The sequence below is a fragment of the Lacerta agilis genome, chromosome 5 (genome assembly GCF_009819535.1).
Source record: "Lacerta agilis isolate rLacAgi1 chromosome 5, rLacAgi1.pri, whole genome shotgun sequence".
NCBI classification, from domain to species: Eukaryota; Metazoa; Chordata; class Lepidosauria; order Squamata; family Lacertidae; genus Lacerta; species Lacerta agilis.
In genome coordinates, this window is record NC_046316.1 from 41407359 (window position 1) to 41479447 (window position 72089).

At 42.7% G+C, this 72089-nt stretch overlaps 11 non-coding genes across 11 annotated transcripts; 6 read left to right on the top strand and 5 right to left on the bottom strand.

Annotated features, from left to right (window-relative positions):
• Positions 1-27491: 27491 nt before the first annotated feature.
• Positions 27492-27565, top strand: TRNAT-AGU. The gene has a single exon. It is a non-coding gene; the product is annotated as a tRNA-Thr (tRNA).
• Positions 27566-28227: 662 nt separating this feature from the next.
• On the bottom strand, positions 28228-28299 carry TRNAH-GUG. The gene has a single exon. It is a non-coding gene; the product is annotated as a tRNA-His (tRNA).
• Positions 28300-28418: 119 nt separating this feature from the next.
• TRNAT-UGU lies at positions 28419-28492 on the top strand. Its single transcript has one exon. It is a non-coding gene; the product is annotated as a tRNA-Thr (tRNA).
• Positions 28493-30519: 2027 nt separating this feature from the next.
• Positions 30520-30591, bottom strand: TRNAH-GUG. The gene has a single exon. It is a non-coding gene; the product is annotated as a tRNA-His (tRNA).
• A 9096-nt stretch (positions 30592-39687) lies between these two features.
• TRNAT-CGU lies at positions 39688-39761 on the bottom strand. The gene has a single exon. It is a non-coding gene; the product is annotated as a tRNA-Thr (tRNA).
• Positions 39762-39880: 119 nt separating this feature from the next.
• TRNAH-GUG lies at positions 39881-39952 on the top strand. Its single transcript has one exon. It is a non-coding gene; the product is annotated as a tRNA-His (tRNA).
• Positions 39953-40585: 633 nt separating this feature from the next.
• On the bottom strand, positions 40586-40659 carry TRNAT-UGU. Its single transcript has one exon. It is a non-coding gene; the product is annotated as a tRNA-Thr (tRNA).
• Positions 40660-40772: 113 nt separating this feature from the next.
• TRNAH-GUG lies at positions 40773-40844 on the top strand. The gene has a single exon. It is a non-coding gene; the product is annotated as a tRNA-His (tRNA).
• Positions 40845-41908: 1064 nt separating this feature from the next.
• Positions 41909-41980, top strand: TRNAP-GGG. Its single transcript has one exon. It is a non-coding gene; the product is annotated as a tRNA-Pro (tRNA).
• Positions 41981-42683: 703 nt separating this feature from the next.
• On the top strand, positions 42684-42755 carry TRNAH-GUG. The gene has a single exon. It is a non-coding gene; the product is annotated as a tRNA-His (tRNA).
• Positions 42756-44339: 1584 nt separating this feature from the next.
• On the bottom strand, positions 44340-44413 carry TRNAT-AGU. The gene has a single exon. It is a non-coding gene; the product is annotated as a tRNA-Thr (tRNA).
• Between the last annotated feature and the right edge of the window lie 27676 nt (positions 44414-72089).

Here is a 72089-nt window from a genome sequence, read left to right on the forward strand (position 1 = left end):
ACAGATGTTTTCTCACCGAGATCAGTAGCAAAACATTCTTCCTACATTGATGGATCAGTAACACCTGGCAAACATACATAGATCTGAAAAACTGTGATATGAATAAATGCACTTCTCAATCCCTCACTCTCATGTCAACAAAGGACAACTCCTTACCCTACGGCCCAACAAGGTTAAAATGCCTTTTCCCTTGTCGTGCAAGAGTGTCTGCATTTGCATGCAGTAGAAGCTGGGAGTAAAATGAAGGCTTATGCTCCCTGCACTCTCAAGTTAACCTTCATGAGCACAGAAATGAAAACAAGATTAATGTCGCCCCAGCTAAGCATTCCAGTGAAGCTAGTCAATTTTTCAGTGATTATATTTGCATCGCTGAGATCACCAGATTTATGAAGATAGCATCCATGCTGAGGATGTTTTCCTTTTAATGGACAAAGCTAACACAAAAAAGACATTAAAAGCATAATTTTGTATGACTGTATGTAGATTAACTGAAAAAGGTTATTAGGCAGACTGTCTGCAGAATTGACTTTTCCAAGAATATCCTCTTTACAATTTATAGCCATGAGTAATGTGGAATCATAGACATTTTGAACCTCACACAATACAAATACAATTTTCTGAAATGACTTTTTTTTTGGCACATGCAAGTTGTGCTTTATGACCACTTGTTTTGTTGGGGGATCTTTCTTGTGTCCCACAGCTTGTTTTTGTGTGTGTGTGTAAGTGTGAGAGGGAAAGTCTATGTTCTGTGAAGGGATTCTACTTTTATGGTTTTGAGAAAGCTCAATTCCATGAATGACAAAAAAGAGGAAACTGCAATTGTGATCCCCACCCCCTTCTCAAGATTGATATCAAGTTCCTGATAGTCCAGATCACACCCACACAAGCTTGTGATTTGCATTAAATTTTGTACTCCCACTGTAAGCAAGCAGCCCCAGAGTTTCCTTCACTAGGAGGACACTTGCTCAGTGCTTACAAATGCAGGTGAGATCATCCATGCAGTTGAGTGGTGTAACTTGTGATTCCATCTCCAGTTCTTTTCATCCTTTTGGCCAGAAAATTAGCAACTTGAAATGTTTCCCTGCCATTTCCATTTTTCTTAAGACACTTCTCTGGGCTGCCACTTGTTGATATATTTGCTGCCAGAATTGCATATAAAATTGCCTCGCCTTTCTTCTTCTTGCAGTGTGGTCATGGGACAGCCTGATGTGTGAAGCTGCTGCGCTGAGGTAATTTCAAGTGGCTTCCATAAGAAGGCAGCTGTTAGTTTTGCCATCCTTTCTCTTTTGTGTAGTGCTAGATTGGTTTTTGTGGTGGTGGGGGAAAGAAGAGGGGAAGAAACTAACAAACCTTTATAGAAGGCATTTATAGCTTTCATTTCAGTTCCACATGGATACAGTAATTCTGTAAAAAGGACATTACTATGAAGAAAGGGTGCTTGCTCCCTTGGACAAATATGTGTCTGGCCTGTCTGGAAAAATTCCCATAGTCTGGCCCAATTGCCCAGGCTGCCAGGACCTTCCCTAGAGAGAATATTTTCCACCAAGCTGCAATAGGCTCACTGGCTCTTAAATGAGCCTCCTTTGAACCCATCAAAAATGTATAGGATTCTAGTACTGAAAATTCTCTGTCCTTAAGCAATATTTATTTCGCTACATGGCTTTTCGATCTGCCATGGGACACATTTCAGATCCTGGCTTATTTTTGAAGACATGAAATGTCTTCCCTCTTGCTGGCTGAGCTTTCCAGCTGGTCAAGCTGATCCAGAAAAGCCTAAAATAGCTAAGTCCCCATGTTTTAAATAGGTATTTAGCACCTTCAAATTCTAAGATGGGCTTACAAACATGATGCATGCTAAATTCTTACTACTTGCTTTGTGCTATTTAGCCATTGCGATGCACAAAATGTAAATTCCACAACAAGGCTCTGTCCAGGGCCAAACTTTTAGGAGCTCTTGACATGGCGGTAATGATGGTCTCCTCTGTGAACATGCAACGGCGCAATGACACTTTTCCCCCTGGCACCGTTGGGCCCGCCCTCACTTCAGTATGGTGTACCCACCTCACAGAACACCAATTCCATGAATTCCCACAAACTAACTCAGATTATTTTGTGGGGGACTTGTGTGAGGGAAAATGTAATACAGTGGTACCTCGGTTTACAAACTTAATCCGTTCCGGAAGTCCATTCTTAAACCAAAACTGTACTTAAACTGAGGTGTGCTTTCCCTAATGAGGCCTCCCGCTGCGGGTGCCCTTCCACCGTTCGGATTATGTTCTTAGATTGAGGTAAAGTTAGCAAACCAAGACACTACTTCCAGTTTTGCGGAGTTCGTAAACGGAATCGTTCATAAAAAGGACTGTTCTTAAACCGAGGTACCACTGTAATTTGGAGTCTCAGGCAGGATTTGATCAAATAAACAATAAAGATTTTATGTAACAAAGGAAGTTTATGACACAAAACATAGGATACTTCAGATTAGAATGTTATTTCATTTCAGTGCTTTCTCAGTTGTTGCACAGCTTTTGCCACTTAATACTTTGGTTCTTAAACAAGGTGGTACTTCCTGTCAGTTACACACCCCTTAGACAAACCTACTCCTGGGGTACTCCAAGTAACAGACCCAAGGGATCTCCACATCCCTCTTAACTGGTTCGGGAGTCCTCTCTTTTTGTAGAAGAATCTCTCCCCTCCTGACTGGAATGAGACCTAAGTAGACTGTATCTTTCCAGCTTCTACTTCTCCTGGCTCAGCCTCAGCCTCCCAGTTAATTCCTGACCTAATTACTCTTACAGGACACCACACACTGTCCTTCACACTAAGCTCTGAAACTTCTTTCTCTGGCTTTTGATATACAGTGGTACCTCGGGTTAAGAACTTAATTCGTTCTGGAGGTCCGTTCTTAACCTGAAACTGTTCTTAACCTGAGGTACCACTTTAGCTAATGGAGCCTCCCGCTGCCACCGCGTGATTTCTGTTCTCATCCCGAAGCAAAGTTCTTAACCCAAGGTACTATTTCTGGGTTAGCAGAGTCTGTAACCTGAAGCATCTGTAACCTGAAGTGTCTGTAACCCGAGGTACCACTGTACAGTATTCCCCAGAGTGGATGTTTCTACCCAGAACCAACTCTTTCTCCTCTCACTTCTTTTCTCCCAACCTCAATCCCAACCTACTCAACTGTCTCTTAAAATCCTCTCCTTTTCAACTCCCCCTCCTGGAACCCCGGCCAATCATAAGCTGCCATTCGTTAACCGTTTGCTTGGGTAACCAACCTGCCTAGCAAAAACAAACTTTCCCATCACAAACACTCCCTCCAAACCAGGGCAGGCCTAGCTCTGCTTGTGGCAGCCACCAAATGAACTTTCTCTGCTGCCACCACTGCTTTGATGGCCATCCACCTCCCTCCAGTCGGTGCCCTGGCATGCACCAGCAGTGGACAGGCAGCAGCACCTCTGAAAGAGATTTAAGCTCATCTTCCATCTGTAGTGGCCTGCCCTCCATATTAGGTTGCCCTAAACTCAGCGCCCTGGTACATAGATCAGTAGTATTTCTCCCCTCAATTAAGACACTACCTAAATTATTTCTGGTTAGGTATGGAATCACTGTGTGCCCAAGGCAGTGTTTGAAACTGTTATTGCAGAATATTTAGAGCCTACGATTGCTTCTTATTTGCAAATCACCAAATTCTAAAACAGAAAATTAACATTGAAAGCACATCCTGACAACAAGGATGTCCTTTAGTAGTCCATATTGCTCTATTCCCCAGCCACAATCTTGCAATTATTACTGCATGATGGCAATTCAAACATCTGTTCCCAAAAATATATCTGAGAATATTTAAACATTTTCCTTTGCTTGCACATAAGCTGAGGGATTTGCATGGAGGCAGGGGTAGAAAAAGCAATTTCACATTTTAACTGCACTAGATGAGCATATAAATTGAAATCCAAGGTAGAGAGGATGGTCATAGGCCATCAGTGGGAAAACAAACTTCTTTCATACTGTTATTTTCTTTTGCTAGATCTTTCTAAAATGAATTCAAAAATAATTTTCAACACCATGGCCTGCAGTTAATCAACAGCTATATTTACTGTCTACTTTTATTTCCTCCCAAAGTGGGAAAATAATAACAGAAAATAATGTTTCATTTTCAGTGTTTCAATATTGATGTGCTTATTAGCTCTTTATAGTAATTTTTAGTCTCTCAAATGTTTGCATTAATTGACCAACAATAACTATACAAGCAATGGAATAGTACAGTGGTACCTTGGTTTAAGAACAGCCCTGCTTTTGAACTATTTGGTATACGAACTCTGCAAAACCGGAAGTAGTGTTGCGGTTAGTGAACTTTACCTCGGTCTGCGAACGGAAGCCGAATGGTAGAAGGGCACCAGTGGCGGAAGGCCTCATTAGGGAAAGCGTGCCTCGGTTTAAGAACGGCTTTGGTTTAAGAACGGACTTCATTAGGGAAAGCGTGCCTCGGTTTACAAACTTAATACGTTCCAAATTTGTAAACTGAGGTACCACTGTACTTGGCAATTTTTTTTTTTACATATGTTCCTTAGGTTGGCATAAATGCTAAGTACAATCTAGGAAAAACAAGAACCCTGCTCTATAATGAACAACACAGACAGTGGCGGAGCTACATGCTTTGGCACTGGGGGGACGGACGGAGAGCAGGCGGGGGCATGGTGTGGTGCGCGTCCTGGGGGCGTTATGTGCCACCTACAGGGGTGTGGCACGCCGCCTGCGGGGGCGGGGCACCCAGCGCCGGTGGGGGAGGCAGCCGTGATGGCACCCCACCGGGATCGTGCTGCTGGGGGTGGTGTGCTCCCCCCACACTCCTCTTCCTCCGCCACTGAACACAGATTACTGTATCTGCAAGTGTAACACTAATGCAAAATAAAAATCTTCTAAGAAAGAAGGAGGGGAAATATATTGCAGCTCCATCTGCCCAGTGGGTTCCATCTTCTGAGCAAAACTGTGGGGGAGTTTTTATGAGACAAGCTGCTGGCAAGCGAAAATAGATTTCTGGGGTGATTTGAAAGGCCCTGAACAATTTGATACAGGTCAGTGGGAAGTAAAACAGGGGTTATTAGGATTTTATATTCTCTGCATCAATGCTATTGTTGACAGGAGAGAGAAAAAAACAAATGTTGCTTGGTATGAGGGAGAGCTCAAGCTCACAGTTTGTAGTAGCCTTAAAATGGAAGCAATTGGTGGAAATGTTATGCAGATTAACATTATGTTCAGCTGTGCCTAGTGCCAAAAATATTTCAGGTTGCAGCAAGGCTTACTAGGGTGAAGAAGCAATGGCTGCTCTCCAAAAGCCAGTAGTTATCCAGATCTTTCTTGCCTAGGGTCAACCCTGTCATACAGCAGTGTGAAGAAAATGCCTGCTTAAGGTGGGGGTGGGATAGATGAAGGCAGGAATAATACAAGCTGGAGAGAGGGTCAGAGCACAATGGCTGAACTCTGTGTTTTCTTGAACTCAAAGCTGCGGCTGTGGGAGAAGCAAGGCCTTCTTGGAGTGTTGTTGCTGTGAACCCCTCCGTCGTGGGCGCAGGTTGTATATATGTGCAAGTAAACCATCTGTCATAAAGACACCACAGTCTGCTGTGCCTGATTCCCAAAAGGAAACGCAGACTCTGGGTAAGCACATCTGGAACCCCCCTGGAAACTTGTACTGTTCAGAGATTGCGGGTGGCGTTCAACACTGGTGTCAGAAGCTGAGATCTGTGTTTCCTAGAGGAGGGCTTGTGAGTGAGGTGCGCCAGAGTTGAAATTGAGGGAAGAACAGCAACACTCTTTGAGTGGCTTAAGATAGAGAAGCAGCAACAAACCAGATGACAGTGGACCTTTCTGATGGTAAGAGTTGTTTGACAGTGGAACAAACTCTCTCGGAAGTTGGTGGACTCTCCTTCACTGGATGTTTTTAAGACGAGATGGGTGGCCATCTGCCATGGATGCTTTTGTTGAGATACCCTCAGAGTCCCTTCTAGCTCTACAATTTTATGAAAGTATAAGCAGATGTGATCTCAATGAGACAAAGGGAAAGGTCCCATTGGGCCTCTGCTTCAGGTGGTAAAATCTCTCAGGCCAACAAAGTTCTCAATGATCAGAACTCAGAAAAGACCACAAATAGGTTAAATATATGGTGGACTGCAGGAGATCTGTAGCCACACTTTTAAAAACATTTTTTTAAAGCAGCTGCATGAGGCTGTAAGGTATTTCACTGTGTGAAACCTGTACTGAACCACACATCCAACCTTTTTTTTTTATTTTAAAAGAAAGTACTGAATAAGAACAGCAGGATGACAATCGACCTGAGGAGATTATTCAAGAAGCTGTCCTTTCCTGCCTCATTTGCTGTGTTGGGGATGGGATAGTTTTTATTTGTGTATTGCCATCACTGAACATGGTGATTTATTGAGTAACATAAGTAAACAGCTCCAAAGAGTTGGCAGTCTAAATCTTGACCAAGGAAGAGATGACACGGGAGGGGTCAGAAGCCAGGCTCTCGCATTACTCCAACAAAAGTGTTGGCAGTAAAGATAAAGCCTATTTTAGAAAGGCTCAGAGATGGGTTAAATTGGAGTAAACAGGATGGTTTGGACAACTGTAGCTGGAAAACTCATATAATACTAAATACACCACAGTGGGTTATTTTTCAGGTTACCTGTCTGAGTTCTTCCCATTAAAGCTCTGTTCTGACATTTGTTCTTTCTTTTCTTAGAGAAGAATGCCCTGGAGGAAAAGATAAGCTGTGGAGGATTTTACAAACTCAAAGGATGCTATTCATTTGGAAAGAGCAATTGTTCAAAAACGGCAGCTAGCCTAAACTGACTGGCAGCATTCTCCAAAGGACCCATAGTCTGCACCTCTCTTTCTGGCCCCACTTGTTATCATACTGTGCCTTGGCTGCAGTAAATGTGGTTTGAATACAAACCATGGCACACTTAGTACGTTTTCTTCCCAACAATGGAAAGAAGTGGCTGATGTCCTGGGGTGGTGCAAGGTTTGGTGCCCCCCAGATTGAGGCTGAATTCAGTAGGGCTTATTCCCACGAAAGTGTGCATACATTCTAGGGTTGCCATATTTCAAAAAGTAAAAACCAGGACACTACAAAAGTTAGAATCATAGAATCATAGAGTTGGAAGAGACCACAAGGGCCATCCAGTCCAACCCCCTGCCAAGCAGGAAACACCACCAAAGCATTCCTGACAGATGGCTGTCAAGCCTATGCTTAAAGACCTCCAAAGAAGGAGACTTCACCACACTCCTTGGTAGCAAATTCCACTGCCGAATAGCTCTCACTGTCAGGAAGTTCTTCCTAATGTTTAGGTGGAATCTTCTTTCTTGTAGTTTGAATCCATTGCTCCGTGTCCGCTTCTCTGGAGCAGCAGAAAACAACCTTTCACCCTCCTCTATATGACATCCTTTTATATATTTGAACATGGCTATCATATCACCCCTTAACCTTCTCTTCTCCAGGCTAAACATACCCAGCTCCCTAAGCCGTTCCTCATAAGGCAAAAGTTGTTGAACTTTTCTTTTTTTTAAGGAAACCAATGAAATTGTTGAAAATGAAAAAACGTGATTTTTCAATTGACTTGCCTAAGATGCAGGACAAAGCGCTGCCTTTTGGGAACCCCTCCCCCATGTCAATTTTTCCTTTGAAATCCCAGTAATGTACGGGAAAATCCAGATGTATGGCAGCCCTATTATCACCTAATTCAATAAATGGCTGTGCTGGCAAAGGTCGACAGATGTAAAAGAGGACAGAATTCCCGCATATTTAATATAGGTAGTTGGGTAGAAGAGACAATCTCAAGTGGCACATTTATTTGGAATATTTATGCAAAGTCATTGCCAACTTCCAAAATGTTACTGCTGTTACACAATCCCATCACATAAAACCGCTTTCACTACAGATCCAACTATTCCCTTTCTCATATAGTTTGAACGCCTTATGCGCTGTGCACTAGGATGGAGATCAATGGGGAAGGGGGGAAATCACAGTTAGCTACAGGGCTGCACCAGCTCTCTGTGTATAAGACTTAAAAATAGTAGAAAAACCTTTTACTTCAATATACAGTAAAGCCAGTATTTCACACCCAGCACAAGAGAACCACATTTACAACTGTTAAGAGTTCTTCTCAAATTATAATCAGGAGAGGGGAAGAGGTGTGGAAATTGGTTAAAGGCAGAATATGTAGAATAGGTGTAGACAGAACTCTCACAAGTGAGTTGTATATGTCCAAACACTGCTTAAGAAACCTGGATTGTTTCCAAAATCACCAGATTCGATAATACAATGCCCGGCTTACTGGTATACATGGCCTTAGTAAATGAAGTAAATTTGACCAGACAAGGTAAAAGTATTTAAAAAACCCCAAACCATTCTTAAGCTCTGTTCTTGCCCAATAGATGTAGATATGTGAATTGAAAAAAGAATATTCTCTAGTTTAACCAGAAGTCAAACTATTTTTCTTCTGTTTTCCTGAGCCATGCTCCAGGATAAAATGAACGCTGAAAAACTGTGAAACAAGCAGAACTTGCTTGTTGCTCCTCATAACTCTTGTAGATTTAAGATATTATTTCACTGTCTTTTCATTAGATTGAGACTCTTGCCAACACACAGCAATATTCCTTCAAGTCTCTATCCTAGTGATCCGCTGAGCGTCTTCTGAAAACATGTGGATACACAGCATTCCTCCAATGTTGCTTTTCACCTCTGATACATTTGGGACAATAGCTGGTTGCATACTGGAGATGAGAACGTAATTCACTTTAGGGATATGAGTCCTGTCATAAACGGCGGGAGTTTGGCCAGAGTGATTTATGAATGGTGGCAGAACACTGAAAGCAAATTCTATTATGTGTTTACTGTGGACTTTTCAGGGCTATATACTGTTATTTATATGGCATTCTCTCATCTCACAAACTGCATAACACCAGGGCTGTACTGCTGAATAAAATTTAGAGTTTAAGCTTTCAAACGCTATTATTGATTGGCTTGCTATTGTATAGAACTTTGATTTAACCTATTCTGTGTGTTGTGCTCAAATGGTGACAGAACCAGCCGCAAAGGGTGGAATTTGCTTGCACAGAGCATTTTCTCTATAAAGTCAAAAATGAGAACTGCAGAGGCCACACAAGAGGTAAAATGGCAATGAAGTACACAAGAGCTCATCTAACACTGAATACCGCAGCTTTCTTTTCATTACAGATCAGTTTCTTTCCATGAATTTAAAAAACAACAGCCACACCAATTCCTCTGCTTCGGCCATTTCTCTTGTTATCTTGTGAGTCGAAACCAAAGAATAGCATTAGATTTACTGCTTGACAACTGTTAGTGCCATGCATTATGCTGCCCACCAGAGAGAGTGTGCAAAAAGAAGACCAAAGCATGGGGCAGATATGTTGCCTCAAAGTGTTGGCTGGAGGCCTGTCCCTTCCCAGATGCATCTTTTCAGGGAAGTTGGTAAGAAAGGAAAACAACACAGTTAAAGAGGGGGAAAGCCCACAGCTCTTGAAAATCTACAGTGCTTCTGGGAGGCCAGCACTTTCTCCTCAGCAGTATCGGAAGTTTGCCAGGAATCTGTAACTGTTGAGGTGTGCAGGTGTAACAGGTTAGGAGAGGTGATGTCACTACTGGACAATAACAAAGAGTGGTGTGTGTGGGGTTGTTGTTGTTGTCTGCTTGAGGTTTGAGCAAGTCCCTAAGGTGTAACTACACATATAGAAGAAGAAGAGGAGTTTGGATTTGATATCCCGCTTTTCACTACCTGAAGGAGTCTCAAAGCGGCTAACATTCTCCTTTCCCTTCCTCCCCCACAACAAACACTCTGTGAGGTGAGTGGGGCTGAGAGACTTCAGAGAAGTGTGACTAGCCCAAGGTCACCCAGCAGCTGCATGTGGAGGAGCGGAGACGCGAACCCAGTTCCCCAGATAACGAGTCTACCGCTCTTAACCTCTACACCAGACTGGCTCTACACGACACAGGTTTAATACAAGTGCCTTCCAGTTAAACTGAATTCAAGAGTGGAGAGAACTGGCAGGCTAAAAATTAGCAAGTTTGCTTCTGATTGAACAACTGAGTAGAATACTGCCTGCACACTTCCCCTTATATATCAGCAAGTAAAAGGACTAGACTTCCATTTGAACAATAACAGAAAAAAGAGAAAACAACAATTGAGAGAAGAGGCCCAGAATCTTCTTGAGGTTAGGCCCATCCAGGTTTCATGTAACCGTGTTTCAGGTGTAACATATTAGGCCCCAGGCAGCATATGATGCTGAGGTAACTCGTCTCTTCAGCTGTTCTAGACACAGAGCACTGTGGGATCTTAGGATTCTGAAGGGAAGGCTTTAAAGAAGAGCCTATGCTTTGCTACAGTGATGAGGAAATGTCACCATATGTTTTTCCAGATACAGAGGCTCAGATTTTCCTTTTCCAGTGGAGAAAAAGGATGGATACAAAAATGGTGAGTGTTCTACACCTACTATCCAGTATTGTGTTCACAAGAGTTTAGATGGTTGGAAAAGTGCGGATTTTGAAGAGTAGTTGCATTTCAGTTTTGTGTACTGGTTTGGGACATGCAAACTAGGCTAGGGCCACATTAAAATGCAAGCCGAAACAATTTTATCTCCCATATTTATCTCATATCGATCCTATAGGTAGATAATGGCTGCTGCAGCAAATCCCAGTCCTTAATACCAATTATGCTTCAGGTTATTCTGAAAAGCAACCACAAATTTGATACAATTGCTCTAATAGCTCATCTAACCTTTGTTTTACTAACAAGCAATTTGCTTTTATAGCCCACCTTTAAAAAGTTTTTATATTTAAAAAAATGAAAAATGATTTTCTTCGTTGTAACTGTGCCGGGAGTAGAAACAGGGCTGGATTTAGGTTTGATGAGGCCCCAAACTACTGAAGGTAATGCGGCCCTTTATATGTCCAACTGTCCTTTGTCAACAACAAATTGTAGTTGTTTTTTGTGTTGAATATATGCTATATGGTAATTTATGGACCTAATAGGTATCTAAAGCCATTTGCACATAACAAATAGGAGCCTACACAACACAATACAATGTTGCTGTATGTAGGTTTTATTTTATTTGTTTTTTTATCTTATATTTTGGAAATGTACATCCAGTTTTTTCCCTTTATTTTTTTGGGGGCCCCCCCAAGAGAGTGGGACCCTAAGCTATAGCTTGTTTAGCTTATACTTAAATCTGGCACTTAAATCAGGACCACCTTTTCGGCTAACTTGCTTTAGCCTTAGTCCTATGTATCTTCCTGACATGGACACTGTCGTCATGGCCTGCTATTATTCTCTATTTTATCTGTATTATCCAGCACGATTTTACATCCAATGTTTTAACTGTAGGCCCTATCTGTAGTATTCTTTGTATAATCGCGCCAGGCCACTGCCTGGTCTTTTACTATGTGGTATGGCCATATGGATAATGCAATAAATAAATAAATTGATTGATTGAATTTTTCCTTGGTACATTTGCATGTACAAACTTGGAACAGCTTAAGCTTCCCCAAGGATCAATGAGGATGTCAGCTTTGTGCTGAATACTCTCTCTTAGAGAGCTGCATGCAATTATTGTACGTGTATATCTTTTCCAGATTGTACCACACTTCCAAAGAAAAAGCACACGGAGTGTGTAGAGGTGAGATCATGGTAGTAGGGCCTGCCATGGACCAATGTATATTCAGACATTCAACTGAACCCATGTATTACAGGGCAGCGATCCTTACTCCCCTGACCCATGTGTGCTAACTCTGGAAAGGGCATTTAATTTGGCGTTTTCCTTAGGAGAAGCTACGGCAAAAGCTTGTTTATATTTATGCAGGTGAATTCATGCCCTACTGTACCGTGTCTTTCCCCAAGTCTGTTTCCCAAGCCTTAAGTTTAATTTCTTGTGTTTTTGTCGTTTTCAACCTTTGCTTCTCTGTTATTTTAAGTAAAAAAAAAAGGTAGAAAAAGAACATGCACAGATGGTCAAAAATTGAATGATAAATGTGACTCTGAAAGCTAAGGGCGAAGAAACCTGCCTGTTGAGCAGGCTGTCTCCTTAATATAAATCTTGGTTAAACTACAAGTCTTAGGAAGAATTTAATTAAAATAAAAGCAGGGGACAAGGGGGGGGGAGAGAAATTGGTTAGCAAGATAAAATTATGGAGATGGAAAAGAGATAAGATGAAAAGAGGGCAAGAGGAGTGTAACACACTTTTGAAAACTATGCTTTCAACTCTAATCTCTGCAAAGCCTGATTAAAACAATAGGCATGCACCCAGGTATTGCTGATGGATTATCAGCAGGTAAAAAGCTCTATTTCTGAAGTTTATTTACTTATGAACTCCATTTGGAGAAACTGGATCTCCCTTCTCCCAATTTCTCCTACTCCTACCTAGAGGACTTGTAGCTGAAGGCCTTAGGTTCAGTACATTTCAAGCTCTGCTTACGGATTTGTACCTCACAAGGCCTAACCATTAAAGAAGTTTGTGTGCTGATATCTCAGCAGAGCTTACAGTTGGGAAGTGTGTGTGAAATGCCTGAAGCTGAGTTGGGTGGCACAACAAATTTCTCAGAGATTTGGGGGACTGCGGGTGGCATACCATAATGCAATATGATGCGGCTGGGGCTTCCTTCCGCCCCTTTTCAGTTTAAACAAAGTGTTGTGTTTCCTGAGAGCAAGTGGCAAGGATATCCATTCTTCCTTCCTTGCTGTATTTCCTGGGGGCTGGGAAATCCTTGTCACATCGTCTTGAAGTGAGTGACTAGGCTGTCCATGCAGGACTGTACAGTGGTGCCCCGCTAGACGAGTGCCTCGCTAGATGAAAAACTCGCTAGACGAAAGGCATTCGCTAACGGAAGGCTGTCTCGCAAGATGAAAATGTCAATGGGCTTGCCTCGCAAGACGAATTTTTTCTTTCTTTCGTCAAACCTCTATTTTCCCATTGGTGCTTCGCAAGACGAAAAATTCACTATACGACAACACTCGCAGAACGAATTATTTTCGTCTTGCGAGGCACCACTGTATATCCCACAGGCATTCTTCTGGCCTAGTCCCCAGGAAATGTGGATGGAAGGAAAGGAAAGAACTTATGCAGAGAGCCTTGCTGCTTTCTTCAAGTGGATGTGAGGAGGCTGTCTGAGAACACAGAAAATGTGGCAGAGAAATAGGTTTGGGTGAGAAATTTGATTCAATTTGTATTAATTCACACTTTCCAAAACAATATGCAACAAAACAAACATTGTGCAAAATCTGCGCTTCTTCAGATTTTGCAACACAGTTATGTAATGAACACACAAATGGGTGTACAAAAATTTATTGTATAAGGGAGGATGACGGATTCTCACATCCCTGCAGAGAAGGAATGGTGTCACATGAAAAGCCTCATAGATTGCAGTGAGTGGACACAATACTAAAGCAGGGGTTGCTAACCTTTTTGGACCTGAGGGCACATTTGCAAACCAGAGGAACTGTCACGGGCAACTCTCCCCACCCATGCTGCAACTCCCTCCCCCGAAATCATCAACACGCTATGATTAGGGTTGCAAAAAAGCTTTCTGTTTCCTGAAGATGTTTCAACAAGAAGTTTCTTACGAACTTCTTAGACTTTTGCTATACCACCCTCAAAGCACCCAGCTTTACAAGATGTGGCGCAGTAAAACCTTTTGGGAAGCTGTAAGCGGTGGTGGAGAGGGGCAGATTTCGTGTTGGCAATATCTTATATCAAGGTTTCATCTCATTAATACAAATCTTGCACTTATTCAGTTAGTTGATTGTTCATGCAGCCTGTTCTCATTTTATGCTGAATGTATGGGGGCAGTGCCAGTGGTTGCAATCTCAGTCCCTGTCACTGCATTGATTGAATGTGTGACTGGAATGTGAGGAAATGGCCACTTTTAGCGCACAGTTAATGGTCCAGAAAAATAAATGTTAATTAAATATATGATGCTTTTCTTGGCTTTACTTTTGCTTCATGCTAGAAGGTCATGGTGGAAGTGGAGACTTCAAAGTCCCAGGCCAGAACCCAAAATCTTGGATTTTTTTTTAAAAAATTGGCAGGTATGCAATCCTTCAATGGTGTTTTTCTTTGAAGCTCCAAGAAATAGCCTTGAAGTGAAGGTCACCATTGGTTTGAATAAACAGTGCATCTTGCCTTTTCCATCCCGTCTTGTACTTTCCTACAATCCAGTTTGTTTGTTTTTAAATTCTTCCTTAGTTGTCTTGACTGCTTGTATTCACATCACTTATCTAAGGAAAAACAAAGCTGAAGGAAGAAAACATAACCTTGAAACTTTCTAAATATTGACAAGTGTTTTGCTTTTTGTATTTCTTTTGTATCCTGGCAAAATGCAATAGAATGTATCCTTTTGTGTTTTAGTGAAGCCCCCCCCCTTCTTTTCTAGAGCCTGTTATGTAATGATGGAAAAAACCTGTTACCACACATGGCATTGAAATCTATTTATTTTACAGATACTGTACAATACAATGCTTGGATGATTGTTGTGACCCTTGACCCTTTCATATAGAAAAATAAAAAGCCCCTCTACCCACTCAGCTATTCCTGGCAATGCCACATCTGTTCAAAAATTCAGACTTATTTTTGGCAGGATACTAAAAGCAGCCTACTACCTATGTCAGAAAATTCCCAAACTGTGTGCTGCAGGAGCACAGCAGTGTGCCGCAAGAGAGCTGCTAATGTACTGTGAAAAATAAATTAAACAAAGACTCTGCTATATATCTGAATTTGTCAAGAGTCCCCTTCATATGATATTTGCTAAGTTGTCAATGACAATGACCCACAGTTTGCTTTAGAAGAATTTAAACACTTTATGTACCAAAATGGCATTCATATTTACCTCTCTGCACCATCCCACACATCCACCAATGGATTAGTAGAAAGTTTTGTGCAAACCCGGTAATTGATGACAGGTGAATATGCACCCTTGCAATAAAATATGACAGGTGAATATGCACCCTTGCCATAAAATATGGCATGCTTCCTACTTGGCTGCAGTAGGGAGCATTCTCACTGGCATGCAGTGTTAATGTTTGGACTTGTGGAAACCCAGTTTGAGCCTGCCTGTTGAGTTGGAGTGGTGTGTCTCATTATACACAAGTGGGCTGGACAGAGATGGGGTGGAATTGCAGGAGACTAAACAAATGATGTCTCACTGTTGCTCATAAACAGAGAGGTTCCTCATTATATCCTTGCTAGGTATCTCCTGGTATGAACTGGTGCTGCCACATTGATCTTCCATGGAATTTAGAGGAGATGCCGCCATGGGCTGCTGAAACAACATATCCCCAACAACCTGTGATATTATCTCCAGGGGTGCACTGAATGACCTGCTTAGGCCAAAAGACAATTTTGTCGAGCACCCTTTTCTTTACACCTTCTCCAACAGGCTAGCTAGACCATTGGTAGGCAACCTAAGGCCCATGGGCCAGATGCAGCCCAATTGCCTTCTCAATTCAGCCCACGAATGGTCCAGGAATCGGCATGTTTTTACATGAGTAGAATGTGTCCTTTTATTTAAAATGAATATCTGGGTTATTTGTGGGACATGCCTTGTGTTTTTACATGAGTAGAATGTGTGCTTTTATTTAAAACGCATCTCTGAGTTATTTGTGTGGCATAGGAATTCGTTCACCCCCCCCCCAAATATAGTCCAGCCCATCACATGGTCTGAGGGACAGTGGACCGGCCCACGGCTGAAAAAGGTTGCTGACCCCTGGGCTATATGAAGCAAGTTGTTTTCATTCTAGGCAACCACACTGGGTTGTAGTGCAATTTGTGGAGTGATTTAAGTGCACCCCCTTTAACCCAGACTGAGATCATTTCGATCGGTATGGAGCTTCAAAGCACATTCGGTTGATTTTCTGAAATTGTAATCCCAAGACTGACCTTCCATCTAGCTTTAAGGTTCAAGCATGTACTCTCATCCTTTTTATTTAGGGCATCTGATACAGGGGAACCTTGGGTGTCGAACGTAATCTATTCCGGAAGACCGTTCAAAATCCAAAACGTTCGACAACTGAGGTGCAATTGACGGTCAGCAATTGCAATGGAGAAATGCACCTCGGAAGTCATTCGACTTCCGAGGTGCGTTTGAAAATTGAAGCATTCACTTCTGGGTTTTCGTTGTTCAGGTTCTGAATCGTTTAGCTTCCGAGATGCTCGAAAATCGATGTTCCACTGTATTACTGAGACTTCTCCATGAACTTCTTTTGGCATTTGAATACAGTCGTACCTCGTGTTACGAATGCTGCGTGTTGCGTTCATCACGGGTTACGAATGCGCCGAACCCGGAAATACTGGAATGGGTTACTTCTGGGTTCGGCGGTTCGTGCATGCGCATACCCGCAAAATGACGTCACGTGCATGCGCAGAAGCACTGAATCACATCGTGCATATGCGGAGATGTGGCACTTCAAGTTGTGGACCTTTCAGGTTACAAACAGGGCTCCGGAACGGATACCGTTCGTAACCAGAGGTACCACTGCACAAAGCTTTTGGGTGCTAAGTTCTTCTCCCTTGATTGCCAAATGGTAGCCTGAGCTTTTTGCTACCAGGGCTTTTTTTCCAGCTGGAACTCAATTCCGGCACCTCTGGTGGGTGGAACCAGGTGGGCGCCATTGCCATTATAAGAGAACAAAGGAGGTATTCATAGTGAGTTTCAGCTCCTCTTTTTCTAGAAAAATAGCATTGTTTCAGCCATGTAATTTGTGTGCTCTGGAGTAACCAGTACAGCATTTTCAGGACAAGCATTTGACCCATCTCAGCAGTATTGTCTTCTTTAGACTACAACTCCCATCAGCTACCAAGGCCAATAGTCAAGGATAATGGGAATTCTAGTGAAAAATTATCTGAATTGCCCTGGTAGCTGTTTAGGAACTGACAGGATAATCCTCCTGCCAATGAATCTCCATAGTGTCTGTTGATTCCCCCTCCACAAATATTGTGGCAACCTCTCAAAAACAGGCACAGTCCTGCTACTGGGTTTCTATAGGGAAACTGTCATTTCAGCTTGGTTTCTACTACAGTGACTCTGGTGCTAAATACATCAAACTGAAGCCATAAAGATCTCTCATTTATAACCAGAGACCCCGAGGCTAAATTTAATAACAGAGTAAGCACATACGATTGAGACTTGCTGTATGGCACCCAAGTACCTTTGAAAAGCTTGTTTTCATAATGGCTATGAAAATGAAGGTCTTTGTTATGCATAACCAAAGCTGCCTTTCCTCATTTTTTCACCTTCCCTTTGAATTATTATTACAAGACTGTGTCCTTGCTTTTTTTTTTTTTTAATAAAAAATGAGAATGTAACATTTTCCTTCTCCAGAATCTAACAAGGTGCAACCCACAGTGATTACACATATTATCCTAACCTCCTTATAATATATCATTTGGTGTTATTAACAGCATGTTTCCACTCATATAATTATACAGGGCCTAACCAAACTATGCATAGGAAACTGGATCTAGAAATAATAAGTTTTCCATGCATTGTATTAAAGGGATACTTAACGTTTTGGTTGTCTAGAGGGGGGAAATAGTTATCCTAGCTGTGCTTCTCATTTAGACTACTTAGTCCTTTCACTTTATTTTGAAGGATTTATTGAATATGACTTTGTTTTGCCCATGTGGTATAGTTGACGTCAGCTCTTGAGGATACATGGGTACTACCAAGTACTTCATTGTATCACCTATACTTAATATGGGATCCAAATGCATGTGGCAGGGACAGGTTATTACCCATACTAACATGCCACTAGCTCAGTGGTGGCGGCCAAATGGATAGTCTTAGCACACTTGAAGACTGACAACAGTGTGGTGTAGTGGTTAAGAGCGGTAGTCTCGTAATCTGGGGAACCGGGTTCGTGTCTACGCTCCTCCACATGCAGCTGCTGGGTGACCTTGGGCTAGTCACACTTCTCTGAAGTCTCTCAGCCCCACTCACCTCACAGAGTGTTTGTTGTGGGGGAGGAAGGGAAAGGAGAATGTTAGCCGCTTTGAGACTCCTTTGGGTAGTGAAAAGCGGGATATCAAATCCAAACTCTTCTTCTTCTTCTTCCCATTTCAATCTACCACTCTTAACCACTACACCACACTGGCTCTCTCTCGGAATAACTTAAGAGTTGGTTGTATGCCTGTTACTCAAAGCAATGGCTATTCCAATATCTGCTTTGAAGAATGTGGTCGATTTCACCCTGAATTGATGTGATATTGAAAGTTGTGGTTGTTGAGAACAGTATATGAAGAGTTCTGACCAGAACACTGAAGTTTGGACACAAAATTTCAACTGCATTCTTACATGTCAAGTTCTTCTCCATTTCTCTGTCGTAGTAAATTTATCTATCACATTTCCATCCTACCCTTCCTTCAAATGAACTAAAAGTAGTTAATTTATCTCTGATACTATGAAGTATCTCAGGCTGAAAGATGCTCACAGCCCATGAGTGAGATTCATGCAATCTAAACCCAGTTCTTCCTAGTCTGAGTCCAACTCTCTAGTCAGTAAACCACACCAGCTCTCTAATGATGAGCACTTCTTCTGACCATGGAAAATGTGTAAGGGCAATGTGGTTCCATTAAATTCTGATCCATTTCATGGTTCTCATTATATCACTGTTGGTTGAATTGTGCGTTAGAGATGGTAAAGAAAAAGAATGCTAAAAGTGGATGGTAAATCAAATAGCAATTATTAGAAGAAACAAAATAGTGTTCATATTCTGTTAAGTGCCTGCCAACTCTTAGAATAAGACTTAAGGGAGGAAAATGCTAATTGATCATTAGTGATAATATGGCTATCTTTCACCCATGAATCACGAATGCATCAATGAAAATAACTCCTGCAGTATAGTTTCAGCCAAGGTCAAATCACAGAAGGTCACTCTGCACATCATCACAGTAAACCCATTCAAAGACTCAAGTGTTTGACTAGAAGTCTAAGGAGTCCAGATTATATTTAATGCTTTATTGGTGGGTCAAGAGGCTATTGACCACGGCTGAATTAATGAAGCACTCTTCCGACTGAGAGCTTTGCTTACTGAAATCAATCTATACTTCATTGGTTTTCCTAAACCATTGTAAATAGGAAAACTAAATAGTAAACTAAAACTAATTTCCTTAAGACTTCTTGCCACCATGCTGCTTTCCGAAAAACTAGTGAAATTGGTTAATCTAGCTAGCATTTGCCATCAACGTTACTGTGACTTCTTTCAATATGGTGAGATGTCAATGCAGAGGAGGGGGGCAGTAAGAGGAACCTGCTTAAAAACCTGTTTGGCAACCAAAGATAGTTGGGAAAGCAAAGCAGCTGGTCGCTCTACTTCAAATGTTCGTGTTCAAGGCAATTCATTGTTATAAAGGCAGAAGCTTTTTGGGCATGTGGGAATACTCAAAGTTTGCACTTTGCCCTGACTATTAATCCAGGAATTGCAGCAAGGGCAGGATATGCCAAGTTCTAAGTTTCCTGAGGGGCATCAAATCACAAATATGATCCAGTGCTATTCTGCAGTGGGCTTTCCCAAGTACAGGAAGCACACAACATAGGACCAGAGACAGAAAAAGATGAGACCACAATCACCAGGAATTGCATTCCTTCAGTGACCAGCCTTTAAGAAATTTGCAGGTAATAACCCTGGTAGTATAACAACAAGGAGCTGGGAGCAACAGAGACTGTAACCCTAAGAACACAAAACTCACTTCCAGATGACCTGCTCATTATGCATTCTTCCTGACATGTTTGCACAAAATTTGCAGGAAGGTCTACTGTTCACTGAGCATGCATTCATGTTTATTTGTCATACGTCATCACATCAAACAGGTGTTATCCCAAACTTACCAGTGCCCAATTCACTTTAACTGCACAACTTGAATTTACTGGTATGGTATTGAATCCTACCCACAAAATAGTGACAGTTTGGCATCAGCCTTGGTAGTGGTGAAGACCCTGTTAAGGTGCTCAGTAGGACTTTCTTCTGAGTAAGCATGCTTAAGATTGTGCTGTACTTAGCTCTTCAAGTATGCTGGGCATAAACAAGCTCCTTAGCCTTCTTCAGTAAGTTGCTTGAGTGTACCTTCAGAACAATATTTTGTTAAAACTGTTCTGGACTATCTAGGGATATGTATGTGTGCTGAGGATTACAGGAAGCTGTCATGCTGTGAATGTTTTTTGGTGTGTGAAAGTGGTGCGAGATGAAGGCAAATTCTGAGACACATTGGTAATTGCTCAGGGCTTAGAAGGAAGGAGTCTGCTTCTGAGGTGTTTCTGTACTCAGGGTTTACTTTCAAATACCATTCTGGTGTGCAAATTTACTATGGTAAATAGGCCACTGAGGATAGGCATAGCAGCCGAATGGTCCTCCTGCTTACAGGCAATAAACCTGATACCACTGAATGTGTCTCCATCCATTCTGCTCAAAATGCTCATTGAATATTTGACATTCAGCATAAGTATTTGATATCCAGGAAAATTTGGTATTTGATTTCATTGTTTGTTATTGGAAACTTTATATTTGACATTATTGGCTAATACGCAGTTATATTTTGTATTTGACAACTTCTGTTAGAACTTAGACAATATTCAATATCTGACAGCTTATGCCATTTGACACCTGATATTTGATGTCTGATAGAATTTGGCAGGCAATTATATTTGTCTTCCAGTATTTTATTTTGTTTGACAATGTGCATGTTCTGTTCTACAAATATTTGATTCTCTCCTGCCATCTATTGGGGTAGGGGCAGCTGAGAGTCAGGATGAGCCCTTACTTGCCAACATTGTGATACAATTTTGGCTATTCATGCCAGAAGAACTAAAGCAACTATATAGAACAGAGCTGCTAAGTTTAGATCATAAATACACGTATTTATACATGAAAGTCTCATACAATGAAATAAGTTGGGTTTACTTTCCAAGTCTATGTATTTAGGACTGAAGTGCCAAACGTAAGGGAAAAAATTCATGTCAACAAAGCAGCCACAAACTTGGCTTTGCAGAAACTGGAAATGCATACACTGAAATAAATGGAGGTTTTGCCACAATAGGAAGTGATGTTGATGAGGTTACAATCTGGCCAGGAGGTTTGAATCCCACTAAATTGATTTGTATGGTTATTTCCTCTGACTTTAGTGGTGAGAATGCCAAGCAGGATTTAGTTCAAAGGATGATAAAAGAGCAATAATCCGTTTGGTTCATGCCATGCCATAGTTTGGTTTGTTTGTTTATTGGAAATCCACTCCGGGCTGTGCTAGGATCCTGCCTTTCAAAGGATTTCCCTTAATACTTTGTTTGGTTACCACTTCATGGCACTTCACTGATTGTCAGTTTTCATTGCTACTGTTTTCTCTGAAATAAACCTTTTTGTCCTTGATGTCTCATTAGAAAACAGAGAAAAGTCTTTAGAAAGATGTTGCTAATATTTTTTTATGACATTTATCCTGTTCGGGTGTAGCCCATAGGGTATGAAACAGGGCTTCCTGACAGCTCAACCTGCAGAGAGCAACAGGTTGCCCAGGACCAAACTACACATCACACTGGCTATATAGCACATAGCTCTCTCTTTTGCTTTCTTAATTACAGATGCAGGGACCCCTGGTAGTTACTGGGACTGCTGAACTACTGGGAAAAATTCTGGAGAGGATCATGCTACATTTTAGGCAAGGCATTCTTGAAGTGTATTGACATGCCAATTAAAGTACTAAGCAGACTTAATTTTCTGTGATAAGCTACACTTCAAGGGTTAACCATCCATTACAGTACAAGGGAACTGGCAGGGGAAGAACAGTGTATGCCTGATCCGAAGAATCATGGTGGATTGGCCACCTTCAGAGTTTTGAGATCCACCAGTGGGGCTGAATGAATTCTGCTACTGGTAAGAAATTGAGACTATTATAGGTGTTGGCTGTTGGTGGCTTGCAGGCTTCTCAGAGGCATCTGGTTGGCCATTGTGAGAATAGGATGCTGGACTAGATGGGCCTTTGTCCTGATCCCGAAGGGCTCTTATTGTGTTCTTATGATAAAGGAATCAGGTGGATTCCCCCACCCATCTGCAGCCACTCACACAAGTGGCTGTATCTGGCGGCCTAATGTCCTTTGGATGAAGGTTTTAGGTGTTTTCATTGTTAACTGAATGTTGGCATTCATTTGGAAACGGTAAGGGGGTAGAGTTGCTACCTATCCAAAAGGCATTTAAGTTCTGACTGGATGTCCAGGCAGCACTGGGGATGGCGGAGAAGTGAGGAGAGCCGACAGCAGACAGAGAGAAGGAGATGGCCAGAAAGAGGGAGAGTTCAAATGACAAGATAAGGCTGGGAATCATGAGGAAGAGAAGAACAGATGAGACAGGATGCTTGAAACAAAACAGCAATTAAAACAGGAGACTCAAGTCAAGAGATCAAGGAAATGTCTCTGTAAACATGTGTGCTTACACAGCTGGTGGAATGCCAGTACAGATGGGACCTCTCATATTTCAGGAGGAAGTGCATTACACAACACCAGAGTCACCAATGAGAAAGTCTGCCTCTGTATCACCACAAGCCAATAGCTTTCATGCTGTAGTAAGACCAACCAGGTCCCATTCATTAATCTTAATGCCCTTACTGGGCAATATATGGCTGTGTGCAGCAAGCAACACAGAAAAATAGTACCTTCAGGGCTATGCAATGAGGTCCAGAAAAGGAATACACCAGGACTGGACACTACCTTTCCGAATAAATGAATTTGCATAACAAAGTGATGAAAAGAGGAGCAAGCGCTTCTCCTTTTCTGGAAGACATTGCATGCTCTGGGACTGTTATTAGTCATGGTTATGGTACCTACAGGGAGAATGGCATTGGAAAGCAAACTTAACACAAAAAGTCCCTTCCCCAGCACATAAAATGGCTCCATGCTAGCATAGCATCAATGTCCATTCTTTATGTTCATGAATAGAATGATAATATTCCCAAGCAGTGTGACTCATTATTTGGCTCTGATTCGGTATTATATGGTCATAATAATTCCCTTTTCTCAGGGAGTTACTTGTAGACGTTTTGCACCATCTTTGATCCTAGGCATTTGGAATTGCTGGTGACATTTCCTCATTAAACAATCCCGGAACAGGACAGTCTCAAGGATACACACACACACAAAATCACAAAAACTTAAGCCGTGTCGAAAATAGCTTGATAGGAACCCTTTTGCTGATAAAGCAACGAAACAGAACTCTTCTATCCATACTAATGGCAGGACCATTCCCACCCATTTTTTTTCCAGCTCTGAGAGTTCTGTCTGCACTTGGGATCAATGGGACGTGAAATCAGGTAATGACTAATTTCAGTGAATTAATACAGATGGCAAAAGAAACACTTTAAAGGAGTGCCATGTCTTGCATTTAAAATGAAGGACCCTTTGCCCCTTTTCTTATTTATTACAAGGCATATATGCCATGCAGCAGATCAATAAACCATTAGGTCTGAGCAAACTGTGTCCCTTATGGTCTCGGATAGAATATAGAGACAGACTGATTCAGCTAAATGGAAACCAAATAGTGCTAACAGTAGATTTCTTCTCACCTAGCAGTTGGAAGTGGACACTCTGCTCAGCAGGCCCCAACCAATGAAAGGGAAGAGATAAGATTGATCTAGGTACAAATACTTGATAGCAGCAGTTATGATTTAAGCACATTCATTTTCAATGGAATAACGCCATGCAGAATGCTATAACCACATACACTGAAGATGGACCTTGGTCTGTTTTGCAGCTCTGCTAGAGGCTGGAAGTACTTTGGAAAAGTGATTTCAGCCTCATACATAATTCATCTGCAATAACTCTGCAGTAAGATATAATTTCGAGAGGCAGGAAGCAACAACAATCAATGCTTGTTCAGCACCCCCATCATCACCACCTTAAAGAGGAAGGGTCTATAACCACAGTATTCTTCAACCCTTGGGGCCTGCTATGAGAAACCCAGCAGGGTGTGACCAAATAATTTCCTGACATTCAGGCCAAGTGCAAACATCTTATTCCACGAATCTTCACCTTTACTCAGTGCACTGCTTGGGATCGGAAGCTGCTCTGTTTGTTCAAGCAGCTACACAAGTAAAGGTTCTCAAGAACTCAGTTGTGATCCATAGTAGGATTTGTTTGTTGTTGTTGCTGTTGGACCCCCCCCCCTTTGGTCCAGAGTTGAAGATAATTTTTATCTGTGTGGATGGAAATAATGGAAGATGTGGTTTTTCATGTTGAGTTTAATCATTAAGACATGCCTTAAAGATATATACCAGGAAGGATGTATTTCTTTTGGCATTGGACCCAAGGATCATACAAAAAAAAATGCACAAGAGATCAGAAGGGCTGCCTGATCTCTCTCTCTCTCTCTTTACAAAAATAGATTTTTATTTTATTTTCCTGCATCGTGCCAATAATAGCCTCATTATAACAATACCAATTTTATCCAATTAATACAATTATTAATGCCACTTATTAAAATGTCAAATTATACAATTTAATTAAACTGGCTCTCTTGCATGCTATAGTTGATAAGTTCATTCTTCTACATTTTTATGCATTCCAAAGTTTTAATAATTTCCATTCCATTCCATTCAGATATAATAATCCCTTATAGAACAGCTACAATCTTGTGATTTCAATTCGTGTTGGTATAACAGGTAATTTATAAAGTTTCAAGTGAGGAACTTTAGCTGTAATTCTTATTCTTTCCTACGTGTGACAATTTCCCCCCATGAAGTTTCCCCATCAATGTATAGCAGGCATCCCCAACGTTCGGCCCTCCAGATGTTTTGGACTGCAATTCCCATCATCCCTGACCACTGGTCCTGTTAGCTAGGGATCATGGGAGTTGTAGGCCAAAACATCTGGAGGACTGCAGGTTGGGGATGCCTGATGTATAGTGTTGTATCCTTTATTCCTGAAACTGCTGATGGTTCCTGTCATGTATTGGGAGAAGCTGTTATCTCACCGTTTCCGAAAGTCACTGCATTGCTTCGTCCCGTGATTTGGCTTCCAGTAAAAAAGCCGTCTTTGCCATTTTTCCAGCCTAGGAAGAACGGTCTGAATCCAGACTGCAGATAGTTAATCCAAAAACTTCTATTCTCATAGCTGGTAGACCCATTCCTCCCTGCCGCTCAGTTATGGTCATTTATCCTTATCTCAAACACATTCCTTTGTGGATAATCGAGGTTAGGGAGAATTTTGCTCTATATTTTAAAAGCATAGCTTTTACTCCCCCCTTCCCTCTCAGTTCCTTTCTCTCTCACATGAAGTTCCAGTTTTGTTAAATTCCATATTATATTCCAATTCCCTCCATCCTCACTTGTGCAGATATTTTAAAATAAAACTTGCATTCCGGGGTGGGCCGGGCGGGGGTTGCCGTTTCAAAATGTAGAGCAAAAACCTTAAGTAAGCAAACCGTGGGCTCTGCTCCCCACATCGTTTCTTTCACCGAATGAAATGCGCTCTCAATCCAAACCTTTCACATCCTTGTAGCTGGGTTGTTTTTGCAGTTTCTTATCTCATCGCCTCTGGCACAGGCCTGTAGTTTACTCCAATTAAAGTCCAGTTAACAGGATGACCTGTGCTTCCAGGAACAGGATCGGGGTGGGGGTCGTGGCAGCTGGAGCGCTCTGTGCACCCAGTGCCTTTGCCTGTCCTCGCATTCCATGGGGAAGCGAGTGCCAGACTGCCAGGCAAACTGCAGATGAGAGACTGGTTCCTCTTCAATCCCTATCATTATCTGATTATCTCCATCTGCCTTTCTCCCGTGGTATTGGGAGAAACTCCATTCCTGGTGCACCGGAAGCAGGAAACCCTGGCTACTTGATATCTCTTAGGTCAATATGGTAAGAGCCACTCTTCTTTCTGAGGATGCACTGCTACTTACATCAAGCTGGAAGATTTATAAATTAAACATTACCACCCTTTGGTATTCTAGGCCCAAGTCTGCTCTGATCATGTTTCCACTTGCTTCACTGAGCAGCAGCACTCTGGAGCTTCTCTGAGCTGCAGCCAAACTCCTTGCAGGTCTGCACCACCCTGGTAAATCCAAGCAGTGCATCTTCCGTCCCTGGAGCATTTCAGTGTATATAAACAGAATTAGGGAGGGGAAAAACAACCACCCTACTGCCTCTGTAAAGTCAGAACATTGTGAAGTCAAAAGATTCCCTATACTTCCAACCCTTCTTTTCAGTAATTCCCAAACTGTGCTCTTGGGCAGAGCTGTGTGCCACAAGAAATGCATAGTGACGTGTTCCCCACTTCCCCGAGTGCTGAGAAGTTTCAGGGGCAGCATTTCCCTGGGCTTGGTTTCCTTTGGAAGCAGAAAAGACTGGATAATTATGATGTTGGGTTTTGTTTTTGCAATATTGGGGTTTACTTACAAATATAAAAGTTGACCATAGGTGGAGTCACACAGCTTAGGCACTCCTGCAAATAGAAAATCCCATGTTGAGTTTATTCATTAAAATTGATGCCTGAACAAATCTATATATCAGGAAGGGTGCATACCAAATAAAGATCATACCAAATAAATACACAAGAGACCTGCCACACCATCACACTACCTCCTGGTTAGCAGCAGTGATGAAATTGTTGGGAGGTCAAGTAAGTACTGCCACCCCACCCCACCCCTCCACTATTGCCTACAAGTAGAAAATCCATAACTTCATCAGCTGCCAGGAGAGAGGCATCTGGTTCCTACAGTAGCCAACCAGATGCCTTTCTTCAGGGGTCTGATGTACGTATGGATTTGCTACTTGTAGATAGAAGCAGACAGTGTGGCTGGTGCATTTGTTTTCCAAACATGTAGTGCTTGACCTACCAACAATTTAATCACTGCTGCGTAGCAGGAGGAAGAGGGGGATGATGTGGCATATCTCTTGTGCTCGAATTTTCCGAAATTGCATGTTGATCTTAGAAAGCATGTATATGGAGATAAGATGGATTCTGCCAGAAGTGAGTGGTATATCTTCTTCCCCCTTCCCACACACATCTGAAATGTGATCCTGAAGCATTCATAAGGTGCACAAATTCCAAAGCAGATTCACTTTCTGCAAGCTAGACTGCGGTCTGCTTTGCATCTACAGTGTCACCAAATTCCATACTTCATGAAGTGTGCATGCACACGAAAGCTCATACCAGGAACAAACTCAGTTGGTCTCTAAGGTGCTACTGGAAAGAATTTTTGATTTTGTTTTGACTATGGCAGACCAACACGGCTACCCACCTGTAACCAAATTCCATGAGATGGTCCAAAACCTGACCATGTTCCTCTTTTAAAAACCAGTACTACTCTCCAGGGGCAGGTGGAAAGCAGGAGATCTGAGAGTGATGACCAGACATAGGATCATGATGACATGCCCGTCCCAGAGACTTTAAGGAAGTGCATGATGCTTACACACTGCTCATCTCCAGCTACCTGGAAGTGATTGGGCCAGACATGCAGCATCAGGCACCATGGCTAAGCTGGCTAAAGCACCTGTCTAGTAAACAGGAGATCCTGGGTTCGACTCCCAGTGGTGCCTTAGGTATTTAGTATTTTGGCCCCTGTCCGTATGAGTGTGGGTCAGCAGAGCTCACAGAGCATATTTTCCTGCTCATTGAAGCAAGAAGATAAAAACTCTGACAGGCCATGGTGGACATTTGATGTTACTCATTTTCTTTGTGAAGGAAAACCAGAAGTTTCACCCATCCCAGCATAAATTAAAAAACTGCAATGTAAAGGCTTAGCTTGGGATTTGAACCTGGGACCTTTCACATCTTAAGCAAGAGTCATACATCTAGACTAACAAGGTAGTCAGGAGGTTCCTCTGCATTTCAGGCCAACTCTACAATTCTTTTATTTTGCGTTCAATGCGATTTGTTACCAAGCCTTCTTGGCAAAAGGGAGCAGATGTTACAAATGTGTGCTTTGTTGCTTCTGTCTTCAGGTAGAAAGTAGAGCAGGTTTGTGGTGTGTGTGTGTGTGTGTGTGTGTGTGTGTGTGTGTGTGTGTGTGTAGGGGGGCATAGTTCAGCAGAGGAAACTCCACTCTAGTATGCAAATGATCCAGGGTTCAACACCCGGTGATGCCATGGGTACTAACCCTTTTGGGCCCAGCAGGTGGGTGCAGCCGGGTGGGGTTTCCTGAGGGCCTTTTGCCACTCTCTGTGGTGAAAAAAAGAAATCCATAAAAGTTGCAAGTTCCTGCCGTGACTCGGGTTCGAACCGAGGTTGCTGCGGCCACAACCCAGAGTACTAACCACTATACGATCACGGCTGGGATGGCACAACTGCCTTTAAGCAGCTTCTAAAAACAAGGCAAGATGTCTGAAGGATAAGTCTGTTGTGTCTTGGATGGAGCCTATGTGGAGCAGAGAGTAAGAAAGGAGCTGATTAGGCACCATAGCTTAGCTGGCTAAAGCACCTGCCTTGTAAGCAGGAGATCCTGGGTTCAACTCCCAGTGGTGCCTCTGGCTTCCTCTTTTGATGCAGGGTCAGGGTGTTCCTATATTATTGCAAGGCAGGCCCACCAACTCTTCCCTGTGACACTGAAATGCCCTGTGGGTCCTGTGTGCAGTGAAAAATGTAAATCTAGCCATTTGCTGTGACTGATGCACAGCCAGGTCTTGCAGGGTCGGTGGGTGGGGGGAACCTTCATTCTCACAGAGAGGAATTAGCAGCTGGTTGTGTTGCCATAGACCCAGGGGTCAGCAACATTTTCAGCAGGGGGCCGGTCCACTGTCCCTCAGACCTTGTGGGGGGCCGGACTATATTTTGAAAAAATAATAATGAACAAATTCCTATGCCCCACAAATAACCCAGGGATGCATTTTAAATAAAAGGACACATTCTACTCATGTAAAAACATGCTGTTTCCTGGATCACCCGCACTCCGGATTTAGAAGGCAATTGGGCTAGATCCGGCCCCCGGGCCTTAGTTTGCCTACCCATGCCATAGACTAGCTGGACAAAAAGTTTCCCCAAGCAACTTTGTGAAGGAATATTAGAGCTGAAGCCATCCCAACAAGAATTAAATCTGAATGAGCAGCTAGTTGTGATCAGAGCTTCTCTGAGATCCCAAGCAAGAATTATTCCAACTGGTGGTCTATTCTGCATTTCAAATGGCTGTGCCACCTACATCCAAAGGGACTTGCCGCGAAGCGAGAACACACTACTAATGCACCACTTCACTCCTTTCTCTTGTTCCTGCCATGACTCGGATTCGAACCGAGGTTACTGCAGTCCTGGTGCAGAGTACTAACCATGGCTGGGCTGGCACGACCCTCTTCAAGCAGCTGGGTCTTCTGAAAGCAGATAGCTGAAATGTCAGTCTGTAGGTGGCTTGCTCAAAGCTTGTGGTGAGCAGGGACTGAAAGAGCTGCTGAGCAGGACCCAATAGCTTAGCTGGCTAAAGCACCTGCCTAGTAAGCAGGAGGCCCTGGGTTTGAGTCCCAGTGGTGCCTCTGTTTATTTGTTTTGAGGCAGAAAGCAGTGCTTTCCTTTGGTTGCCAAAGGTGCTCAGTGCAGCCACTAAGGACCATGGAGATGCCTGCTTGCGTGCTGTGGAAAAGAAACATCCCACATTTTTCAAACACAATATTTAATGGTGAAGCCAACCTTTCTGCTGTGGACAAGGCTTCTCCAGGATTTGACCTTGGATTACTCATACCATAAACAAGAACTAGACCCCTAGACCAGGAAACAGAGTGGGGGCAGAGGCAACATGGTGAGAGGGAGAGCCACTTTCCTTGGCGACCACAGGCTCCCTTAATTCAAGTGTGGTCACAGCCTCCTGCTCATTTGCGATTAAGACAGATGTTCCACTAGTGTTCAGGGTCTGCTTTACACCTGTGGGCCTGGCTTGCCACAGGGAGTGCTGTAGCAAAGCTGGCTAGAGTTGCTTTTTCATACACAGGAGATCCGTGGTCTGATTCCCAGTGATGACAATAATTGTTTAGGCCTAGGAGTGTAGGTGTGGCTCAGTGAGGTTTGCAAAATGTTTTTTCCACACCCTGAGGTGGAAGCATAAATACATAAAAGCCCCAGGTTTGTGTTGTGTCTCAGATGTGAACCACAATTGCTCTGACCACAATGCAGAGGAGCAACTACTTTAGGGTCATAGCTGTGCCAATGCTGTCTCTCCCCCTGTCCTCATCAGTATCTAAGTCTTTTGAGGGGAGGGTGGCGTATTCTGGCAAGAAGTCACAAGTTCCTGGAAATAGGGAGCAAGTGTTGCAAATGTGCTGCTTAGCTTCTGTCTTCTTGTAGCAAGTGGACCAAGCTTGCAGTTTTCTCTCTCTCTCTCTGCATTTAAGTGGCAAAACCTCCACTCTAGTAGATGATCACTGTAGCAGGTGAACTTTGGTTCAGTTACTAATGGTGCTTTGGATGTTAGCCTTTTGGATCCGGAAGTTGCATGCAGCTTATTAGGACCGACAGAAGGCATTTTACCACCCCCCTGAGGCGAGAAAAGAACTCCGCAAAAGTTGCGAGTTCCTGCCGTGACTCGGATTCGAACCGAGGTTGCTGCGGCCACAACGCAGAGTACTAACCACTATACGATCACGGCTGGGATGGAACAGCTGCCTTCAAACAGCTTCTAGAAGGCAGGGCAAGGTGACAGATCAGCTTATTGCATCTTGCTTAGAGCCTGTGTGGAGTAGGAAATAGAACTGCTAACCAGGCAGCATAGCTTAGTTGGCTAAAGCAGTGTTTTTCAACCTTTTTTGGGCAAAGGCACACTTGTTTCATGAAAAAAATCACGAGGCACACCACCATTAGAAAATGTTAAAAAATTTAACTCTGTGCCTATATTGACTATATATAAAGTAATTCTCTTGAATAGAAATCAAATAAACAAATTTTTCCCACAGCACACCAGGCAACATCTCGCGGCACACTAGTGTGCCACGGAACAGTGGTTGAAAAACACTGGGCTAAAGCACCTTCCTTGTGAGCAGGAGAGCCTGGGTTCGACTCCCAGTGGTGCCTCTGGCTTCCTGTTTTGAGGCAGGAGCAGAGTGCTCCCATTTTCTTGCAAGGCATGCCCACCAACCCCTCCCATGCTCACGGAAACAACACGCTGTTCCTGTTTGCAGTGAAAAATATAATTTGGCCTACATTGTCCTCATGCTATCTAGAGGCATATTATTTTGTGTCTATACACTTTTTCTCCTCCAGATATTGACTGTATGTGCAGAAGGTGGGGTTCTGGTCTGCTTGCACATGATTTCACTGGCTGTATTATTAGGTGGAGACCGTCGTCTCCTCCATGCATTTACACTGCAGCGAAGCAGCCTTCTGATGGAATAAAATCCACAACTACGTTTGTTTTTAAGGGGAGGGCAGGAATATAAATGTTTGCTTTGGGATACATGTACTGTACTGTGCTGTATGTTCTTCCTTGAACCTTCCTAAAAGCAAAATGGTAAGAAAATTGGTTTTTTTAAATACACCCCCCCCCCCACACACACACCAGAGAGAGATTAATGTGGCATTTAATAGGAAGAGGCAGAGCAAATGTCTTCGAAGGCAGCATTTTTCTGGGTTTTGCCTTTCTCATCAATACTTTTCAATCTATTTGGCTGAGAGGCATAGCTCTTCAAAGGCCCCCAGTCACCCCAACCTCACCTGAAGGGTGCAATCTTTGTGCTGGCACCCTTGTAAAGGATTTCTTTTATTTCGCTTTCCAAAGCATAATTGTTACTGAGCAGAGCCTCTCTCCTATTGCTGTAATTTGAAATGCCTCTGAAAGGGAAATTTAAGGTTCTGTGGAATGTTGCATAAATATGATCACCCAGCAATCAAGCTTTTCAAATACAATGGCTTGCCTTTGATAGTTCCTGTTGCTTTGTTTCATACTTCCATGGAGCTTTCAGGCTGCATCTCCACTTGAGCACAAACCTGTGGTTCAGGGACTCAGGTATTATTTCCTCCTACAATCAGACCACCTCTTTTAAAGCCATAGAAACTTACCCATACTGCTGTTCAGTGTGAATAGTAAGGTTCCTGGACCACCATTATTTTTTTTGTTATGCATATAATATTCTCCAAATCACTGCCTTCCTGCATTTTACTCCCCCCCCCTCACCCTCAGTCAGGATTCCCTTTTCGGGTATCCCTGTATGAGAAAATATGGTGTTATAGGAAGCTTGCTATCCTCCACATTAAACACCAGAATGGACAAACCCATAGTCACAAGGAAGCAATGACTGCTGTGTGAATTTGTATTAATGGACAATTTTTATTTGTAAGTAAGAAAATGCAAGGCATGGTTGGCATTCAACACTAGCCCTACTCAGAGTAGACACAGCTAATGGACACAGCTAACTTGGTTCATTAATTTCAGTGAGTCTACTCTGAGTAGGACTTTGTTGACTAGAATCTGGTATCTTTTTATTTATATATATTTTTTATTTTTAAAAATGCGTTTTAAAAAAACAAGCAAAGCCTTTGTTGCTTTAGTAACTAGTTATCTCGTTCAGCACAGTGCTGTAAAGTTGACAGAGCTTTCTCCTCCCTTGTACACCCACACTCATTCTGTTCTTACTCAGTAATGAGAGGATTAGTCTGCCTATGGAAAAAGGGCTCAATTTTTCTTCTTTTCAGCAAAAACAATTAACTTGCTACTCAACTACAGCTGAGCTCTTTTGCTCTTCCAGAACAATCCTGAAATGTAAGTCCTGTTGAGTTCAATGGTACTTACTCCCACTCAACTAAATATAGGATTGCCGCTTTAAAAGATTGATGTAATTTATAAGTCTGTCACATGTATACATTGGACTGTCACTGGAGCTTAATTGGAAGCTCATGGCCAATGTGTTGCTGTCACTTGAAGTAGCTGCCCGATTTCTCTTCCTCTGCTGAAATGGTATCTGAAGAAGTGTGCATGCACATGAAAGCTCATACCAATAACAAACTTAGTTGGTCTCTAAGATGCTACTGGAATGATTTTTTTTTTTTACAATATATAATCTTTATTGAAGTTTCAAATTAAAACAGACATAATCATCAAACAAAAACAGAAAAATAGATAAAAAGAAAAAAAACAAAAAAACTGAAAAACCAAACTAGCATATAACAAATCAAATCATACCTAATCTTTTCCAGACATCATCAATCAAACCATCTCAGATCATATCAAATCATATCATATCAAAACAAACTTAACAAATCAACATTTTTGTTGTTGTTCAGTCGTTCATGAGGTAGCCAAAGTATTGGAGCCTCAACTTCAGGATCTGCCCTTCCAGTGAGCACTCAGGGCTGATTTCTTTAAGGATGGATAAGTTTGATCTTTTTGCAGTCCATGGGACGGACCCTCAAGAGTCTCCTCCAGCACCATAATTCAAAAGCATCAATTCTTCGGCGATCAGTCTTCTTTATGGTCCAGCTCTCACTTCCATACAGGGAAAACCATAGCTTTAACTATACGGACATTTGTCAGCAAGGTGATGTCTCTGCTTTTTAAGATGCTGTCTAGGTTTGTCATTGCTTTCCTTCCAAGAAGCACGTGTCTTTTAATTTCGTGACTGCTGTCACCATCTGCAGTGATCATGGAGCCCAAGAAAGTAAAATCTCTCACTGCCTCCATTTCTTCCCCTTCTATTTGCCAGGAGGTGATGGGACCAGTGGCCATGATCTTAGTTTTTTTTGATGTTGAGCTTCAGACCATATTTTGCGCTCTCCTCTTTCACCCTCATTAAAAGGTTCTTTAATTCCTCCTCACTTTCTGCCATCAAGGTAGTATCATCAGCATATCTGAGGTTGTTGATATTTCTTCCGGCAATCTTAATTCCGGCTTGGGATTCACGCAGTCCAGACTGTCGCATGATGAATTCTGCATATAAGTTAAATAAGCAGGGAGACAATATACAGCCTTGTCGTACTCCTTTCCCAATTTTGAACCAATCAGTTGTTCCATATCCAGTTCTAACTGTAGCTTCTTGTCCCACGTAGAGATTTCTCAGGAGACAAATGAGGTGATCCGGCACTCCCATTTCTTTAAGAACTTGCCATAGTTTGCTGTGTTCGACACAGTCAAAAGCTTTTGCGTAGTCAATGAAGCAGAAGTAGATGTTTTTCTGGAACTCTCTAGCTTTCTCCATAATCCAGCGCATGTTCGCAATTTGGTCTCTGGTTCCTCTGCCCCTTCGAAATCCAGCTTGCACTTCTGGGAGTTCTCGGTCCACATACTGCTTAAGCCTGCCTTGTAGAATTTTAAGCATAACCTTGCTAGTGTGTGAAATGAGCGCAATTGTGTGGATTCCTCACATTACTATACATAAATTTATTTGGTAGGAATCCTGCTTGATCATTCTTTATTAGTGCAAGGAATTTTTTATTATTTTGTTTCAACTATGGCAGACCAACACGGCTACCTACCTATAACTAGAACCATTTTCTAAGCGTTTGGTTGGAATCTTTTATTGGGGTCCTTCTGACTGCTCCTCCCTGCTCCCTGTAATTTAAACAAATCAAGGTGTTATGCATCTTAGCTCTGTGTATCTCTTAATAACTCACAGGGAGGCAATTTAAGATAGATTGTTTTCTTGAGGGGGTACATATCTGAGACACCTAATTCAGATAAGATGGCCTAATATTAGAAAGTAATCCAAAAATGCATTTCATAAAGGCGATGGGGGAAAGCTTATTCCATTCCATATTTGCATAGGGAGAAAGTGCCCCCAGTCCTTTTTTGATCACAGATATTGTTTTGTAAGCGAAACTCCTGTGAAATGCCATCCTATTAACAAACGAGAAAAAGACTCTAAAAGCAGTTGAAAGGCAAGGCAAATAATAGTATCCAAGGGAAAAATTAATCTGAATAGTTTAAACGCAACAGAGGCACTGGGCTAGCTCTGCAGTCAACGGCAGAAGTGGCTGCCAGGGAGCCAGATGCAAGGGCAGTCAAAAACATTTTTCACCACTTGGCTTTGGGCTCCTATAATTGTCACTGGCAATGGAAAAAATCCACAGTGTGGTTAAGTATCACCACAGGATATAGAAACTGATGACTTACAAACAGAGAGCGTTTTAAAAATAAGGCAGATTTGCTTAGGCAGAGCTGAGCCAAAGGAGAAAAGTCAGTGCAGGTTTTCTTATGCAGAAAAATAAGGTCTGTTCTTCTAATAAGGAGCTGTTGGCCACCCCCAGACTGTCAGTATTTTGTGGGAGGGATTCAAGAGCATACCAGGAAATTTAGGTTTATGCAATTAAAGTGGATTAAATCTCTCTGTTGCCCTAGAGCGGGGGTAGGGAACTTGAGCCAAAGGAGAAAAGTCAGTGCAGGTTTTCTTATGCAGAAAAATAAGGTCTGTTCTTCTAATAAGGAGCTGTTGGCCACCCCCAGACTGTCAGTATTTTGTGGGAGGGATTCAAGAGCATACCAGGAAATTTAGGTTTATGCAATTAAAGTGGATTAAATCTCTCTGTTGCCCTAGAGCGGGGGTAGGGAACCTGCGGAGGTGGCGCGGAGTGGTGGGGGCACTGCGCCTGAGAACTCCTCGGCCGGAGGGAAGACGCGCCAGCCCTGCCAGCGATGGAGGGGCGGTTTGCAGGGGGGAGAGAGAGAGGGAGGGAGGGGGCAGCCGGGGGGAGGCGCGGGGGGCGGGGCCTGGTGCGACGGCGGCAGCGCAGTTGGCGGAGCGGAGCGGGGCAGTCCCCGCCGTGGCCCGCCACTGTGAGCGCGCAACAGGCGCTCCTCCTTCGGCTCCGGGGCGGCTGCCTGGGGCGCGGAGGTGGCGCGGAGTGGTGGGGGCACTGCGCTGCGCTCCTGGCCCGCCTGGGCTGCGCCCGCCGCGCCATCCTCCTGACCCGCCGCGCCTGCCCGCTTCCCTCCTTGGAGTGTCGGGCCCGGCGGGCGGCTGGGGTGTCCTTGTGGGGCTTGGCTCCGTTGCGCCTTCCCCGCTCCCCGGAGAGGCGGGCGGGCGGGGGACCTTCCCGGCGTCGGTCGCCGGATGGTGCTGCTGCCGCCTCCGCCTGGCTTTGCTGCTCCGCCTCGCCGTCCGGCGCCTCTTTGGCAGCGGGATCCGGGGGGCGCCCGGGGGCCCGGCCGGGACTCGGAGCCTTCCTGCGCCGCTGTGCAACAGGAAGGCCGGGCGGCGGCGGCGAAAACGTCTGGGCTGCTTCTGAAACCTCCGCCAACCGGTGCTTCGCCAGCGCTCGCTGCGGGCGGTGTACATGCTCAACGATGGCCCCAAGGGCGGCTCGGGGGCCCGGAGCCCCGAGGCCGGCGCGCTGCAGAGCCTGGCGCGATTCCCCCCCCAAAAAAAACCCTGTTTTTTGCTTTTTGGCTTTTTGCCTTGCTCTCCCACCCCCCCTCTTTTTTCCCCTCCCCTCCTTTTTTAATCCAAGGGGAGAAATCCCATTTTTAAAACAAACAAACAAACAAAAAATAAACAAACACCCCCCACAGCTGCTGCAGCCACTCTATTTGAATTTTTATTATTACCCTTTTCTCCCTCTATCCCCCCTTTTTCTTTTCTCTTCCCCTTTTGTTTTTGTTTTCAAAAAAAGGAAAAAGAAGAAAAAGATTTCCCCCCTTTATTTTTATTTTTTAAACTACTACATATTTTTAATAGATATTCTCCCCACCCCACCCCACCCCCAATTTATATTTTTCCACCCCACTTTTCCATTCCCACCCCCCTTTTTCTTTCTTTATTAATTCGCTTGCCAACCTATCTTAGAGGGGGAAGCCCTCTCTCCCACCCACCCCACCCCCAATTTATATTTTTCCACCCCACTTTTCCATTCCCACCCCCCTTTTTCTTTCTTTCTTAGTTCGCTTGCCAACCTATCTTAGAGGGGGAAGCCCTCTCTCCCACCCACCACACCCCCAATTTATATTTTTCCACCCCACTTTTCCATTCCCACCCCCCTTTTTCTTTCTTTATTAATTCGCTTGCCAACCTATCTTAGAGGGGGAAGCCCTCTCTCCCACCCACCACACCCCCAATTTATATTTTTCCACCCCACTTTTCCATTCCCACCCCCCTTTTTCTTTCTTTCTTAGTTCGCTTGCCAACCTATCTTAGAGGGGGAAGCCCTCTCTCCCACCCACCACACCCCCCAAAACAACTTTGAGCTGAACCCCAGAAAACGGGGGTAGATCACTGCTGAAAGTAGATCACAGTTTCTTGGGAGTTGGCCACCCCTGGTATAAGACATGTAACTAGAATAAAAATTTTTAAAAACCAAGCAAATAATTGTAATAACTACTGTAATAAAGCACTGCTATAATTATATATAATTTCCCTAAAATTTTGGTTTCATTCGCCTTTCCGTGCTGAAATGTCACAACCTGAAGGACCATGGCTTGCCCCCCCCCCCCAGTTTTGATCCTGGGTACGCCCCTGAGTCAATGCAAAAAAGTAAGAACTTATTCTTGTTGTTTTTACTAATTATACTTTGCATTGGCTCCTATACGTTATTTATTATTATTGCATTAAGGTAAGAAACAATATATGCAGCGTTATATTTGTTTTAAATGTCGCAATGGTTTTGCGGCTCCCAGGTTTTTTTTTTTCCTTTGGAAACGGGTCCAAGTGGCTCTTTGTGTCTTAAAGGTTGCAGACCCCTGCCCTAGAGCATAACAAATCCACTTTTACAAGAGACAGGCATTTTGTTGTTAGAAAATTGATGGGGAAATGCATTGAAAAGTGTGGGGTGAATGAATGATCAGGGACAGCTCAAGACAATTTGCTACCTGAGGTGAAGGACAAGCTGGTCTTTTCCATAAGCCACATATAGAAGCCAATTGGATTGGCAGTTGAATCTTACCCCAGTACTGGTGAAAGGAAAGTATCTCCCACTGTACTTGAGGGCAGCAGGCTATGGTAGGGGACACAGGAAAGACAACATGGCACTCACAGCTCTGTCACCTCCCTTCCCTTCAGCTTCTGCCACCTGAGGCAGCTGCCTCAGTCTGCCTGATCATAGAGCCAGCTCTGTGAATGATTTAATGGGGAGACATGTAAACACCCCGCAAGCAAATCAGATTGTACAATTTCCTAGCATCAGAAAAAGACGAGGCATTTCCCCAACCTGAACTTTGTCCATTTGACTTTTGAAAAACAACAACATGCTGCCCAGTGTTCCAAGTTCCTCCTATTTATAACTTTTTAGGAGAGGAAAAAAGCCACACTTTTCATGTGGCTTTTCTCTGAAAAGTCAAAACAAAACAAAACTATGTTGTTTCTGTAATAGGGAACACTGAGAGACTCAGCAAGCCTAGCTCATTGGCTCAGTTAGCATGAAAATAAATGTACTCCCCTCCTTCCCCACCGCAAATGCAAGAACAAAGTCTCCTCCCACTCTTTTCCCTATGGATGGATTCATTCTCAGTAGGCAGTAGTAGTACCCATGGGCCCTGCATTGTTCTTGCTTAACTTTTGAAACAGGTGCTTCATGCTTATTGTGACCAACATACATCAGGACTAGGGTTGGGCAGACCTGTCAATTTTGGGTATTCTCTGTTTCTCATTTTTCTAACCATAAGTTCACATATCCACATATCCACATCAGTTTACATCTTCCTTTTTTTAAGTGCACAGAAAATTCACCAGTATTTTACTGTGAATTTCTCCCAATATACACATTTCTGCAAAGCTTCCCCCCCTCATTGAATGATTTACCGGTATTTTCACCAATATATGCATACTTATGCACACTTTACCATAGTATATACATATGTGTAGACATTATTTGCTGGAGAACTGCATTGCAAAATTCAGAGAAATGCAAATTTCAAAGAATGGCTGTGTTTCTATTTCAGAAAGTGCAAATTTGCTAGTTTTACCTTTAAATGCAAAATGAATCAATTTTCTCTCTCGTCCCTAATTAGGACTCATTTGCTCAGTCCAGAGAAGTAATAGGAGCACAGTCCCTTGAATGACTATGTGGGCCTGTCTGCATGCATGAATTGCCTGGTTGTATATCAAGCTGCAAGATCAGGCCAGGCTGGATTTTTCTTTAAAGCCAGCAATCCTTCTTTCAGAAGGCAGGAAAAGTTAGAAATTTAGTTGTATAGGGAGGGAGCGCTGATAAAAAGTAATGTTCAAAAAAAGGGGTGTGTGAAAATTATTCTACAGTAATTGTTTTTTGTTATACTAGCTGATAATGAAAATTTCTTTTCTGCTGAAAACAACATAAAAGCTGAACCTGGCAAAAGTTTAGCTTACACCTAGTTATTTTAGAAGAGGGCAGACTTGAGATGATTAATTACTCATCACAATTTGGTGCTTTATATATATATATATATAGAGAGAGAGAGAGAGAGAGAGAGAAGGAGTATAAGTTGAGTATGAATTTAAACGTTCTGAGGACAATGGCTTGGATCCTAAGAGGAGTTGATTTAAAGAAGTTGATGAAAATAAAGTTTAAAGTGGTTTTTTAAATAAAAAATAGGGAGCTTCTGGATGGGAAGGGGATTGGGTGGGTGGGTATAGGAGAGAGAGAAGTGGCTCCCTTTCATTCCTTCCCTCTTCCTTCCCAAAAGTTTTTTCCCCCCCAAAACACTTGAGGGTTCCCCTCAAACTTGCAACATCACATACTTTCCAACATTCATCAGATGAAAATGTCCTCCTTGAGCAAAGGCAGGGATTGGTGGCTATGCCTCCAAGAAAAAGGAGCAGTCTGCTCCCACCTTGAAAGAGGAAGCCAGAGGCACCACTGGGAGTCGAACCCAGGATCTCCTGCTTACGAGGCAGGTGCTTTAGCCAGCTAAGCTATGGTGCCTGTTCAGCTCCTTCCTTGCTCCCTGTTCCACATAGGTTGTGGCCAAGACACCATGGACCTATCCTTCAGGCATCTTGCCTTGTTTTTAGAAGCTGCTTGAAGGCAGTCATGCCGGCCCAGTCGTGATCGTACAGTGGTTAGTACTCTGCGTTGTGGCCGCAGCAACCTTGGTTCGAACCCAAGTCACGGCAGGAATTCGCATCTTTTGAAAAAAAAATTCCCCTCTGGGGGAGTGGCACAAGGGCTCTCTGTGAGCCAAACTGAGCCGCAGCAGCACTGCCAGGGCATCTGGTTTAGCTACAGAATATACAACCCTGTAAATCTGGCTGTGGTGTTGCCATGCAGGTTTGTGGCAAGTTGCTTTTGAATGTGGGTATCACAACTGATTGGAATGCAGAACAGTCCCCTCTCTGGCTTGTTGATCTAGATGTACGATTCTGGCTCTGGATATGAAAGGTCTTGAGTTCAAAATCAAAGATGTGCTGTTTTCAGCAGGGGGCGGCGGCGCCTGGCTGTTCATTTAGATCCAGATTTTTCAAATCTTTTGGCCAGCTGGTCTATGGCAATAGACCCAGCTGCTATTGCCTCTCCATACTGATAGAGACCAACACATGCCCACCAACACATGGCCATGTAGTGAGGATATTCCAGAGGATGCATGAATATTGATTTAAATCCAAATCGCAGCAGGCAGGTAGATTTATATTTTATTTTTCAATGTGAACAGGAACAGCGTGTTGTTTCTGTGAGCATGGGAGGGGTTGGTGGGCATGCCTTGCAAGAAAATGGGAGCACTCTGCTCCTGCCTCAAAACAGGAAGCCAGAGGCACCACTGGGAGTCGAACCCAGGCTCTCCTGCTCACAAGGAAGGTGCTTTAGCCAACTAAGCTATGCTGCCTGGTTAGCAGTTCTATTTCTTACTCCACACAGGCTCTAAGCAAGATGCAATAGGCTGATCTGTCATCTTGCCCTGCCTTCTAGAAGCTGTTTGAAGGCAGCTGTGCCATCCCAGCCGTGATCGTATAGTGGTTAGTACTCTGCGTTGTGGCCGCAGCAACCTCGGTTCGAATCCGAGTCACGGCAGGAACTCGCAGCTTTTGCGGAGTTCTTTCCCGCCTCAGGGAATAGACTTTGCCAATTTGAGGCGAATCTGACCACTGCTTCTCTTGTTTCTGCTCTGTAGCACCCATCCACTATCCTTTTGCAGCGTGGCTGTGTTTTCTTAAAGAATTTTGGGTTTGGAATAATCTCCCCTTTTTGCCTACTTCATGCTGCAGATCATGTGTTGCTTTTTTCTCTTAAGGATCTCATCTGATAGGAAATATTTCCATGGATTGGTTATATGTTTTAAGATGATTGGGTTCATTTGGCTTAATTGACATTGGCTTATATGTCAAAACATTGGATTCCATCTAATTGACAATGGTTTATTCTTGAATTTGGGCTCTTTGGTTGCAATGGTGTTTGGAGTGGGGCAAGAGAACACATTAAGGTCATACTATGTAACCCTGAGGAACTCCAAGGTTGTAAGCATACAAGAATCATCACCTACAGCCACAGGATGGCAGGGGGCAGGTGTTCTGGGTTGTCCGTAGGGATGAGCAGGTACACTAAGGTGAACACAGTGCACATCTCATCCCCCACATACCCAAGGCTTACCTGTGTGTGTGTGTAATGCAGTCCTTGGTTAGGAAACAGGTGTGATGACATACCCAGGGGATGTGAGTGGGTTGCTTCCCCCTTATACGATGAACAAACTCACCTGCCCTTCATCCAATATGTAGGCTCTCAAGTCTTCTTCAGGGGTGTGAGCACAAATGCGTGGGATGTTTCTTTTTCACAGCACGCAAGCAGGCATCTCTGTCATCCTTCTGCAGTCATAGAGTGGCTGCACTGAGCACCATTGGCAACCAAAGGAAAGCACTGCTTTCTGCCTCAAAACAAATAAACAGAGGCACCACCGGGACTCAAACCCAGGGTCTCCTGCTTACTAGGCAGGTGCTTTAGCCAGCTAAGCTATTGGGTCCTGCTCAGCAGCTCTTTCAATCCCTGCTCACCACAAGCTTTGAGCAAGCCACCTACAGACTGACATTTCAGCTATCTGCTTTCAGAAGACCCAGCTGCTTTAAGAAGGTTGTGCCAGCCCAGCCATGATCGTACAGTGGTTAGTACTCTGCACTGGGACTGCAGTAACCTCGGTTCGAATCCGAGTCATGGCAGGAACAAGCAACTTTTATGGATTTCTTTCCGCACTTTTCTTTTCCCACTACAGGAAGTAGGAAAAGGCCTTCTGCAAGCCACATTGCAGTACCTCAACAGCCAGGGCCACACGTAGGGAAGAAACCCAGCCTCAGACTTCAGTCACCATAACTGCAGTACTTAATCCTGTAAACCTGCAAGCCCCTCTTCCCCCAAACTGGTTGTGCATCAGTCACAGCAAAGGGCCAGATATTCATTTTTCACTGCACACAGGCAGTGGCAGACTTCGGGCTTTAAAATTCAGCAGCACCCTTTGTGATTCCTAAATTTGACACTCCCCGCCTCTCACCTTCCAATTTTCACCATTCTTGAACAATGGCACCCACTGCGGGTGAACCAGTCACGCTCCCCTAAATTCACCCCTGACACAGGACCCATATGGTCTTTTCAGGGGCACAGGGAAGAGCTGGTGGGCATACCTTACAAGAAAATGGGAGTTTCCTGGGTCAGTTTCAAAAGAGGAAGCCAGAGGCACCACTGGGAGTTGAACTCAAGATCTCCTGTTTACAAGGCAGGTGCTTTAGCTACTAAGCTGTGGTGCCTGATCAGCTTCTTTCCTACTCTCTGTTCCACACAGGCTCTGGCCAAGACACAATAGACTTATCCTTCAGCCATCTTTCCTTGTTTTTAGAAGCTTCTTGAAGGCAGCTGTGTGCCATCCCAGCCGTGATCGTATAGTAGTTAGTACTCTGCGTTGTGGCCGCAGCAACCTCGGTTCGAATCCGAGTCACGGCAGGAACTTACAGTTTTATGGATTTCTTTTCTCACTTCAGGGAATGGTAAAATATCCTTTGTTAGCCACAATGAGCTGCACTCTACTGCTAGGCCCAAAAGGAATGGTTTCTAAGGCACCAGCTGCAATCACACCTAGAATCTTCTGTCTGCTAGGCAGGCGCCTTGGCCAGCATAGCTATTTGCTAATGGCAAATAGCACTGAAGTGGTGCTGCCAAGTAGGTTTGTGGCAAGTTCCTTTTTGAATGTGGGTGTCACAACTGTTTGAAATGCAGAACAGATCCATATCTGGCTTGTTCCTCTAGAGGCATGACTCTGGCTCAGGATGCGAAAGGTTCAAATCTCAGAGAAGCTCTGTCCACAATGGGAAGTCTGGTTGTTCATTAAAATCCAAATTTTTGTTGAGATGGGTGCAGCTCTGAAGTTCCTTCAGAAAGTCACCCAGGGGAACATTTTGGCCAGCAGATCCCTGACAACAGACCCAGCTGTGATTGCATCTCCAGGCCAGCATGGGTGTCTCTCCCCTCTCCCACCATCTGCTGCCAAGACCTGGCAACGTAGCAGCTAATACTCTGCACTGCGACTGCAGCAACATTGGTTTGAATCCAAGTCACACCAAACAGGTGGATTTACATTTTTCATTGCACACAGGAACAGTGTTGTCTTTCTGTGGGCACAGGGAAGGGGTCATGGACATGTCTTGCAAGAAAATGGGAACACTCTTCTCCCACCTCAAAAGGGGAAGCCAGAGGCTCCATTGGGCATCAAACCCAGGATTTCCTGCTTCCAAGGCAGGCGCTTTAGCCAGCTAAAGCTGTGATGCCTGGTCAGCTCCTCTTCTATCCCTGCTCCACATAGACACTGGCCAAGAAACAATAGACTGACTTTGCATCTTCAGAAGACCCAGCTCCTTGAAGGCAGTTGTGCCAGCCCAGCCATGATTGTATAATTCTTAGTACCCTGTGCTGAGGTTACAGCAACTTTGATTTGAGTCATGGCAGGAACTGACATCTTTTTAAAAGTGGCAAAATGTCATTTGTAAGCCCCATTGAGCTGCACTCAACAGCAGGATCCAACAGTGTTAGCATCCAAAGCACCAGAGGAAATTGGACCCAGGACCACCTGCATACTGGAGTGGAGCTTCAGCCAGTTTAGTTACAGCACCCCCACCCCCACTGCAAGCCTGGTCCACTTGCTACCTGAAGACAGGGATAAAGCAGCAAATCTGTAACATCTGCTCCTTTTTGCCAGGAAAGCCTGGTGGCAACTTCTCTTGAACAAGGGCAACATGATTACCCTAAATGCAGAGGAATCTCCTGACTATCTTGTTGGCCTAGATGTTTGATTCTTGCTTAGGATGTGGCAGATCCCAGGTTAAAATCCCAAACAAAGCCCATGCACTGCATTTTTTTGTTTTTGCTGGGATGGGTAAAACTTCTGATTTCACAAAGAAGGTGAGTAACATCAAATGTCCACCATGGCCTGTCAGAGTTTTTATCTTCTTGCTTCAATGAGCAGCAAAATATGCTCTGTGAGCTCTGCTGAGCCACACTCATACGGACAGAGGCCAAAATACTAAATACCTGAGGCACCACTGGGAGTCGAACCCAGGATCTCCTGTTTACTAGACAGGTGCTTTAGCCAGCTTAGCCATGGTGCCTGATGCTGCATGCCTGACCCAATCACTTCCAGGTAGCAGGAGATGATCATTGTATAAACAACATGCACTTCCTTAGAGTCTCTGGGATAGACATATCATGATTCTATGTCTGGTCATCAGTCCTGGAGCTCATGCTTCCCAGCTGCTCCTGGAGGCTGTTATTTGTTTTTAAAAGAGAAACAAGGTCAGGCTTTGGAGCATCTCATGGAATTTGGTGACAGTGTAGATCCGAAGGACCACATTCTGGCTTAAATTTTAGCCCAGAAGGTGGACTAATGTGAATCTGCTTTGGAACAGACAAATATATTGTGCAAAGTATTAATGTTGCAGGGTCCCTTTTTGTGTTTGTGTTTGTGTGGGGAGAAGAGATACCACCCACATCAGGCTGAACATTTTATCCACACATGTGCATTCTAACATCATCAGGCATCTCTGGAAAATTCAAGCCTGCCTGTCATTAGTATGTGTGTCATTTTGGCCTCATGCTAAGCACCCTTCTGTTTTCAATCTGCTGCTGTACAGAGTCTGTGCCCGCGGTTGCTTGGGTGGATGTAATGAAAGCATAAATACTTTAGACCAAGGATGGAGGAAGCTGTCGCCCTCTGGACAGTGCTTGACTCTTCAGTCCTATTTCCATTCAGGGCACTCACAGACTGACTAATTCAGGGTTAACCAATCCAGTGCCCTGCATGTGTGGTTGGAGTCCAACTCCCATAACCCACAGTTAGCAGTGTGGCCAAAATTAAAGGTTTATGGGAGTTGCGGAGGGTCACAAAAAACGATGCAGGGGATGGGAGAGATCTTTCTCTGCCAAAGATTCTCACTGCTGCTGCTAGTGAGGGAAGGCAGTCCTGGGCAAGATTATTTATTTATTTTCTGAATTTATATCCCACCCTTCCTTGCCAAGGAGCCCAGGGTAGCAAACAGAATTGGGTCTGGCATCTTTGCTATACAGCTTTCGGTGAATGCTAAAGTCACACTTCTTTGCCCTGGCCTTTGACACCTGAGATGTGTGCTTTCAAGACCCAGCCTATTCCTGTGAATGCAATCTGTTTTAATTCTAAATTCTCAATTGTTATACCCACATTGGGACTTGCTGGTGAAGGAGAACAATTTTTAAAAATACTACAACTATTACTACTATACATGGACTAACATGTCTGATCTGGTAGAAGGATGTGACCTATGCTCCATTTTTACTTACTTATTTCTGTCATGTATTCATTGCAATTCCTTGCATATTAAAAACACGTGTAGCACATAATGTTAATGGTATTTCTCTGGTTAGCAAACGTCCTATCTAGAGTTCTGATGGCAAGAATGCTTCGCATCATTATCATCTTCATGATAGTTCTGGTTGCTAATGGCAGAAAAGTGGGGTAGACTATTGTGGCCCTTCGGCATGCAAACACAACACAATCTTTCCCTCGTTAATGTTTTAAGGCATCATTTTCCTTTCATCTGTGCTGGAGGAATAAAAAAGAAAAACAAAAACAAAAAGCCAAGGAAATTAAATCATTAAAAACCCCAGTTAGTTGTCACAAGGGACCATAAACACAATTTTTCACTGTTCCTGTGCAGTATGAAATCATGGAGAAGACTCAACTGGGCAACAGGAACATGCTGTTCTTCTCGTTATGCTATTTCGGAAAATAAAATGCAAACATGTTTGGAGTTTCTCTCTTGATCATCACTCCTTAATTTATTTGACATTGGCTCATAAATAAGACGGGAAACAGCTGCTCAGGAAGCTAGCAGTGACATTGGTCATAATGGCTGTAATTTTAAACTTCAAGTCAATTGAGCTCATAATGTCATTGGTTCCACTGAGATCCGCCTACTTCATGTCACCTCTGTCCAGCATGCTTCTTTTGTAAGTAGCACCAAAATACATTAAGCATGGTCCAAAGGAAAAACAACCCAAGAAATTCCACAATTCAACTTGAGTAGTTATCTCTGCATCCATCTCTCACTTTCCTCCTCAAAAGCAGGTGTGGGGAACCCGCGGGGGCAGGAAGAGGTGAGGCTGTATTGCTTACCTGGTTTCCCAACACCCAATGTTCCCAATATGAATCCAAAGCAATCCCATATGCAAGATACTTTCATATATGGGACACTTTTGGCTTGCTTCAAATTTGGAATGTGAGTCATAAAACACATCCAGTTTGGACAAAACAGGGCAACTCAGTAGTGGTAGGAAGGTTCATTCTTTAATTTTTCTTCTTTTAAAGTACTAGGGCTAATCTGAAAGTGTGATGAGCAATTACATTCACCTCTCTGAAAATTTGCACTTACATAAAATCCATACTAATCCAAATGGTGGCACAGATTGTGAATATGGAGGAAGGAACCTGTCGACTCCTAATGTGAAACATAAAACGGGTCCTTCCATGTCAGACCCATTTTATATTTATTCCTGTATCCTGTCTCTAGGGGCAACAGAGGCTTTTTTGAGTAGTCTGCACAGAACCACTGAGCTATTATGGATTTAAGCTGTCAATAATCATTCACTTCTGGCTTCCTGTAATAAGACATCTAGGGATGTATACTCTGACAAGTTTGGCTAATAGCCACTGGTGGATTCAGAACCCACAGCTTTAATAGAAACCTGTGCTTCTATATAGAGACTGCTTCTTTCACTACATTTGACACTTGGGAACAGGTGCAAAATACAGGCACAACAGATAATGGCGTCTTTTGCATTTAATAGTTCCCAGAGGGGTAGCCATGTCGGTCAGCTGCAGAATAGGCAAGAGTCTTGCAAGTCCCAATCTGTGCTCTGGTGTAGTTGAGGATACAGCAGAGGTGTACCTCCACCAGGCTGTGCTGGCAGAGGGATTCTGCTGCCATGGAGGCCCTTGGTGCACTTGCTGAAAGTATGGCGAAGCACATGTTACAACCACCAGTATTCTGGCCACATAGGGCAGCATAAGGCCCCCAAATGGGGCATGTTATTCATCTCCATACAGCTCATAGTTGGAACTATGGAACTTGCTCCCACAGGAGTCAGTGATGGCCACCAACCTAGATGGCTTTAGAAGAGGACTGGGCAAATTCATGGAGAAGATGACCACTGAAGGCTACTAGTCATGATGGCTGCACTCTTCTTCTGCAGATGGACGCAGTAATGCTTCTGGAAACCAGTTGCTGGAAACCACAGGATGAGAACTGCTCAGATCCCACAGGGAACTGGTTGGCCACTGAAAGAACAGGATGCTGGACTAGATAGGCCATTGGCCTCATCCAGCAGGCTCTTCTTATGTTTTTGATATTCCACTGATGAGTGTCTTTTGCTTTTATTATTTATTCAACCCACTTTGCACGTTTCCTCTTTGGAAAGGCATGCTTAATCTTTTGATAGAAAAAAAAAGCCAATGAAGAACAAATCTCAAAATTTCAGGGGTGCATTAATACAAATTAAACATATTTAGATTACATTTTTTCTGTTATTAAACCATAACATTCCATGGAAAAGGAGATGCCCAAACCAAAGCTGCTTGGTTTCACGCAACTCTGTTGTGCAGCAAAGCCAGCTTCCTTTATGTGTGGGTTTACAGTGCATATATAAATCTACAACATTAGCTAATGAGAGATACACACCCAGTTTCACTGCAGGGATACTACAATTAATCATACCAGCATATGCAGACTACTTAGTGTGTCAGCTATAATGCATTACTTCTTTGAGATGTCATGGCATATGTTCTATTTATTCTTCCACTACAGTAACTGTATCATGTTTTTTCCTACTACATTTAAGTGAGATAACTGTGAGTTTAAGATGTCCAGAATAGTGTTGGCTAAACAGAAGAAAATAAATAAATGGATGACAAAAGCACCCAGAATAAACTGAACAACAACTGAGGCATGTTGACAGGAAACAAAATGAGCAATTTTTCATTCTCTAGAGATCATAAGAGACTTGCTGGATCAGACCAAAGACCCAAGTAGAACAGCATTGTGTTCTTAAAGTGGCCAATGGGATGCCCATGGGAAGCCCCAAACATGACTTGAGTGCAACAGCACTCTCCTTGTTTGTGTTTTTCAGCAACTGGTATTCTGTGCATATTGGCTTTGACTGTGGACATAGAAATAGGTGTATTCTCTATGAATTTGTCTAATCCTCTTCTACAGTTATCCAAATTGATGGTCATCACTGCAGATCATGGTTGTGAATTCCATAGTTCAATTATGTGGTGCATGAAGAAACAATTTCTGTTGTCTGTCTTGAATCTCCCGACATTCATTGGGTGGCTCTGGATTCTAGAAATACAAGAGACATTCCCTATCCACTTTCTCCACACCAAACCACTATCATATTCCCCATTTTTCTAATCTAGAATGCCCAAAATGTTGTTACTAATAGAGCAGGGATGGGGAATCAGTGCCCTCCATATGTTCTTGGACTCCAAATTCCATCAGCTCTAGCCAGCATGGCAAATGGTCAGGGATGTCCAAGAACATCTGGAGGGCATAGGTTTTCCCCCTCTGCTTTAAAGAAATATGGATGATCCAGTTCTTTATTTCTGCCTTATAAATTTCACAACTTTCTTTGCTGGATTCTTTGGTTGACATTCTTGATCTTATTGGATTCCGAAGCTGTAACATTTCTCAGGAGAATAAATGTGGAATATCTGTCTTAATGCTCTATGTTAAGGGTGAGCTGGTTGAACTGCATTCCGCCAACATAATGAGAAATCAAGGGCAGTAAGTTCTACAGCTCATAGTTCAAGAATAGCTCTACAGATTGATTTGAAACTTGGCAGTGTAAGAAACAGACATTTGCGGGTGGTCCAGGCCAAATCTGGGGTAGAAAGGTTAATAAATGGCTTATATCAAATGAGTTAAACATTGGATGAGTTACTCTGGCATTTTCACACTTATTTTGTGTTTTATTTCCATAAGCTTTGCTTAGGTTGGGCTTTCTGTGAAGATTCCTCCATTTGTACTGAGCATCTTGAGAAATGGTTTGTTGTGATAGGTCAAGGGGAATACCTAGTATTTGCCATTATTTAGTGGTAGTTCAACCTGCTTGGGCATTTACCCCAATGAATGTTAAACTATGGAAGAAATTCACACACATGCTCAGTATGAACCAGTGTTGCCTAGTAGCAACAGCTATAAGGCAGCCCACCTCCTGACTGAACTGTAGCCTTTTGGTGGGATCTGATGCCTACATTAGCAGCTTCTTCATAGTGAGTGAAGGTGGCTGAGAATCAGAGTTCTTCAGAAGGGTGGTACAGAGATGGGAGCTCTCCATTTGCAGCCTTGGAGCGGGATGGTTTGCAGCCTTGGAGCGGGATGGTTTGCCATAATTTGCCTGTACCCTGAAATAGACTCACAGAGTCCATGCAACTAAAGTTACTCTACTGGTAACCAATGTCATTCACATCACAGCAGTTAAGGGTGGTTCATTGGGGCAAGTAGGGAACTTTCCAACCAACCTCGTTTGCCTTCAGTCAGTCCCCCACCTGCCCCGCCTTCTTACTTACAACTTGCCCAGGGGCTGACACTGTCACCTTCCTCCTCTTGAGAAAAATGCATTAAAACTACCAGAGAGATTCAGGATATATATGGATCATGGCTAACGTCATGTGTACACAGCTTCTCAAACCAACAGTTGAGTTTTAGAAGAGGCATATTTTAAGAAAACAAGAACCTATCTATTTGGAGGGAACATAGGAGGCAGAAGGAATATCTTTGAGAGAAAATTAGAAAGGTCTAGGCTAGCACAGTATGGTTTGTATATATCTATAATGAACATTCACCACCCTACAAGGTTTGTGACAAACAGCTCTTATCCATCATAACATTGGCTGTGTTTGGAAATAATTTCAGGGGAAGTACTCTTCTGAATTAGCTAAACGAGGCAAAGTTTGCTAGATGAGCAATTATTTTCACACAAACAAATTAAGCAGTGTGTCTGGATGACTGAGATTGAGATGAACCTCAGCTGGCCACAATTAGTCACTTACTTGCTGTTGACACATAGTTTACAATAATTGGCTGCCTGTTCCAGAGAACTGATGTATACAATTAAGAGAAAAGCAGCACCTAGTCCTTTAAGTATGATGGCAAGCAGATATTTCCTTTGCAGAAGAAATATAGGCAAGTAAATGATTCCACTACAGACTACCTGGTATATATTTTCAAGGGGTTTTAATATAATCTGGCACTAAGTCTCCTTAAACCTAGGCATATTTAAGCTCATATATCATAAATGGAAAATGTCATTTAAACAATTTCAGATTTGATTCAATACATCCATTTTACAGGTACTCCAGCCCTTGGAGGCTGCTTTAGGTTTTGCGTGGTCCTAGGGTGCTTCCATACTACTTTGAAATTGTTGCACTGCATTCACTTACTTTCTGGGGCCATCTACATGATGCAGTTCACTTTTTTTTTTGTTTTCCTATGATTCCCCCATGCTTCTTCTTCCATATCCTTTTCAATAAGACTTGCATTTTGGGCTGTTTAAACCCAGTGCCAAATTCTGTGCCCTGCTGCTTTCCAGTGGGACAGGTATCAAAATATTAAGGGCCTCTCCCTAGCAAGCTCTGCTATTTTGACCAATAGATAAGATGGGGGGGGGGAGCTGAACACATCAGGTGCAGCTTAAATATGGATGGGGTTGTTTAGTGATACCTCTTTCCCTAGCTATTGATCATTCCACATGGTGCATTGGAATAAGATGCCTTATTCCAAGCCAGGTCATTGGTCTGCCTAGTTCAGTGCACTGATTGGTTGCAGTCCTCCAGCGCCTTAGATGGGAGCCTTTTCCAACCCCACCTTGTCATGCTGGAGATTGAACCTGGGACTTTTTGCATGTGCTGTACTGCTGAGCCATGTAAATGTGTACAAATCTAAATTGCTCCTTTCCTAATACTGAAATTGACTTGAACATATATTACAAAAATAACACACACACGCATAGCTAGCCAAGTGAGAAAAAAATACCCAGTCAGGCTGCTTGAAAACCAGTCGGTCAGTAATGTTGCTTTTGATAAGCATGAGTAAATTGACTGCAGGATAAGGTGGAAGCTGTTTAGAGTTTACTGCTTACTGAAATTGCTCGTTAGAAGCAGCAAGGTTTGTATCTGACTGAGCGAAAACATGCAGTATGCACTTCTGTTTTTAGTGCATCAAGAAAACTGGATACAGCAGATTTTTCTAATGAATGCATAAACTGTTGGCCAGCAAGATGGTGCTGTGAGAAGAATATTTGATGACAGCAAGGCTACCTCATTTGAATGCAATGAACATCGCCCGTGTTACCATGTAGCTGAAGAGAACAGTGAACTGTGGATCAGTTGATACTGCCAGATGTCTCTGCTGTTATTTTGGGTGACCCTATTAGCCAGTTCGGCTGGGTTTTAGTTTGATTAACATAAAGAATGAGGTTGATAAGAGTAATTTTTAAAATCGTGCTAAAGCTAATCTTAAGATAATGCAGAATGCCCTTCAATTAATATTTGACAATCAAATAATGAAGTCAACATGAATCAGAATGAGTTTTTGAGAACCTGGAAATGAATTGTATTTTCCTCACTGCAACATGAAAATGTTCCTAGATTATGATTTGTCACCTTTCTGTTTTTTTTTTAAAAAAAACCTGGCACCGTAGACTGAGTGCCTCGTAGCAGATGCAGAGTTCCTTTCCAAGTAGACAACAAAGCCTGAAACTACCTGGGGCAAAGTGTCCTTTAATATGAACAGTCCGTTTCCTTAGTGAAGAGAATGTTCCTCCGTCTGGCTAGAGATTGTTCAACTGTCTAAGGTTACAGTCACATTAACAGCTTAAAATGCAGCAATGTCATTTTCCCCTGCTGCATTTCATGCCACCTTTGAACGCTGTTCTTCACATCAGAGTTGAGGCAGGGATGTCTTCACCTGACACCCATAACCTTTTTGGTCCTCTCCTGCAACCCCCTTCAGAACTCCAACTCATGAAGCTGTCATTTGCACATGCACACTCATCTGTGCGTGTCACTAAAGGGCACATCTCCCATGGCAATGCACTGCACCTATGATAGCAGTTGCTGCGCTTGCAAAAGTGTACTATTTTGCAATGGCAGCTGCTGTTCCCAAGTGACTCCTTAGTACACTCGCATGCATTATGACAGTAAATACGTATACAGCTGGATTTTTAATGGTCTTTTTAGTTCCACAGTTCTGGCAACCAAACAAGAACATGAAATCCTGGCCTGTAAAAATTATTTCTGGATGGAAACCCTATCCCAGATGGTCCAGACAAGAGAGAGCTCTGAACAGCTTCATGACCTGTCATTCACGAAACATGCAGTTTAAAAGGGCTACATTTGCTTTAGGTTTGTGTAGCAAGCTTAATTCCTTGCTGCTCCAAAAGCATTGTGCAAAGTGTTTACTCAATATGGATATTGTGAAATGGATCATGACAGACCCTGCATTGTATCACACTGGCAATTCTTTGGTTTTAAGTTAGTTTACCCCGTGATTTCCCTGCTTTAAATTATTATTTATTATTAACTTTATATGTTGCCTTATACCTGAAGGTCTTAGGGCAACTCACATAGTAAACTTTTTAAAAATAAATAAATAAATAAATACAGTAACAACTAGGCAATCACACACACACACACACACACACACGTAATGCATTTTGGAAACCACAAATTAACAAGCAGGTTAGAAATGCCCTAAGTAATAATAATATATAATATAACACTTGGCCCCTTAGGCCACTCACCACATCTCAGTTTTACCAACCCTGCAGGGTGGTTTTGATGATAAAGTGGGAGGTGATATCATACATGCTGCCTTGAGCTTCTTGGGGGAAAGGAACAGTAGCAGTATTGTGTTGCTAAACAAAGCCCTGAACAACCTGCCCGACCCCTTATATCACAACTAAATCACTGCAATCATCTGGATGAGTGCTGCTAGTTGTCCCCCATGTTGCAAAGGCCTATTGGCTTCATCCAGAAGTCAAGCATTTTGTGTCGTCAGTCCCATGTTGAAGAACATTCTTCCGGCAGAGATTCAGCAGGCAGCCTTGCTTTTGACTTTCAAGCATAGATCCCCCCCCTTGCCCCCGCCAACAGGCTTACGCAGTTGTCTAAAATGTCCCTAGAGTAGCCAGTAATTTTAATGATCATTTTGAATTGTTTTTAATATTTTTGTATTACTGCACACTGCCCTGCTGTTTTATGAGAGGGCAGAAAATAAACACTTTAATGAAGAAAAATAAATGAAGGAATAAATAATGCTTAGATTTTCACACTTTTCTCTCAGCTTCTAGTGTTAGAGCGAGCAAAGGGTTTCAAAACTAAAATGCGCCTGAAGTGACAAGAGTCTCGAGACTTAAGGCAGGAGAGGATTCAAAAACCCTTGGCCACGCAACCCTGAATGTAAAAGTTAGAACCCGCCCAACTTCACCATCTCTTGCTCTGAACATGAACACATGATGAAACGGAAGTGGCATCCTCCCACTATATCTTGCTTGGTTCACAGAATGGGCATATTTGTTTGCACAAAAGTCATGTACAGCTCTAAGTTTAACACTTTCTCCTCCCCCCCCCAACCATCCCGCAAGTGGACTAGAGGAGAAAATGAACAGTTCATGCTAATTCAGAAAGGCAATTTATTTTCCACTTCTTGCAGAGATTAATCTCATCCACCTCCACCAAGACATACAGTGGGTGAATTGTAGGCAAAACAAGCATAGAAGGGAAAATGAATATTTCCTTCTCTGCACTGGCTGCTTATAAAATATTAGTGTATTTTTTCCCCTCCAGCTGTATGCCAGGAAAAATAGTCCGATGTCTGAGGCCGAGTTCTTTGTGTAACATTTGGTATAGTATGTACTCAATAAAGTATTTGATTCTCTTGCTAGTGTTTGCTGGGCCTTTGTTGCTGCACCTAATGTAGGAAGCACACCAGCTGCTATCGACCTGCTCTGCATCTCCCCATGCAGATGGGCAGGGAATGGGGCTTTGGAAAAGATTTAGTTTCACTGAATGCAGCTGGGGGGGGGGAGGCAATGTGGAATCTCCTGTGCCAACCGTGAAAGAAGACAAAGACTGTGGAGGGTTTGTTTTGGGGGATGTCTGAAAGAAGATCAACTGATAGATTTCTGGGTGATCTGAAGTAGATTGGAAAGTATTTCTAGCTCCCATGGCAACAACCAAAATGACACCACCCAGTTACACAAACAACACAGTAGAGGTTTTGTAAATCAGAGGTGGACAGAAAGAAGATCTACTGAGATATCTGAAGCAGACCTTCTTCCTTGAGAAGAAGGATTAGTTGTTAAACCAATGTGGAAATAGTAGCTCTGTGAGGGTTCTTACCACCTGTAGCAAATTACAGTTCCCATGACTCTGTGGGAGAAGCCATCACTGTTAAAATGGTAGGAGAGTGCTTTAAATGTAAGGTGCAGATGTGGCATCTGACTCACCCAGTACTGTCACCGAGTCATCTAGCCCAGTACTGTCTTCTTTGGGAATGGACATAGGCCTTTACAACTCTGCTATACTGGAGATCTTTTCGAAGTACAGGTGCCAAAGATTGAACCTGGGAGCTCTACCAATGTTTAATGGGTGAACTAAAATCATACATATTAATAACATCCCCCTGGCATAAGCTACACTTTGTTCCATTTGCATTTTCAACACAAAACTTGTAATGTACACTCTACTGGAGTGGCTGCTGACCATCATAAAATTCAGCTACTATTCATTGTTTATAATTTCTTTAATGTACCCACTGCTTTACAATTCCTGCAATATTTCATATTTGGTGCACAGACTGCTTTCAATTTCTCTCAAGTGCACTGTGGTTTAATAGCCCCAATTTTACACATGGGGAACAAAGACCGCAAGAGAATGGCTTGGCCAAACCTATCAAATAACTCTGATGAATAGTCAAAGCTCTAATTGATCACCCCCCTGGTCCACCTCAGCCATCTGTTCACTGGGCCACATTGGTTTCTCCAATATAAGAGAATTAGGGGCAACTCTGAACATTCTGAATAAGCTTGGGGGCAAAACGCAAATGAGCAGCACTTCCTTCATTTCCTTGGTTGTTCAGAAGGAACAAATCTGATTCCATGCATCTTCTCAAAGTAGGGCTGCCTAAACTTTTTTTGTTCTGAGGGCTGCATTGATAGTCAGTCACTCCTCTGAGGGACACATGTCAGTAGCAGGAGTGGTGACTAAACATGTGTACACACACAGGCAGTAGTGTACCTGCAAACCAGGGATATGGAAAGCCGGCTAAGCACCAGAGGACAGGGGATGCTCAGCAATTTTGCTTCTCATTACAGTGTTGGGGAAGGAAGTGGAATTGTCTTAGGACTCAGGAAACTGAGCCCTAGGACCTTCCTGCAGTGGCACCATATTAAGGAGAGAAGAGCTGCCTTTGCAGAGTAAGCCAAGTGCAGGGTAAATTGAGGCAGAGGCAACCATTTTGTGGCAGGCTGGTGGGCCACCCTACAGCATCACAAAAGGGGAACAAAGGAATACCATATCGCCAAATTATTGGGGTGGGGTGATTTAGGTGCACAAATAACCTCTGCAGGCCACAGGCTAGCCATTCCCTCCTGAAAGGCAAATGCTGGTGTTGTTTCCTCTTCAGGAGCACTAGAGTCTTAAGAATGTGTATTGACAGATGCTTCAGATATACTTATCTAAACAAGCGTGAGAAGAGGAAGCACAACTTATTTTGTACTCCGCATTTCTCCCATCTTTGGAAAGTTCAAAGCCATTCCCAACAAAACCTCCCTTTAGTCAGAGCTGGAAGAGGTGAAATGTTAACCTTTGAGAAATGTTAACCTTTGAGAAAATGGGATGCTGTGTTTTTGTTTATGATAACCTAGGATGCGGGTGGCGTTGTGGTCTAAACCACAGAGCCTAGGGCTTGTCGATCAGAAGGTAGGCGGTTTGAATCCCCACAACGGGGCGAGCTCTCGTTCCTCGGTCCCTGCTCCTGCCAAACTAGCAGTTCGAAAGCACGTCAAGTGCAAGTAGGTAAATAGGTACCGCTCTGGTGGGAAGGTAAATGGCGTTTCCATGTGCTGCTCTGGTTCGCCAGAAGCGGCTTAGTCATGCTGGCCACATGACCCAGAAGCTGTCTGCGGACAAACGCTGGCTCCCTTGGCCAGTAAAGCGAGATGAGTGCTGCAACCCCAGAGTCACCTGCGACTGGACCTAATGGTCAGGGGTACCTTTACCTTTTAAGATGCTAATAAAAGGGGGTTGGTGGGTAATACCAAGAAGTATTCGTCAAAAGTAAGACCGGAAAGCTGGGACTTGAATATCCAGTTGTAGAATATTGAGCCTTTGTTTTCCACCATGAGTTCCTGCTAATTTATCTTCAGTTGCAAATCATTAGTTTTATGGTTACATAACCATAACCATGGGCACTCAGATGTACCCATCTGAGTGATAGGTCTAGATAAGACAAGGATTGTCTGCCCTGGCTGGCAACAGCTCTCCAGGGTTTCAGTCTTTTTCATCACCCCCTACTTGATCCTTTTAGCTTGAAAGTCCACCAGAGTTTTTTTCCAAAGCCGATTTTCCAATGGCACAATTTTTCCATCAGACACCTTACTCTAAAAAAAGAAGTGTGCTTTGCTGCTTGCTTACATCCTGAATTAGCGGACATTTCCCCATAGGAGCCAGTAGTTCTCATAAGCAGCGATTCATTTATGAATCTGCCTTAGTTCCGCAACGAACAGGTGTAAAATCAGGACTACTTTAAGGATATTTTCAGGGGTGTAATGAAGCATTACCTGCCTGAAGAGGAAGGTGAAGGAAGAGGAGGTTCTGGCCAAAATGAAGAAGGGGTTTTAATATGGTTTGGGCACTTTAAATATGGTGAGCACATTTTAGCCATTTGACATGGTGTCCCTAACACTGACCATCATTTAAGTGCTCTATAAACACACATGTCTAATGTGTCTCATTCCCTCTCCCTACATTTTTCAAAGTAGACATTATCAGATTTTGACCTGGGCAAATTCCAACTCCACTTTTTCTGTCTAACTGCACACAAGAAAAGAAAAGAAAAGAAAAGAAAAGAAAAGAAAAGAAAAGAAAAGAAAAGAAAAGAAAAGAAAAGAAAAGAAAAGAAAAGAAAAGCCCTTCCACAGCTTTGTGTACTGTTGCTGCTGCCAGATGTGATCCCTGAGTGTGGCAAGGGTTCAGAATGCTACAGCCAGACTGTTCACTAGGGCCAGTTGCAGGGAGCAGGTGATGGCCATGTTATGACAGCTCCAATCGCTACTGGTCTCTTTCCAAGCACAATTTCCAGAGCTATTTCCAGACCATGCCTGGCACCATTGCTGTCTGTTTCTGGCACCAGGCAAAAATGTCCTCCTTTACCCAGGCTTATGGTTTTTAATGAGGAGGGTAGTTAGGCTTTTGTTGCGCTCCTTGGGCAGGACTTGTTCCTTTTAAATATATTGTTTTCATCCATTCCTGTTTTTATCTGATTTTAATGTCTCTGTTGTTTTATTTTTACTGCATAAGTTGCTTTGAGGCACTTCAATGCACAAATGTGACAAATACATAAATACTTGTTATTCAAAGTACTTTTTTTATAATTTCATTTGTTTGTTTGGCAATTCCTAGCCTATCCTTCATCATATAATCCCAGGGTGGAGTCCCAGGAAGCGAAGCTTGCCTAGCTATAGAAGTTTGTCTGGCTGGGCTCGTGGTTCAGGGAAAGATTGATTGGCATCTTGGGGCACCGCTGCAGAGCCAGCCTTCCAGCAGCGGCATTGCTACAACTCACCAGGACAGTTTGGGGTAGCGGCAGGTGGCACAGTCATGGCAGTGCTGGGACGTTGGCAGGAGCACTGATTTGGCCCTGCTGGTGTGCCTGTTCCACCCTACTAGAACCAATCTGGCACACCTCCTAAAACGACTGTGCCTCTCAACCTTGTTGCCCGCTGCTGTGCCCTGTACAAACCTGGCAAGTGGTAAAAGAGTAGTTCTGCAGCAGCTCCCCTCTCTTGCTCCTAGTGCAGTGTCTGAACAGTCAACTTCTTATTAGCTGCTTTGTGTATGTGACAGAGCTGTTCTGAATGCTAAAGCATATCAAGAGGGGTGTTACAAGTGTTCATACCATTTTCCTCTGATCCTTCCCAAAAGTTTGCTCCTTCCTAGAGGAGTAGCTGTTTATTGCAAACAGTGATTGCCTTCCCCATTTATACTGTATTGATGCTTAGTAATCCTAAAATTGCATATCAGTCAATGTAGATTATATATTGTGTTGCTCTTTGGTACCCCAGGATGTGTTCATTTCCATGCTTGTCATATTTAATTTTCACTTTATTGACCAACAGTTTGCTTCAACCACTCCTGTCAATTAAAACTGTGAAGTAGACTGTTGTCCATAGAAGCTCCTGCCACAATTAAATTGGTCTCTAAGGTGCCACAGGACCTTCTAGCCCCATCCCTTTTTCCATTTTATATGACAGCAAGTACTATCAATTCTAGGGAAATTTACTTTTAACTAAAATGTGCTTCGAATGAGATTGCCGATTACCAAGGATTATTTCAGGCTGCATTTATTGAAAAAAAGCACTGAAATTAGGTTTTTAAAATGCACATGTAGAAAATAGAAAATAACAATAAATTGCTACTATTAAGGCAAGCATGAATCTGGTCTGAACAGCACTCTTGCATACTCCAGGTAAAAAAGAGAGAGATGTTATTACTTGGCTGTGAGAGGGAGGTTTTTTTTTTTTAAAAGGCAGATTTGTTTTGAAGCACTGTCATTTCATATTTGCTTCTACAGATGGATAGCACTTTTTAATTAGGTGAATTTCTGAGCAACCACTTTGAGCAAAAATCGCACATATGACAGATTGCGGTAGATAAGGACTCAATCAGAAATCACACTAGGGCTAGGCAATCTCAGAAAATACAGTGGTAGCTCTGGTTAAGAACTTAATTCGTTCTGGAGGTCCGTTCTTAACCTGAAACTGTTCTTAACCTGAAGCACCACTGCTGCTGCGCTGCCAGAGCACGATTTCTGTTCTTATCCTGAAGCAAAGTTCTTAATCTGAAGTGTTATTTCTGGGTTAGCGGAGTTTGTAACCTGAATCGTATGTAACCTGAAGTGTATGTAACCCGAGGTACCACTATAGTCCAAAGGCATTTAGAAAATGCAAAGGACACAACAATAAGTTTGAAAAACACACTCACCTAAAAACAAATTAAGAAGACAGTCAATAATACAATTCAATCCAGCACTCTAACCATTACACTACTTTGCCTCATGCAGGTAGTGGCATGCAACGAGAAGTTGGTCAGGCCCCTTGCCATGGATTCCACATTCCCAACCATTGCTCACTACGCTGGCTGTCTATTTCCAAATTGTTTTACTTAGAAGTCTAAATTCACCATGGCTAAATTATAAAAATACATCACAGGCATTTATTATACAACTCTATTGTGTTAGACTCTCTCTCTCTCTCTCTCTCTCTCTCTCTCTCTCTCTCTCTCTCTGTGTGTGTGTGTGTGTTTACTTTTTAACACATCATTGCCTAAATCAATCATTTGATTAACGCTGGCATAAATGATTACCCTTGGGACATTCCTTTGGTCAATCACTGCTCAAAAATATGTTAAGGTCAACATCTGTTATCAAGTATTATTATACAGTAAGTCTGCCTCTCTTCCCCAAAGAATTATCTAAAACTGTTCAAAATTCTTAATTTGCAGCTTTGCAGATGTCCTTTTCCTATTCTGGAACCAGAAAATTGGCAAGCATGTATAAAATAACAATGTGATCCACGTTCTCCTTGGCTGCTGATGTAAAACTTTTGGGGGGAAATTCCTCAAATGAGGATCAAAACAGACAATGCTGAATGCATATAAGAACATTTAATGCACAAATGAACTACTTTTTTCTCTGCAGCAATTGACATGATTCAGTGGAGTACTTCCACTGCATCCTTCTGAAGCAGGAGCCAGACTAGGGCCGGCTGTGGTTCCAAGATATCAAAGCAGCAATGGCTGGGAGCCTGCAAGTCTACCTGGAAGCTGATATGCACCAATATCACCACCAGAAGAGATGAGGGATTGGGAGGGCAGCATTAAAACCCAGCTGGTGAAGTGGAAATATGGAAGAAAAGAGTGTAATGAAGCAGAGACAGGAGAACAGACTCTGAGGGCTGAATGGAATAAAGTGAAAGATATGAGCCGTAATGCTGTCACTAAGGTTGAATTAAGCAAAAGATTGGCAGGGCCAGCCCTACCATTAGGCTGAGTGAAGCAGCTGTGTCAGGCAGCATCTGTTGGGGAATGGCAGTAAGGTGTTGAAGGCCATGGGGCCTGCTCTGTGTCCTCTAAGCTAACCTGCATACAAAAGTGTTGGTGTTAGAAGGGAAGGACAGACATTTCTGGCTCATGTAATTGGTGTCCACATGGACAAATGCAAGTTTTGAGCTCATCTCTCCCCCCCCACCCTAGATCCCATGACAGATGCAAATACTTTATAGCAAGAGTGGGTAGAAGGGGCTATACTTTCTGCTAGAGCTATGCTTCATCCAGAGTGACCTCAAAACTAAGTAAACAAGTCAGCCAATAGTTTCTGAAGTGAGTTAGCTATTCATCATATGTGGTCTCCTCTTCTCTAGTGGCACCATCATTGAAGCTTTGGTCAGGTATGCCTACAGGCCCAAGCCTGAAACCTTTGGAGTTTCCGCTATTTTTGATCAACAAATCTCTTTAGGGTTCATTAAAGGCAAGCTTCCTAGACACTTCTTTTCTTACTGCTATCTTCTTAGCTAGATTGGAGGGGCATTAGCACAAACCATTTCTGACAGCTGACAAACATTCCCCCCCCCCGAGGTGTGAAATAGCAGCGCTATTTTGTTCTGCCAAATTGTCAGCAGAATGGGAGGAAATAAATCCCACGGAGTCTGATTCTTAACTGCTTCTAATTTAAACCTTTACTAGGGGAGAGTTTATCCACGTCCCTAGCTCGGACTATCTCAGGGGCACAAAGATAAGTTCTCAGAGGCAGATTGCATGTAAATGTCAAGTGAGCAATTTTGTATCAAAAGGGAGAAAGGATGTCCCTGTTTGGTACTCAAGGCAGGTTGCAGGAGTGATGTCATGCGCTTCATCTGGGCACTGAACACCTTGCGATGGGATGTCGTTCCTTCTCCAACTAGGGGTGTTCCTCTGAATATTATGTAAAGCATTTTCTTATAAGGTCGGAGGAGAACAAATTTTATCTGCAGCTCATTATAAGGCAACACATATTGATTTTTATTTTTATTTAGTTATTTATTACGTTTTATTTCCACAGCGCGCGCACACACACACACACTGTATATCTTCAGATGGCTTGAAACTTTTAAAAGTAAACTGAAGCAGTATCACATAACTACAATCACGCAACTTGCTTACTAAATAATTAAAATGAAACTGTTTGAAAAAATATGAAACACTGCAGATAAGAGGAGAAAAATGAAATCCCAGGTCAGCTCGAAACACCGTCTAATTTATTCTTTGAATACCTACTGGGATTTATTCATTTTTAAAAGCAGACCACTCTGTTTGGGTACATTTTCTCCCAGATTCTAACTGGTTTTTGACCATATGGAAAAATATTCTTGGTTGGTGCTACCCAGACAGAGTGGGGGTGGTGAACTACAACTCCATTCAGCCCCAGAAACCATGGTCTATGGCTAAGGGTGATGGGAGTTGTAGTTCAGCAACATCTGGAGTGCTAGAGGTTCATTACAGCTGCTCTAAAGAGTATGCACCTGCCTTCTTGTTATAGGGTTGTCATCTCCCACAAGCTGCCTCATATATATTCAGAGTGCGTATTCCAGTCAATGTGGCAGAGGATGTATTACACTTTAAAATGCACTACTGTCAATACCAATCTGTCAAATGTTTGGAAATAGTAGCAGAGTCTTTATGCAACAATACATTTACTAATTTGCTATTAACCATACTGCATGACATTCCGAATATTGCAAATAAGTTTGACTAAAATATGGCAAATGAGAATTTTGGTGAATTTTGCAGAGATATTATTTTGGTGATAACTAGGGATGGAGGTTTCTGATAGTTTCTGTTGCCATTCTTCTAACTAATGGAATATACAGAAATGGCGAAACTAACCGGAAGAATAAGAAACCAAGATAACAAAGTCTTTAAGGGGGAATGGAAATCATTTATTGAATATTTACAAACTCATTGTAAACAAATTAAGACATTTGCAGGATTAATGTAAAAATGTGCAGTATTGAAAACATATATGAAATGGATGGAAATAAAATGTAAAATAGATTTAAATTGGGATATGCAGAAAAATAGACTAAATATAAGGAACCGCAGAAAAAGGGGAAGTTGAAATATGTAAAGATGATTCTGTTTGAAATGTTTGTCATAAATGAAAATAAAAAATAATAAAAAATAACTAGGGATGAAGGAGAAATGGGGTTCAGTTATATTTTAATGTGAACCTACTCAATCACACTTGCTAAAAGATACTGAAATTTGCACTTCTCCAAATTTTGTGATGCAGTTCTCCAGTGAAATAATGTATACACAAAGACATATATTTAGGTAGAGATGTGCATACAATGCATATATCAGTGAAAATAACATACAAAAATTGGAAAAGAATGGAAAACAGAGGGAAACAGGAATTGACAGATTTCTCTTTCCCTTGTGGTAACAGTGACATTTCTTTAAGGTTTGGACTTTTCACTGAGTCCAATGGGGAAAGAAATCATTTTCCCCATCCCAGGTTGCTCTAGGCAACAGTAGCAAAGAAAATTGTTTAAAAGTAGACACAGGACTGAGATGATGGAAGGCTAGAACCCTGATGCCTCCTACTTCAACACTGGGTCAATTATTTGATGCATGGAGAGATCAATCATTTGAGGGGATAACCTTTCCTTATCTGCTCTACTCAAATCAGTGGAGGGAGGTGATTGTGTGTGTGTGTGTGTGTGTGTATGAGAGAGAGAGAGAGAGAGAGAGAGAGAGAGAGAGAGAGAGAGAGAGAGAGAGAGAGATGTCCACCATTGGCATGCCCTGGGGGAGGACTGCCCAAGGATGAATGTGGCTCTTTGGCACATGAGATATATTGTTTAGGGGACCCCCCTCCCATTTCTATTGACTGCAATTTGTTTTTAACTGATTTCAATACTGTATTTCAAAATTATTGTAACTTGCCTTGGGACCATATCATGAAGAATGGGCAATAAATCTAATAAATAGCAGAAACATTTTATAGGAAATCATAGAGGGAGCTTATCCTTAAAAAACAACAACCCTGTCCTGTTCTCCCTCAGGTTGGGGTCCCAGATTGTGCTGTGGCTAGACAGAGTCCAAGGCACTCACAAATTAAGAAGAACTGGTGGGTCTTGAAGACCAGGGTCTGAGTAAGGTGAGTCCAACTGTCAAGTCTAAGTAAGGGTTATTAGGGCAAAGCAGAAGACCACTGGGAAAGACCTTGGACAGCTCCCTGTAGCCAAGACTAGCCAGAACTACCCAACAGTGATGCGGGACGCAGGTGGCGTTGTGGTCTAAACCACAGAGCCCAGGGCTTGCCAATCAGAAGGTTGGCGGTTCGAATCCCCACGACAGGGTGAGCTCCCATTGCTCGGTCCCTGCTCCTGCCACAACTAGCAGTTTGAAAACACATCAAGGTGCAAGTAGATAAATAGACACCACTCTGGTGGGAAGGTAAACGACGTTTCCATGCGCTGCTCTGGTTTGCCAGAAGTGGCTTAGTCATGCTGGCCACATGAACTGGAAGTTTTCTGTGGACCAACGCCAGCTCCCTCAGCCAGTAAAGCGAGATGAGCGCTGCAACCCCAGAGTCATCCGCGACTGGGTCCCTTTACCCTACCTTTTTACCCAACAGTGAGCTGTTGCCTCACCAGTGTGCTACACCGTTATGAAGACTGGCTGGCTTTATAGCTCCTTCACAAGGGTTGGGTATCTGCTGATTAACAATCATTTCCCTATTCTGCAGCGACAGGTACCCAGTGTAGGCTGCCTAGGAGGGATGTTCCTGAGTGTGGAGGAGTTGAGCAAGGCCACATCTATTGGCCTGGATGGTCTTTGATTGGGAGGTGATGGCTTTAATCTGCAGGCTGAGCAAGAGTGAAACAAGTGGGCTATATTGCTGAGATGGGGAAAATGTGGCCTCTCACACGTTGCCGGACTGCAGCTCTCTTTATCACCCCTGACCATTGTGGGTGAAAGGAGTTGGAGTCCAACAACATCTGCAGGATCACAGGTTTCCCATCTCTGCTGTATTGTTTAGTTGCCCAGACTGAGGCAGAATAACTAGTTGCATGTGTTTATTCCAGGTCTATTCAACCCAAAGCTTTATGCTAACTGTCACCGCAATGGCATGTGTTGCACACACCATTTTCCTACTCTGCAGGAAGAAGGTTGGGGTACCTCTGCATAGTTTGCCAAGAGAAGTCCCACCTGCAGAATCCAGAGTAAGTAGCTCAAGTGTTGCCTCTGTATGAATATCAAAAGCCACTGGCAGTTTCTTGTGGAAGTTTGCTTATCTGTAAGAATTGTGTAAATCAGTTTGGGGGAAAAAATATACATTTCTCACTGACAGAAGTTTCCCCTTCAAACCCATGAAAGAGAAAGTCTACACAGCCCAAGAGAAGTTTGCTTCTCAAAAACTGAACAGTTTCTGCTTTGTGCAGAGCTGTTTCTTGCTGATCCATTCAGATCAATGAAGTTTCTCCAGCCTTTGGAATTTCTGGCAAGGAGAAAGGTCTTTGATTCCTAACCTCTCTGGAAACTGAGCTGACAGGCACTTCTTGTTCGTTTCTGACCTGGCTATTCCTTTTACTCTGCAAATAGTTTTTCTCACTCTGGAGAAAATGAACATCTTAACTCTCTTTTTCAGGGTTTACACTCCAATTTTTAAAAATTGATTGGTTTATTGTTTCAATTTTTATACCGCTTTTCCAAATGACAAGCCAGAGTGGTTCGTAAAACATTTAATATAAGATACAAAATTCACAAAACTAAAACCAACATATCAGAAACGTAAAAACCAACAGCTGCAAGAAAATACATCTGATAGGCTGTGCATTAAATCAAACTCTTTGCACTTTCACAAGGATTCAAAGGCCCAAATGACAAGATGCAACTTACAGAACTGAAGTATGGAAGACTCCTGAAGGCCACCACCATGAAGGCCCCACATGGATTACTGTCCCATCAAGCACTGTTTGGAGTATAGCCACAATGCCCTCTCCATAGATTACAATTGCTAGGCTGGGAAACCTGCTTCTCCTGAAGTAAAACTCCCACCATCCCTGCCCTTTGGCTGTGTTGACTGGGTCCGATGGGACTTGCAGTCCAACAGTTTCTGGAAGACCACACAATATATGGAAGTTTACACTAAATATGAATGGTGTGAAAATAAATAAATAAAATTCAATAATTTCATTTGTGCTTCAGATGAAGAAAAATCTACATTCCCCACAATATGCAACACACAGGGAACAAAGAAGTGATCTCTGCATTAATCTTCTTTGTGTCCCCCCCTAAAATCTCTCCCATTGTTTTCATTTTTAATTGCTGCAAAGGAACAATAGGGACACTTGTCTCTGAACTAAAATTTATTGTTTTTGCTCCCTGTGGAGTACCTTTAGTGTTGATTAACACATCAGGTCATCTGATGCAATGTCTGATTGCAATTTCATGCAACCCTCACTATAGTCACAGCAGAATAAAATTATTATGGATGTGAAAAACATGTGAGAATCACAGGGATTATTATTTTTTAAAGGCCTGGAGGGCATAGCTACACAATCGTCTTTGGCAGAATAGGTCCGTCATAGACATTTGTAGAGCTTTGTCAAGTTGTTTCTTTTCTTGTTATTTATTTATGGCTATATGGATTAGACACACTCATGGTGAACATTCTCATGGTAAATAGTATACTCATCTTTTGATAAACTTTCCTCATGGATGAAGCCAGAGTGTGTTCAGATTTACCTACATAAATGTTGTTAGCTTGTTGGCCCTAATGTCCATTGATATTGCATGGAATTTATTCCCAGTTATCACCTGGATGTTGCTACTGCTGTTATCTCATTCAGTTTAACATTATTGCCATTTCAGGAGGCCAGAAGGGAGGGCAGAAACGGAAACTGAAATGTGATAGTCTACCTAGGGAAAGCATTAAAGCTAGGATTTAACTTTAGGGCTTTCAAATGTAAGCTCCATATATTATTTTCTGACCCTTGCTGGTGCTTTCTGGTTCATGTTTCCTTGCAATTCTGAATTTTCTACTGGCTTCCTCCAAGAGCCTGGTGGTTAGGACTCTCTGCACTGAATTGATTCCATTAAGAAAGGAAAAGTATAAATAGCTCCATGCAGGGAGGGTGTATATTATAGAATCTGTGGCAGTGGGGCACGTTAAAACAGCCAAATATACAAATTCATAGGTTGTATTTACACCTTCCATCTTCCCTTCCAGATTCCTGACTCCAAATGTATGCAGCTGACGGGAGACTCTTACAGCAGCCAAGCCAAACAACGGAAAAAAGTGAGCCTGACAGTCAACAGCTGCTTGAATCATTCATATGTGGTAAGCCATTTCTGCCACTTGGGTGAGACTAATCCCATAAGCAAGGAGGAGTGGGAGTGACATCTATCCTTAATTCATTAGTTTTAAAAAGTGGGGAAAAATCTGTAAAAGCCCACTGGGTTAATTTTCTATGTAGTCTTTTTCTCCTACCAGTTAATGAGATATGAACAATATTATTGGGTGGGACACCAGGGGAACAGCTTGATGCCATAATGTGCTGACAGACTGACATGTCAGGTTGAGTTACATGAACAATGTTGTAATATTACTGTCTTGATCAATGGAGAAATACAAAAGGGAACAAGGATTCCATGTATTCTGCTGCAGAGCATTTCTTAAGGCAATGCAGCTACCTGGACATGGGATGGCATGCTTTACTAACCTTCAGGATCATCTCAGTCTTTTTACAGATTTCAGAAAGGGAGTGAACATGTTCTCAGTATTTATTTAAAGAGTGTGATGAGGGAAATTCAACACAGGCTGGAATGCACTGTACAAACTCTTAGCTTTCCTTTGGCTTCTTTGCTAGGGACTGCATACTTTCTTCCGTCCAATCTGAAACACAGCACAAAAACTCCTCAAAAGGTAACATTGAGGCAGAACATTCCTACACACATCTTCTTCCTTTACGCTGCTGTTCATGGTAAGACGATTGCAAAGAATGAGGAGAGAGAGATGAAGAGCCTACTCAAAATTTATGGAACAGGATTTGCTCAAGGGTTAGGATAATTTACTGCCCTGAGCTTACTTTAAAAACCTAATAGGATTAATTTTTTCAGCCTGCCTTTTAGCAACACAATCTTATGCATGTCTACTGAGAAGTAAGTCCCACTGAATTCAATGAGATGTACTTCCAGGTAAAGTGTATATAGGATTTCAGCCCTAATTTATTATTTCTCCCCTCACCCTTGATCATTAAAGGGGAAACCAAAACTGCAAATGAAGTGATATTTTTATTTATAAAAGGATTTGAACACTGGCCATTACTCAGGGTGTAAAAAGTACATTAACGTAAGCTTTTAAATAATATAATTTAGGATCAATATGCTCCTGCCAACCTAGCAGTTAGAAAACACGTCAAAGTGCAATTAGATAAATAGGTACCGCTCCAGCGGGAAGGTAAATGGTGTTTCCGTGCACTGCTCTGTTTTGCCAGAAGCGGCTTAGTCATGCTGGCCACATGACCCGGAGGTTGTACGCAGGGTCCCATGGCCAATAAAGTGAGATGAGCGCCACAACCCCAGAGTCGGACACGACTGGACCTAATGGTCAGGGGTCCCTTTACCTTTACCTATGTATATGTAAATGAAAATAGCCGAAAGCAGGATGCATGGCCTCAAAACTGGTGATGACAACCTTGTTGTTCAAACAATTGTGGATTTAAATGGGCACTGATAATTCTCCCCCCCCCGACATTACATCTATAGGGTTGCCATATTTCAAAAAGTATAATTCCTGACACCCACAAAGGGGTTTTTCTCCTAAAGAAACCCACCAAAAATTGTTGGGCTTTTTTGGGGAACAAACCCAAATTGTTGACACCATTTTCACACACAAGGAAAACAGGACATGTCAGGAATTTTGCTGATGTATGGCAAGTCTAGCATCTATAAAATAAGTAGCAAAAAACCCTGCACCCCCACCCCACTCAGACACCATCTAGAGCAGCCTTCTTGGCCTGCAGTTACGGTTGGACTACAACTGCCATAATCCCTGATCATGGGCCATGTTAGTTTGGGATGATGGGAAATGGAGTCTAAAAGACCCGGAAGGCAACAGATTGGACAGGCTAATAGAGATAAATTTCTATAGGCATGAAAATCTCAATGTGAGTTGGAAACAGACCTACCCTGCTCAGACACCTACACTCAGTGTTAGATTTTAGGGTCAGAACCAGCATCATGGACCTATTTCTTCTTAATAGCACAGGTCTCCCTTAATGCAACTGATGTGAAGGGAGCTTTAGAGCACTTAGGATCACTGCAAAGATCAGTGTTGTTTTTTGACGCCCTTGCCCTGAGAACTGAAAGCTCATAGATGGCAGATGGCAAATGTCATCATGTTAGAGTCAAAGTATGCTCTATGTTAAATACGTAGGGTGGAATACGGCGTCACACTCTTAATTGTTCCCTCTGCTGAAGCATTTCTGCTTGCCTCGTGGAATGAGCTCCCCTCCTCTCTCTTCACCCTGTTTTGGGTGTTCTCTGACACCCATAGAGCCAATTTTTTTGGGTATCTGTGTGTGGAGCTGCACAGGGGGGAAACTCCATTGCACAAGTGGAAGTCCTTGCACAGTGTCCCTGTTGATGGGGCTGGTTAGGGGAATCTTCAAAAATTTAATACTAAGCATATTGGGAGATTTTCACAGGGACTGTAGTGGGCGGGGAGAAGAGGTTGATAAGAAGCCATGAGATGTCTTCCTTCTTCCTTTTCTTAAATATTCAATATACAAAGCACCAGTATCTCTCATTCATTCATTCATTCATTCATTCATTCATTCATTCATTCATTCTATGCACCACACACCTCCCCTCAGGATAGATCTGAGGAAAGTGTCACTCATAAAATGCCATCCAGTTAGCTGTGTGGACAAAGCTGATACTATTATTGATTACAGGACCTGTGTGTATTGAGAAAAAGGTCTCAAATCATGTTGGATGCCATAGTCAGGTGGGGAGAATTATACTGCCATACAAAATGTGGCATTTACTGCTTAGATATTATACACACACCTGTTTATACAGACATTGCCTTGATTACCCAACCCCCGTCTCCTGTTTTAATTACTGTGGGGGTTTTTTTTTTAAGAGGGATTGTTTGTTGCATGCTTTACGTATGGATGTTTATATCTTAATGTTTTATTGAGATTTTGTATCTTAATTATGGAAGTTTATATTTTAGTGTTTGTATAATTGGTTCTTATATTTGTAAACTGCTTTGAAGCCCATTCTGGATAATAAGTGGCATAACAATAAACAATATTTCATTTCTACCTAGTTTACCTATTGTTGCCTATGGGTTTATCTAAAAATGCCACAGTAAAGCTAGCCAGAGGTTGTGGAATGCAGTTAGGAAGAAAATACTTTAGCAATCTCTGCAGGGGAATGCATAAATGGATGAAGACCTTTTGAAAGTTTAGTACCCTTTTGATTTCCATCAAGCTGCTATTATCCATTGTGGTATTGATCTGATTCTATTTTACCGGCAGCTGATGTGCCAGTGATGGTTGGCGGGGAGCTTAAGAGGATGCAAAGAGCAGAAGGCAGTGTTTGGATATTAGTTCAGTTCCATACTTTGGATAAACTCCTCTATCAACATTTCAGCTAATGATGCTTGCATGAGAAAACCACTTAGGGAGAATGGTGTTTCAGCAGAAATGTTGAAAGAGAGGAAGAAGACAAGGGTGGAAATCAATTCTAACCATACCATTTCCAAAATAAGAAAGTGTTAACATTCAGTTGAATTTTTTTTAGTGGTTTGGTTCAGCAATATGACTTCCCTGCCTATTGAGAGATGTACTGAAGAACCTGCTACACATATCTCTACCCCTGGTTTAGGGAACCTCTGCCCATGGGCCAAACCTGGCCCACCAGGCCATTTTGGGGAAGCCATGGCTACTTGCTCGGCACCTGATATCATATGGTACATGTTGTCAAGTGTGGGGTTGGTAGGATAGGGATACAAAGGAACAACCAGGAGCTTAAAGCTGTCTCCAAATTGTTCCCTTGCTGGAGAAAAGCAGGCTCCCAACTGTTGGGCAATAGGAGTGCACTTGTTCAAAGAGTGGGAAGTGAGTTTCATTCAATAGAAAATGCTTTCCCCTCCCAGTCCTACTCTTCACAAGCCTCCCTGTGCTGCCCATTGAATCCTCTGACATTGGGAGCTTAAAGGAGTAGTGTGGAGAAGCTTGCAAAGCATAGGGCTGACAACACTCCTTGCAGCTTGCCCAAGTGTAAGTGAAGCAATCTACCTGTCTATCGTTTGATGTCACATAGATGCCATGCAACCCACCTCTCAAATTTGCCCCGCAAGGCTGATCCTCATATGGATCTAGTCCACGGAGCCAAAAATGGTTCCCCACCCACCCCTGCTCTACACCATAAGAGGTAGCACCAATAAGGAGCAGAAGCACGAACTTTTCTGTTATCATCCTGCACTTAAGTCCTCTGCACAGGAAATTGTGCTCTTCAAAGCACAGTTGAGGTCACACTGTCTGTGGAACAATCTACTAAGAAATACTGTTACTCTCCCTTTGAATCCCCAACAACACAAATGTTGGGAAAAGGGGAAGGGCCATCTATCAGTAGTAAAGCACTTTACATGCAAAATGTCTTAGGTTGTATCACCAGCATCTCCAGGTGAGAGTGGCAGTGTCCCCATCTGAAACCCTGGAGAACCATTACCAGTCAGTGCAGAAAATACTGAGCAAAGGGCATCAATGGTTCAATGCGGTATAAAGCAACTTCCTATGTTCCTCAAAGGTTTTTATGCTTTTCCTGTTCCCTGGTATGATTCATTTCTTTTTAAATTGGAACTCTGACTATGACTTTAATTTGTAGTAGCTTCTAAAATGATTGTAGTATTGCATTTCCTTCCAGTTCACTGTACCGTCAACTCCTTTGAGTTATTGCTTCTAGCAAAACCAGAACAAAAGTATTTTAAGTGAACTCTTTGTTGACAATGTAGTAGACACAAAGTGACTACTTTGCAATAAGGGTTTCATGCGCTTATTCCATTATTTCCACTATTATTGCATTGTTTTTGTCCTCACTATTAGCTGGTTTCGGTGTACACCAGAAAGGAAAAGCTGAGTAACCATAGAAATGAAAAGGTGTGTTGTTGGTTTTTAATGAAAGTAGTTCCCCCCTCTTTTTTTTTTTTACTAAGATTTTATTATTTTCTACAGTAAGCAACAAATAAACAGACATAAAAAACCAAAAAAAGAATTAACAATAAACAAAAGAGCACATTAAAACAACATTAAAGATAACAAAAAAGAGATACAAACCTAACAGGAACATAAAATAAATCATTATTTACTACTACTTTCAAATCTTCTTTGGGGGGGACTTCCCCCGCTCTCTCG